A 61,638-nucleotide genomic window follows, 5' to 3' on the forward strand; every position below is an offset into this window, starting at 1 on the left:
GTGTAGTTCGTATGCTAAAGCTTTTCTAATGTCAAGTATCATTTCCTTAGACCATGAGATTGTGCAACTCCCGGATACCGTAGGAATGCTTTGGGTGTACCAAACGTCACAACGTAACTGGGTGACTATAAAGGTACACTACAGGTATCTTCGAAAGTGTCTGTTGGGTTGGCACGAATCGAGACTGGGATTTGTCACTCCGTGTAAACGGAGAGGTATCTCTAGGCCCACTCGGTAGGACATCATCATAATGTGCACAATGTGATCAAGGAGTTGATCATGGGATGATGTGTTACGGAACGAGTAAAGAGACTTGCCAGTAACGAGATTGAACAAGGTATAGGAATACCGACGATCGAATCTCGGGCAAGTACAATACCGCTAGACAAAGGGAATTGTATACGGGATTGATTAAGTCCTTGACATCGTGGTTCATCCGATGAGATCATCGTGGAGCATGTGGGAGCCAACATGGGTATCCAGATCCCGCTGTTGGTTATTGACCGGAGAATGTCTCGGTCATGTCTGCTTGTCTCCCGAACCCGTAGGGTCTACACACTTAAGGTTCGATGACGCTAGGGTTATAAAGGAAGTTTGTATGTGGTTACCGAATGTTGTTCGGAGTCCCGGATGAGATCCCGGACGTCACGAGGAGTTCCGGAATGGTCCGGAGGTAAAGATTTATATATAGGAAATCCTGTTTCGGCCATCGGGACAAGTTTCGGGGTCATCGGCATTGTACCGGGACCACCGGAAGGGTCCCGGGGGCCCACCGGGTGGGGCCACCTACCCGGGGGGGCACATGGGCTATAGGGGGTGCGCCTTGGCCTACATGGGCCAAGGGCACCAGCCCCAAGGGGCCCATGCGCCTAGGGTTTCACAAAAGGGAAGAGTCCCAATAGTGGAAGGCACCTCCTAGGTGCCTTGGGGGGGAGGGAAACCTCCCTGGCCGCCGCCCCCCCTAGGAGATAGTGGAAGGCACCTCCTAGGTGCCTTGGGGGGGAGGGAAACCTCCCCGGCCGCCGCCCCCCCTAGGAGATTGGATCTCCTAGGGCCGGCGCCACCCCCCCCCCTTGGCCCTCCTATATATAGTGGGGGAAGGAGGGCTTTTGATCCATGCCTTTGGTTGCCTCCTTCTCCCTCTCCAACACCTCTATTTCTCCTCATATCTTGCGGTGCTTGGCGAAGCCCTGCAGGATTGCCACGCTCCTCCATCACCACCACGCCGTTGTGTTGCTGCTGGATGGAGTCTTCCTCGACCTCTCCCTCTCTCCTTGCTGGATCAAGGCATGGGAGACGTCACCGGGCTGTACGTGTGTTGAACGCGGAGGTGCCGTCCGTTCAGCACTTGGTCATCGGTGATTTGGATCACGACGAGTACGACTCCATCAACCCCGTTCTCTTGAACGCTTCCGCTTAGCGATCTACAAGGGTATGTAGATGCACTCTCCTTCCCCTCGTTGCTAGATGACTCCATAGATTGATCTTGGTGACACGTAGGAAAATTTTGAATTTATGCTACGTTCCCCAACAGAAACAACAACTAAACATGAAGGAAGCATTCACCATCAATAAAGATAAGGCCACACATATATAGATAGCATTCTAATAGGTAGCAGGCAGTATACAACAGATCCAGTTCAAACACACAATACATTACATTACATTACATTAATATAGCAAGTTTTCTAGCAGTTCAGACCCAGATGCAGCTTTCCAAAATTAAAACATCATTAAATATACTGATGATGAGTACGGCTTCCAGCTTCCGATGATCAGCATGATGTACGACTAGAGGTCAGGGTTTCTCAGGACCTTCAGGAGGGCAGAATGCTGACCAATGATCCTGTAGTCATGACTGGAGATCGATGTAGCCCGGCAATGTTCCATCAGATGCTCCAATAACCCAGACCTCGGCTTGGGCTTGCTGCAGTAGGGGCACCGGTACTTTTCATTCCTCCAGTTGTAGTACTTAGCAGGTCCTTGGGCCCTGATCTTCAACACCTCCTTCTCTTCAAAGGACTCGACATTCCCCTCGACCACATCATCTCCAGATTTATACTGCACACATTAATGACTGACATTAATACATTATGCATTCAAAAACTATAAACACATAATACTAACTCAATGCAGAAATAACATTTCAACTAGGCCTTACCTCGTACGGCTCATCTTCATCAGACTCATATGGGCAGAACCCAGTCTTGTCCCACTTCCTCTTGTTGCCCAGAAGATCCTCCTCCTGCTATATTGTCAAACAAGCACATCAATTACAATGAATTGAATTGCAGTTCACAGAATGTCATTACAAACAAAATTGTGAATGTGAACCACATTGGTATGTTGCAAGTGACCAAATGCTTTCCTTATAAATACAGAATCTAAGCAATCAATCAACAGACAAATGATGTCCTTCATAAATGCTAATAAAAATGCAAGCTGGATTCTTGACATTCCCTGGATTAACCCAACACTTTTCTTTTGAGGGAATTCCCCCCCACACTACTTAATGGAAACATATAGTATATTTTGTTGCTAGGATCCTGCCTTGGAATGTTTACTTCACACTTTACATATAGTATATACTAATTACAGAAGCCAACTACAAATTTTAATATGCACAAATTACTGTTTTTGGGATAATGCAGCTAAGATCCTACACATATTAACATAATGCAGTAGTTAATTAGGTACAACTTCAACTATAGATGCATACATCTCCAACAAACATCTAAAATTTCATTACTTACCTAAACAACAACAAATTATACTATAGATGAATCTTGTATCATCTAAATCAATTCATTGGCACATCTTAATTAATGCATTCCAAATCAAATATGTTTCCATCCAGTATCATTGAACCACAGATCAAATCAAATAATCATAAATGTCAGCAACATTGAACTACATATCTAATAATCATATGACATCTATCTGACCTTAAATTCCCCCTTAAATAAGGTATTCATCCTCATACTAATTAAATTCTAACAAGCAAAAATTCAACTACTAATCTAATAAGCATCTGAAAAACCCCAAGATGCTTTTATCTCTGAAGCAACGGCATTGCAGAGGATGTTCAATGTTGTCAATATCTCTGAAGCAACGACAAAATTCCACTACTAACCCAAAGTAAATAAGCATAGACTGCCCCTTCCCCTCGACCACGCTTCCCCTCTCCTTCAGAAGCCCCAATCCAGCACAAAAAATCCAGCCGTTGAGAAGCTCTTTTTGATTAACATGACAACACCCAGTACATGAGCACATCCTTCACTATATTTACAACCAAACTAATGCACCATCTAATCACCTCACATAGACAATTTCCAAAAACACAAGGCCATGCACAACCCATCTCATAGCCTCTGCCTGACAGGCATCAATCAAGCATCAAATAACTGCAACTATGACAACATGCATCAATCAAGCATCTAAGAATTGCAACTATGACAGCCATAATCCCTAGAACTAAGAATCCATTTAATTAATCATCAGGCCAAAGAACTAAAGCAGGCACCAACCCAAACCAATACAGAAGTATATATTTGACTCCAAACACCTAAAGAATTGCAAAAATTCCACTACTAATCTAATAAGCATCTGAAAAAACCCCATCCCTCAATCTGGCTACTTCTAACCTAATCTAATAATCATATGTGGTCCACCATTCTTGCACGAATCAAATACAGAAAAACCCTAATGCAGAGAAAACCCTACCTCCAACAAATTTAACCAAACAAAGTTCTGGCCACAAGCCCTACAATCTAAAAACTACCAACTAAAAGTTATCCGCAGATACCTTCTGCTCCGCTTCCTCCTCGCCGGAGCCGGCCTCCACCTTCTCCACCTCGTGCGCCTTGCCAGAGCCCGCCCCCACCTTCTGCGCCTCGCCAGAGCCCGCCTCCACCTTCTGCGCCTCGCTGGAGTTCGCCAGAGCGGACGCATCTGGCTGGACCGTGCTGCTGCGGCCCGCCTTCTCCAGATCTCCAGCGGAGGGAGCACCGCGCTGGACGCCGGCACGCCCCCTCACAAAGGTGCCCGCAGCGACCTGCCGCGCCTGCTCCACCAGATATGTGCCCCAATCAGGGCGCTCGCCTCCTGCGTTCGCCATGGCGATGGAGAGGATGCGGTGAGGGAGACGAGGAGGTTGGAGAGGAGAGGGAGTGGGGAGTGGAGAGTGGAGAGAGGGAGACGATGCGGCGGGGGGAAATGGTGGGCGATGCGGCCGGAGGTGGTTGCCGTCCACATTTATATGATGGGACAGTTTGGGGCAACAACCCGTGACACGTGCTGCCCCACGCGCGGGCGGCTTCACGCGTGCACGAAAGGCCGCCGTATACAAACAAATACGTATACGGACGGGCACACGTATACGGCCGGGCATACGATCTAACCGGGCCCGTACGGGCCTCCCAGGGCTCCTTGACGGCTATACGCGGGGGCAACGAAGACGATCGTGCCCCTCGTTATGAACCATTTTTGGTTCATCCTGGCCGTCGATGTGTTTTTCCACCCCACGTTTGGCCCAGGGGGGAGCACCGGAGCAGAAATGGTAAAGCCATACCTACTTGCCTATCATGCATTCTTTCTCTATATATATACCCGACAAAGGATGTCATGCAATGAGTGACCCGTGTAGGAAAGCTAGCAAACTATGCAACATATTATTTTCTTGTATTGTGTAGGATTTTGCATCCACCCTCACCCAAGTATCATATCTTTGAGCGAAAAAGAAACTCCAGAATATGACAATATTTTGGGATGAGCGGCATTGGGAAAACAGTTCAACGTAGCTGAAGTCCTCATTGCACTATGAGAGTTTCCCTTCAGCTTAGATCTGATGAATTTGGAACCTTGGCTCCATCTTCCCAATTGTGTCCATCTTCTTGCTCCTGGTTTGGTGCCGATGAGGCCCACATCAACGCGCCCTTCATCTAGTAGTTATGTTGGTGAGGGCCCTGGTTACACACTGACAGTGGCCACGTCGAGCTCAATCTGGTCACTCCTTCATCGGCAAGTTCCTCGCATGGATGAATCAGTCAAACGAAGACGACATATACGACTTGCTGAGTCTGACAAAATGACTGCGTGCCTGAGCCCAACCTGCTAGACCAATTTTGTCGTATGTAGTGTTCGGACATTTGAATCGGATAGATTATCAACAGAAGCTAAGCTTGGCTAGTCATGAACCGATGACCTCCATCAGATCCAAGCTAGTCGGAACTCGGAAGTACTTCAACTGCAGCTCAAAATGGATGATGACAATTAGAGTGAGCCCTCTAGCTGTATCTTGTGTTGACCTGCTAGACCAAGTTTGTCGTAATTAGCATGCGTATCATACATATACTCCCTCCGTCCCAAAATAAGTGACTCAACTTTGTACTAAAGCTAGTATAAAATTGAGCCACTTATTTTGGGACAGAGGAAGTATTAAAGAAAGAACGCACACATAAGAGATGATTCTTAGCATTGTCATCCAAAGTACTATGGGAATGTTAGAACCTATAATTGGCTTGAGTGTTCTTTCATGACGGCGGCCAAGCTTCGTGACGCTGGGATCACTACTGGTATGTTTGTCAACATATCTAATTCCATATTGCATTTTTCTAATGAGGAGATTATAAATAATGCAAACCAATTATGAGTTTCGCTAGGGACTAATGATAGTGAAATCTCCAACTCTGTGAATGATCTCTTAGATTTGGAAGCGGAACATGCTTTAGAAACTATTTGAAATCTAGCAGCGGTGAAACCCATGAATGATGCTAAGATTGATGCGTTGGGGGTCAGAGTGCTTGATAATCTGTGTGCGGATCTTGCACCATCCAATCCTAAGTCTGAGGAAGAGGATGTAACCCTAGAGAATGCAGTAGTTAGACCCGCTGAGCCTGGTTATGAGGACCGGGTGGAAGATCGTAGTAAACCCAAACGCAAGTGGAAGCGGAAGATTTATCCCATTTCTGTGGTTCGTAGGAGTGCTAGGATTCGGACTAACAAAAAATTTCATGATGAATTATGAAAGGAATCTTTTGGAATAGCAGAGGTCTGAAAGACTTGGCTAAAAGAAGGTTTCTTGCTGAGGCGTCCTTGGAGCATAAATTAGATTTTATTGCTCTCTCGGAGACTGGTAGAGATAATTTTGCGCCCCAGTTTCTTAACACTCTTTCGGGCGGTGTTGATTTTGATTGGCATTGCCTTCCTTCGCGAGGAAGATCGGGTGGGATCTTGCTTGGAGTGAGATGCGATTCGCTGGAAGTCCGAAATGTAGTGATGGGTGACTTCGCGGTTAAGTTTTGAGTCAGGTCTAAAGCTGATGGTTTTAACTGGGCTCTTTTGGCGGTATATGGTGCCGCACAGCCCGAGCTTAAACTGGAGTTTTTGGCGGACCTTGTTCGAATTTGTGGATCCGAGCAGCTCCCAATTTTAGTTGGGGGCAATTTCAATATCATTAGGAGGAGAGAGGAAAAAATAATGATAATTTTGACGGTAGATGGTCGTTTATGTTCAACACCATTATTGAAAGCTTGGATCTGAGAGAGATAGAGCTTTTCGGTAGAAAGTTTACCTGGGCTAATGCTATGCCAAACCCGACATATGAGAAGCTTGATCGAGTTCTCGTGAGCGTTGAGTGGGAACAGAAGTTCCCTCTCGTAACGGTTCAGACTCTCTCGTCCGGAATCTCTGATCACACACCTTTATTCATGGACTCCGGTGAGCCAAACCATGTGGGAAACAAAAATACCTTTTCTTTCGAGATGGCCTGGTTTGAACGAGAAGGATTCTTGGATCTGATTGCGAGGGAATGGGCTAAGGATGCAGGAGGTAGGACTTCTGTTGAGCGTTGGCAGAAAAAGATTAGGCATTTGAGAAGTTTCTTACGGGGTTGGGCTAAGCATCTTAGTGGAATTTATAAGGTTGAAAAGGAAAGGCTCCTTTCTCTTATTCAGACCCTAGACTTAAAGGCTGAATCCACGATTTTGCAAGCCGCAGAGTTTCAGTTTAAACTAGATGCGGAGATGAGGTTGAAGGAACTTCTCCGCGAAGAAGAATTGAAGTGGGCATTGCGGGCTAAGGTCTACAAAGTTGTCCAGGGGGACGCGAACACTCAATTCTTTCACTTGATTGCTAATGGTAAGCACAGAAAGAAGACAATCTTTCAGCTTGAACAAGATGAAGGAACGATTTTAGGACAGGACAACCTGAAACTTTACATAACCGAGTACTATAAGCAGTTATTTGGACCCCCGGAGGATAGTTGTGTGTCCCTCGATGAGTCCAGGACTGAGGATGTGCCTCAACTAACTGCCACTGATAATGATATTGTGGTTGCCCCGTTCTCGGAGAAGGAGGTGTTTGATGCTATAGCACAGATGAAAAATAATAAGGCTCCCGGGCCTGATGGTTTCCCGGCTGAGTTTTACAAAAAATGTTGGCATGTTATTAAGGGGGATTTGTTACCAATGTTTCATGATCTTTTCTCTGGACAACTTCAATTATTTCACTTCAATTTTGGAACAATAACACTGTTCCTAAGAAAACGGATGATGTGAGAATAGAGCAGTTCAGGCCGATATGCCTTCTCAATGTTAGTTTCAAAATTTTCACCAAGGTTGGGACAAATAGGCTCACATAGATTGCACATTCTGTGGTGCAGCATTCCCAAACTGCTTTCATGTCGGATAGAAACATCCTAGAAGGGGTGGTCGTCCTTCATGAAATGCTCCATGAAATCCATTCAAAAAAATTAGATGGAGTTGTTTTTAAGGTGGATTTCGAGAAAGCGTACGATAAAGTCAAATGGCCATTCCTCCAACAAGCATTGTGTATGAAAGGTTTTGATGAAGCCTGGCGCCGCCAGGTTGAATTGTTTACGCAAAACGGGAGTTTTGGAATTAAAGTGAATGACGATATCGGTCATTACTTCCAGACACATAAAGGCCTGCGACAAGGGGATCCGATGTCCCCCATCCTGTTTAACATTGTGGTTGATATATTAGCAATTATGATAGGAAGGGCTAAGGAGGCTGGTCAAGTAGGTAGCTTGGTACCTCATCTTGTGGATGGAGGTGTGTCCATTCTTCAGTACGCTGATGATACAATCATCTTTATGGAGCATGACTTGGCCAAAGCGAGAAATATGAAGCTGGTGTTATGCCTTTTTGAACAATTGACCGGGTTAAAGATTAATTTCCACAAAAGCGAGTTGTTCTGCTTTGGTAGAGCCAATGACGAACAAGAGGCTTATAGGCAATTGTTTGGGTGCGACTTGGGGGCTTTACCTTTCACTTACTTAGGTATACCAATCCACCACCTAAGCTGACAAACAGAGAATGGAAGTGCATCGAGGACCGATTTGAGAAGAAACTGAGTTGCTGGAAGGGCAGGCTCATGTCATATGGAGGCCGATTAGTCCTGATAAACTCGGTTCTCACGAGCATGCCTATGTTTCTCTTGTCCTTCTTCGAAGTCCCAGTTGGAGTCAGGAAAAGACTGGACTTTTATCGATCGCGATTCTTTTGGTAGGGTGATGAATTAAAAAGAAAATACCGTCTGGCTAAATGGGATATCATCTGTAGACCAAAAGACCAAGGAGGTCTTGGTATTGAGAATCTTGAAGTCAAGAACAGATGCCTTCTCAGTAAATGGCTGTGGAAGTTATCGAGTGAGACTGATGGCACTTGGGCGCAAATCCTACGTAGCAAGTATCTTCAAACCAAAACTTTGTCTCAGGTGACAGTAAGGCCGACTGACTCGCCTTTCTGGAAAGGGCTTATGAAAGTCAAACAATCCCTGTTTAATAGGACAAAGTTTATTATTGGTAACAGTGCTCGTAAGCAATTCTGGAGGATACTTGGCTCGGAGAGACACCCTTAGCCATTCAATACCCCCCCCCTTAATATTCAATTCATAAGGGCGCTAGCGGGCAATCGTTGGGAAGAATGGCTCCGTCTAGTAAGTAGACTGATGGAGGTTCAGCTTTCTCAACAACCCGATGAATTACGCTGGAAGCTTACTAGGTCTGGAGTATTTACAGTTAAATCAATGTATATTGATGTTATCAATTCGAGCTTCATTCCTAGATCCAAACATGTTTGGGCTGTCAAAGTTCCTTTGAAAATAAAAGTGTTTATGTGGTTTCTCCATAAACAAGTAATTTTAACCAAGGACAACTTGACAAAGCGTAATTGGACATGTCCTACTAGGTATAGTTTCTGTGATCGGGATGAGACGATCAAACACCTTTTTCTTGATTGCCTGCTAGCCAAAGTTCTATGGCGGGCGATCCATATTGCTTTCAATATCACTCCATCGAATTCTATCAACACATTATTTGGGACGTGGCTTAACGGGATAGAGCCCGACTTAGCGAGACATATTCGCGTAGGAGTCTGCGCCTTGCTGTGGGCCATCTGGAATTGCAGAAATGATTTGGTTTTTAACAGGACAAGCATTCATTTTTTGCAGGTTATTTTCCGAGCCACGGCATTGATTCGTTCATGGACGCTACTCACTTCGACGGAGGCCAGGGCGCATTTGGTTACTAGATCTATCCGCTGGGAGATGATAGCTCGGAATATCTTCAACCGGTTTGGATGACGGTCATGTAATAGGATACGCAATTAGTTTACCTAACTTTCTTTTTTGCCAGCCGGTTGTGGCGTCCTTTGTTCTGGCTAGTTTGTATTCTAGCTCTTCTGGCTCTGCGTGAGCTCCCTTTTTGTCTTTTGGAGACTTTTAGGCTTTTAGACCTGTTTGGAACCTATTTATTTGCTTAATAAGAGGGCCGTATGCATCGTTCTGATGCAGAGGCCGGGGAATCCCTCCTTTTCGAAAAAAAATTTGGCTTGAGCGTAATAGCACAATCTGCCAATAGAGGAACCAAACTGCAATGTTTTGTCACCAAATTGTACTGTAACAAGAACAACAATTCCCCTTATTCAGCAAGTGTTGAGCAAACACCTATTCGGAGTTTCGGACACATCAGAGACTAGGAATGCGAAGCTGCAGAGGGAGACTGACCTCCCATTTGTGTCCTGATCAGAGTCTGGAAGCGAAGTGCCTGCACACATCGGCGAACATGGATATCCAAATGGAAGTGTACACGACGTTGTCCCACTTATTGGCGGCAAGCTCGCTGACGAGCTTGAGGGCCTCGGTGGTCGTCTCAAGCAAGCCGACGCAGACGATGTTTAGTTTTATTGTTGTTACAACCGTCAGTTCATATCTAGGCTCTCAGATGAGTACCTCCATTTGACCAAAATGGGGGTCCTCACCGGTGGTGGATGGATGATACTGTGACGACATCTGACCTCTCCGAAGTAGAGGTCATCTTCTTCTAATGGATGCATGTCTCCACATCTAATACACATTTTTTCCTCTACATTGGTCATTTCTTGCTTCGGTGGTTGAGTGAAACATCATTTTCAAGTTGTGTGCGTCTTTTTGTTTGTTCTTGTATGTGGTTTTTGCACGCTTATTTCTTGAGATATGTTCCCTGTTTATGCATGGTCAAGTCATTTGTGGTTTTATCAGTTTAAGAGCATCTCTACCAGATCCTGCAAAAGCTAATTTGTCATGGAATGGATTGTTCTTAGTAAAACAAAACAAGGATGTGCCACACCACTTCCCACTTGACCTCGTCGTTCTCACCCAACCCGATGCCGCCGCCACTCGCCTCGCCTCCGGCTGTTCCCGGTCTGATGCCCCCAGGAATGCACATCCCCCACTCGCCGCACCGCGGGGTACCATCATCGGCGCCAGTCCGGCAGCTAATTAGGCGCCCCAAGCACCTAAAAGACAACACCAATGCAAAAACATCACCGGGAGATCTCCGTCGCCAACAGCGGTAGCCGCTCGCTCTGTCGCCATCACTTGAACGTCCTTGGCCTAGCAGACCAGCAAACGGGAGCATCGGCCTCCGACCAAGGCAACGGACATCATGATGGTGCCGGTAAAGAAGAAGATGTCGCTCGCACTGACGCCTTCCCCTCGGCCTCGTGCAGTCGCGCCACCACCCACTCGACCTCCGAGGGCCGAAGAGGAGCTGGATTCGGACAAGACAAGGAGTGAGGCCGACACGCTCGACGAAATGCCCACAAGGTCTTTTTCGCAATTTCTGATGATGCATGATGCATGTGATCCTAATTGATAGGTTTTCCTTTGCTATTGCAGTGAGCGATTGAGTGATGATCCAGACGTTTTCATGGAATAATTGAATGCAAGACACACACTCGGCCTTGAGGACATTGCCATGTCCATGCCACATAGTCAAGAAATGATGAGAAAATCAAACACTCGATGACATTGCCATGTTCATTCAGTGCCTTTTAGCACAAATTATGATCACCTTTTAGTTGCTTGGTGGATTGGATGAAGTTTACTTGTCCTCTTAGTTGAATTATGATGTGGTGCATTTGAATTGTTTATGTTTGTATTGAAATGTGGTGCATTTGTTTGAACTGTTTGCACAAGCATTTCAATGAATTGGCAAAAAGAAAAGTTTGGGACATGGTAGGTGATGAAAAGTTTAATCCCTAAAAGATAGCTTTTTATTGGATGGGGCGGGTTAAATTATAGAGGATATGCTAGCGATGCTATGGTGTCGGTTGTAATGCCTTTTTAAATAATGATGAACATTAGGAGCCACCAAGATGGGGCGTTACTATAGGTGTGACGATTTTTAGAATTTCTCTTGAACCTGAAGTTGTATTATCTCTGAGACTATGTATGACTTCCTCTTCCACAATACTTTGTCTTTTATAGTGGAGAACATGACATTGTTTAGTGCACTTGTGTTCAGTCTACGATGCTATTGTTTAGTGAATAATATAGCACTCGCAACAAGGTGTGAGCCATCCTTCATTTTTATCATCATTGTATATTGTACTTTTTACCCTTTTGAAGTAACCATGGTGCATATAAATCTATCAATCCACCAAAGTCACTTCTCTTGATGTACCTTACCAGGACAATTAAGATCAACAAATATCTAATGCAGATAATTTTCATCCGGTGAATAAAGTCATACCTACCTGTCTGACAAATCATGCACTATTTCTCTCTACATATGCCAGATGAAGGATGTCATGCAATGCAAGGAATAGCCCATGTTGTGAAGCTACCCAAGATGCAGCATATTATTCTCTTGTATTGGATTTTGCATCCACCCTCATGAAAGTATCACATCTTTGAGCGGAAAGGCAACTCCGGAATATGATAATACCTTCGGGATGTGAGACATTGGGAAAACAATTCAATCTAGTTGACCTCTTTAGAGTACAATACTTGGGCTTAAATCTAGTGAGCGTGAGTCATTTGGTCCATCTTTCCAATTGTGTCTATCTTCTTTTCCCCGATTCGTGATCGAAGAGTACACCCCACTCCTCCATCTGGTGGCTTTGCTGATTGGTGGCGGGCCACAAGCTAACAACGGACACATCGAGCTCCATTTGGTGACCCTTTCCTTGTGTGCGCCTAGCATGGGCTAACTAGTTGAAGGAGAAAAGCGGGTGCAAGTTGCTTGGTCTACCAAGGCGGTTGCTTGCCTGAGCCCAAGACCACCCATGAGAATGGCCACCACCGAGCAAACATTTGATATTAATCTTTACCAGTGGATATTGAGGTCGTCTTGCTAAACTCTTCCTTTTCTCATTTCAGTTCTTGCCTTTTTCATCTTCCGTAAAAGCAACTTCAACGGGCCGACCCAAACGGACGACGCATTTATTCGTTTTTTGTCCGTTTGAGTCGGTACCCAACACGCCGACCCAAACGGACAAAAAACGGATAAATGCGCCGTCTGTTTGGATCGGCCCGGCGTCCATTCAGTTTTGCATTTGTGTCGGCATTGCGCCCAACGCGCCGAGCCATTTCATATCCGCATTCAACTTACAAAAAAGGCCTGCGGCCTATCATGCCAGCGGCCATGTCTCATGCCGGCACCATGCCAGTGCTAGCATACAATGCCGACTTCAGAAAATATCACCACAGTTCATGCTAGCGCACTCGCCAGCCGGCCGGCACACAAAGGGGTGGGACTTGAGTTCGACCACGCCGTGGTCATGCCAGCACACCTGCCGACATAAAAAAAGATGGCGCTCGCCGCCATAGATCACTCGTCGTCGAACTTGAGCATGTCGGTCTGCATCTTCTCGAACCACGACCTCTTTCTTGGCGACACGATGTTGAGATCCACCTTCATGATCTCCACCCCGGTCATCATGCTCGCGAGAGCCACTTCTTTCGTCTTGGTCTTCACGTTGGCGGCCTCGATCTCTAGCATCTTGGCTTGCTTCTCCGCCTCTAGCTGGAACATCTTGGCTTGCTTGTCGGCGTCCAGCTCAAGCCTCCTCCTTTGGATCTCCATGAAAGCATCCATTTGCTCCGCCTTGAAACGTCGGCGCTCCTCCTACCTTGAGTCCTTCTTATTCATCATGCCGACCACGCTTGCGGTCAAGGCGTTGGTGGCCGCATCTCGCTTGTCCTCCTTGGACTTGGTCTTCCCCCGCGGTCGTGCCAGTTCGCCCTCCCCAACATCCTCCACGGCTTTCTTCCCCCCATGCAACTTGAGTGTGGCATATTGCGTCTTGAACTTCTCCTCGTCCTTGATGACCCGATAGCAACGGGAGGGGTTGAAGCACTTGCCATTGTGTTGAACCTTGAATGCCTCCAAAGCTTGAAATGCCTATAAAATGTTTCCATGCAAGCATATGGGCAAGTGATATGCAAATGAACATGCAAAGGATGGACTTGATGACACAAAAGAGGGCGGCTTGCTAGCATACCATGTCTTGCATGCCGATGCCGCTCACGGGGCGGGCCTTGACGCTCTCAAGAGTAGCGCAAAACTTGTTGCACTCTTGTTGGATCGCCCTCCACCGCTTGGAAATGGAGACCCACCCGTGCGTGCTCACAAATTGGTAAGGCGGAAACTTTTTTGCACTCATGAATCTCTCGGTGAACACAAATCCAAAAGGTTGAATGCTTTTGCTCGGTGCCCGTCTTGGGGTCTTGTCCAATGTCTCGCCAACACTCGCAAAGAAGATTGTCCTCGGCCGCCGTGTACATCTTCGTGTGCTTGCTCTTGCGCTTCGGCTTAGGACCGGTGGCTTGATTTGCGAGCTCGTCCTCGAACAAAGGCTCCACTTCGATGCCGCACTCGTCCTCTTCCTCTAGCCCGTAGTTGTCCGGGAACACCTGGTCGAGGGGGAAGCCGTCCAGGTCGATGCCGAACTGAACACGCATGAAGGCCGCGCGCCTGATCGGGATCATAGCCAGCGGCCGGCGTGAATGCCCCGCGGCTGTCCTGGCTTTGTGTCTCGTCGGGATCGTAGCCAGCGGCCGGCGCACCGCCCTCGAAGATGAGGTTCTGCATGTAGTCCTCGTCGATGGCGAACAACATTTCCTCGAACAGGTTGCGGGCGCCCGGGAGCACGGCGGCCGGCGTCTGTCGCGCATGTTTCCTCGCGCCGCCGGATGACGAGCCACCGGCCACCGGGGTGGCGTTGAGGTCGATGGGCGCGAGCGCGGGCGTGGAGGCGCGACCACGCTCACGTCGAGCGAGCACTCCCCGGAGAGGCGGGAGGCCTGCGGGTAGACGCGGAAGCCGAGGATCGGGTTGCAAGCCGACGCGCGGGGTGAGTCGGGCAGCACCATCCAAGGAAACACCGACGAGCCGGTGCTGGCCGCGGCGACGGTGGCTTGGACGAGGTCATGCTGGCTAGGGTTTAACCCTAGCATGTAGAGCGTCTCCCTCGTTGCCGCTGCGACGCGGGGGTTGGTGACCTCCTGCTGCGCGGCAGCGACGACGGCGGCCTGCGTGGCAGCCTCATCCCTCGTGTCCGTGGCGTGCCTCCGGCCCTTCCTCTTGGCCGACTCCCTTGCCCGCTGTTCGGGCGTCAGCGCGTTTTTTGGCTTGGTCGCGGCGGCGGTCTTGCGCAAGGTACGAGGCTTGCCTTTCCCGGAGGGGGCGGCGGCGCCAGACGAGGCGAGGGAGGCGAGGCCGGCGGCGGTGTCGAGGTCGATGGCATCGTCCATGGCTGGTTGGGGCGGGAGCGCGCGCGGGTGGGAGTGTTTTGGGGAAAAGAGGGGAAATGGTGGTGGCTGCCACCGACCGGCGGGCCCGGGGAGAGGAGTAGGCGCGCGCGTCCGTCTGTGTCCGCGCCAACGTAAATCCGGCTCAAAATTGGGCCGGGAATGAGTCGCCATGCGGACGCCAAGCGGACACGCGTCCGTTTGGGTCGGCGCGTTGGGCCGCCTTTTCTGTCCGTGCCAACCCAAACGAACAGCGGCGGACGAAATGGGTCGCCCCATTAGAGTTGCTCTAAGGGCCTTTAATCCTTTGATTAAATGCTATACGCGAAGTTGAATAAATGTTCATTTGCTCCGTGCGTGCTGATCTGCCTGTTTTGAGATTATAACATTTCGGTTTGGATAGAATCTTAGGAGTATTTGGATGTGGTAGGTCGCTTAAGCTAACCCTGATTTGAATCCAAATCCTCCTACCCCAAACATGGTTCCAATAGGCAAATATCAAAAGAACAAAATGAATTCAGTCATATGTCGATTTTGCAAATGAGATTCTCACTCCAGCAACAACAAAATAATCAGTCCGACAACCACGCACAAGCATTCTATTTATTTCATACTTCCAATGCAAGAAAAACACAACGTCTGCAGAAGTTTTTTTTCGAAAAAGGGTTCACCCCGACCTCTGCATCAGAACGATGCATACGGCTCTCTTATTAAAACAAATAAAGAGGTTCCAACAAGGTTTTAAAAGTCTCGAACTGTAAAGAAAGGCTCACACAGAGCCATAAAGGCTAGAACGACAAACTAGCCAAAAAAGGAACGTCACAACCGGCTGGCTAAAGACAGATAGGTAAACTAATTGTCTGTTCTATTACATGACCGCCATCCAAACCGATTGAAGATATCCCGAGCTACCATCTCCCAATGGATAGATCCAATAACCAAATGCTTCCTGGCCTCCATCGGAGTGAGTAGCAACCACGAACGGATCAATGTCGTGGCCCGGAAGATAACCTGCAAAAAATGAATGCATGATGTTCTGTTAAAAACCAAATCATTTCTGCAATTCCATATAGTCCACAGCAACGCGCATACTCCCACACGAATATCTCGCTAAGTCAGGCTCAATCCCATTAAGCCACACCCCAAATAACGTGTTAACAGTATGCGGTGGTGTAATATTGAAAGCAATGTGTACTGTCCGCCAAAGAACTTTGGCTAGCGGGCAATCAAGAAAAAGGTGCTTAATCGTCTCATCCCGATCACAGAAGCTACACCTAGTAGATCCTGTCCAATTATGCTTAGTCAGATTGTCCTTGGTTAATATAACTTGTTTATGGACAAACCACATAAACACTTTTATCTTCAAAGGTACTTTGACAGCCCAAACGTGCTTAGAGGTAGGAATGAAGCTCGAGTTGATGACATCAATATACATTGATTTAACTGTGAATACTCCAGACCTAGTAAGCTTCCAGCGTAATTCATCGGGTTGTTGGGAAAGCTGAACCTCCACCAATCTCCTAACTAGATGGAGCCATTCTTCCCAACGATTGCCCGCTAGTGACCGTCGAAATTGAATATTAAGGGGGATAGATTGAAATATCGTTGCAACGAACACCTCACGACGTTGAACAATCCGATATAAAGACGGGTATTGAATGGCCAAGGGTGTCTCTCCGAGCCAAGTATCCTCCCAGAAATGTATACTAGCACCGTTGCCAATAATAAACTTTGTCCTATTAAACAAAGATTGTTTGACTTTCATCAGTCCTCTCCAGAAAGGTGAATCGCTCGGCCTAACTGTCACCTGGGACAAAGTTTTGGTCTGAAGGTACTTGCTACGAAGTATTTGCGCCCACGTGGCCTCAGTCTCATGGGCTAACTTCCACAACCACTTACTAAGAAGGCATTTGTTCTTAACTTTGAGATTCTCGATCCCAAGACCCCCTTGGTCTTTCGGTCTACAGATGACATCCCATTTAGCTAGCCGGTATTTTCTTTTTAGTTCATCACCCTGCCAAAAGAAACGCGAGCGATAAAAGTCCAGTCTTTTCCTAACTCCAACTGGGACTTCAAAGAACGATAAGAGAAACATAGGCATACTCGTGAGCACCGAATTAATCAATATCAATCGGCCTCCGTATGACATGATCTTGTCCTTCCAGCAACTCAGTTTCTTTTCAAATCGGTCTTTGATGCATTTCCATTCTCTGTTCGTGAGCTTACGGTGGCGAATTGGTATACCTAGGTAAGAAAAAGGTAACGCTCCCAAATCACACCAAAAACAATTGCCTATAAGCCTCTTGGTCATAATTGGCTCTACCAAAGCAAAACAACTCACTCTTGTGAAAGTTAATCTTGAGGCCAGTCAATTGTTCGAGAAGACATAGCACCAGCTTCATATTTCTCGCCTTGGCCAAATCATGCTCCATAAAGATGATAGTATCATCAGCGTACTGAAGGATGGACACACCTCCATCGACAAGATGAGGTACCAAGCCACCTACTTGACCATTCTCCTTAGCACTTTCTATCAAAATTGCTAACATGTCAACCACAATGTTAAACAGGATAGGGGACATCGGATCTCCTTGTCTTAGGCCTTTATGTGTCTGGAAATAGTGTCCAATATCATCATTCACCTTAATTCCAACACTTCCTTTTTGCGTAAACGATTCAACCTGGTGGCGCCAGGCTTCATCGAAACCTTTCATACGCAATGCCTGCTGGAGAAATGGCCATTTAACTTTATCATACGCTTTCTCGAAATCCACCTTAAAGATAACTCCATCTAATTTTTTTGAATGGATTTCATGGAGCGTTTCATGAAGGACAACCACCCCTTCAAGGATGTTTCTGTCCGACATGAAAGCAGTTTTGGACTGTTGCACCACAGAATGCGCAATCCGTGTGAGCCTATTAGTCCCGACCTTGGTGAAAATTTTGAAACTCACATTGAGAAGGCAGATCGGCCTGAACTGCTCAATTCTCACAGCATCCGTTTTCTTAGGAAGCAATGTGATTGTTCCAAAATTCAAGTGAAATAAATGAAGTTGTCCAGAGAACAGATCATGAAACATAGGTAACAAATCCCCCTTAATAATGTGCCAGCACTTTTTGTAGAACTCTACCGGGAAACCATCCGGTCCGGGAGCCTTGTTGTTCTTCATCTGTGCAATAGCCTCAAACACCTCCTTCTTAGAGAACGGGGCAACCAAAATATCATTATCAGTAGCCGAAAGTTGAGGCACATCCTCAATCCTAGTCTCGTCGAGGGACACGCAACTGTCCTCCGGAGGTCCAAATAACTGCTTATAATACTCGGTTATATAAGTTTTTAGGTTGTCATGTCCTAAAATAGTTCCTTCATCTTGCTCAAGCTGAAAGATTCTCTTCTTTCTATGCTTACCATTAGCAATCAGGTGAAAGAATTGAGTATTCGCGTCCCCCTGGACAACTTGGCGGACCTTAGCCCGCAATGCCCACTTCAATTCTTCTTCGCGGAGCAGTTCTTTCAACCTCTTCTCCACCTCAATTTTAACTTGATGCTCTGCTGGCTGCAACACCGTTGATTTAGCCTTTAAGTCAAGTGTCTGAATCAGAGAAATGAGCATGTCCTTTTCAATCTTATACACTCCACTAAGATGCTTAGCTCACCCCCGTAAGAAACTTCTCAAGTACCTAATTTTATTCTGCCAATGCTCGACCGAAGTCCTCCCTCCTGAACCCTTAGCCCATTCCCTGGCAATCAGGTCCAAGAAACCTTTGCGTTCAGACCAGGCCATCTCGAAAGAAAAGGTATTTTTGTTTCCAACGTGGCTCGGCTCCCCTGAGTCGACGAACAATGGAGTGTGATCGGAAATTCCGCGCGAGAGGGCTTGTACCGTTACAAGAGGGTACTTCTGTTCCCACTCAACGCTCGCGAGAACTCGATCAAGCTTTTCATATGTTGGATTTGGCAAAGCATTAGACCAGGTGAACTTTCTACCAGAAAGCTCGATCTCCCTCAGATCCAAGCTTTCAATAATAGTATTGAACATAAACGACCACCTACCATCAAAATTATCATTATTCTTCTCTTCTCTCCTCCTAATGATATTGAAGTCACCTCCAACTAAAATTGGAAGCTGCTCAGATCCACAGATTCGAACAAGGTCCGCTAAAAACTCCGGTTTAAGCTCGGGCTGTGCGGCACCATATACCGCCACCAAAGCCCAGTTAAAACCATCGGCTTTAGACCTGACTCGAAACTTAACCGCGAAGTCTCCCATCACTACACTTTGGACTTCTAACGAATCACATCTCACACCAAGCAAGATCCCACCGGATCTTCCTCTCGGAGGAAGGCAATGCCAATCAAACTCAACACCTCCCACCAGAGAGGCAAGAAACTGAGGCGCAAAGTTGTCACGACCAGTTTCCGAAAGAGCAACAAAATCTAACCGATGCTCCAAGGATGCCTCAGCAAGGAACCTTCTTTTAGCCAAGTCTTTCAGACCTCTGCTATTCCAGAATATTCCTTTCATACTTCATCATGAAATTTTTTGGCAGTCCGAATCCTAGCACTCCTACGAACCGCAGAATCGGGATAAATCTTCCGTTTCCACTTGCGCTTAGGTTTACTAGGTTCTTCCACCCGGTCCTCATAACCGGGCTCCGAGGCACTATCTACTGCATAGTTAAGAGGAGCATCATCCTCCTCACACTCATGGCCGGATGGTGCTAGATCCGCACACATATTATCAAGCACTCGGACCCCCAACGCCTCAATCTCATCATCATTCATGGGTTTTACCGCAGCCAGATTACGAATAGTCTCTAAAGCCCGTTCCGCCTCCAAATCTAAAAGATCATTTACCGACTTGGAAATTTCACTATCATTAGTCCCTAGCGAAACTCCTATTTGGTTTGCATTATTAATAATTTCCTCCTCGAAAAAATGCAATAAATAATTGGAAATATTGACAGACATACCAGTAGTAATCTCAGCATCACGAAGCTTGGCCGCCCTCATAGCGCACCTCAGCTGCATGTCATCAACCTCCGGGTTGTCCTGGAGCCGAGAACTCATCCGAATCCCCGCCGAGACCGGATCATGGATGCCACCAAACGAAATCACCTCCTCCCGCGTAAAGCCTCGCGCTGAAGAGTCAGCCAAACATGCCTGATGAGGCGACGGAGGGCTCATATGCCCCACAGACAGGCCGCCGGGGGAGGGAAGCACGGGCGCCGCCGACCCAGACTCACCTCCCGCCCGGACTGTGTGACCTGAGGTCGACGATGGCCTGACTGGCGAAGGAGGAGGAGTGGAGGCCACCTGCCCCAGACCCGTCCCTAGCCTCACCGGAGAGGCGGCCACAGAAGCCGCCACCGTAGGAGAAAGGGTCGGGTCCTCCTGACCCATGCGGTCTCCCCCACGGCCGACCATCGTCGGCATCATCGGCGTCGCCGGCGCCAGGCTGAGAGAAGGAGCGGCCGGGGCCACCTGCCCCGGACTCCCCTCCCTAGGCCGAACCTCCGAGACCAACGTCGTTTCCCGGCTCGAGACCACTGGGTGGTGGGGGAAAGCGGAACCACCTGAGGCTCCACCTCCCTAACCCCTCCCAAGGTCGTCACCGAGAGTGTCCCCAACAAGCCATCCGCCACAGGACCAGTCACAACATCAAGCTCCAGCGGCGGAAGCATACCCTCAAAGCTATCATCAGAATCCACCCTGTCACTTCAAAGCCTGGGGGGCCGACGCTGGCTCGAAGGACCCAAACCGCAACGTACTCATCGGTACCGACGGAACCGGGGCTGGCTCTACTCCGGATCCATCCCCGGGCAACTAAGCAACCGGACCCGAACCATTGGTCCTCTCACGTCCCGCCTCATCAGTCGGGTCCCCACTAGCACCGGCGTCACCATCCCCATCGTGTATATCCATATCAGTCCCAGTATCCGCGTCGGCAAACAGCTCAGAATCCTCAAACTCAATCTCAAGCGGAAACACCTCTCCCCTATAAAACCAGTTGACCACATCCGGGACGAACTCGATGTCCAGAACACCTACTAAGAGCCGGGCCACCCCATGGGTGCGGGTGAATGCCATATCCACTTTCTCAGTCTTTTCAACCATCATACCCAGACTAGCCACCACTCGAGCATCTGTCAAAGACCCAGATGGGGCCCCTGAAAACCGCAGCCACACCTGAGTGAGCGGTTTTCCCTTAGGCTCCACCTTCTTCCACTCGTGAAATTCCAGAATGCATTTAGTACCAGGGACTTTGCACAACCCAAAACTCAGCAATTTCTGCAAATCATCCACCGTTGGGAAATCAACCCTAAACACATTGTCCTCAATCTGGACCAGCTCCCACTGAAAATCACCTGGAGCCAGTTCCTGAAGTCTCTGCACAATTTGAGCCTCAGACACCACTTCGCAGGTAGCTTTCACAATTCCAGTAGTCAAGCTCTGAGTCTCAACTGGAATCTCTCTCGCCACCGGAGACTCAAAGAACGTGAACTCAGCACAATATACTCCATACATCGTGAGAGCAGGAGCCTGGTCACGCAGAACCGGGCAGTCTCCCATAGTATGAGTTGTCTTACCACACGAGCCACATAGTTCCGCCATGCACTCAGCAATAAAGTGTCCCTTCTCGCCACAACGATAACAAAGCATATTTTCCTTCTTACGCGCCCATTTGGATGCCCTCTCAGCCTCAGCTCTGTCCCTTGCCTCAGCATCAACTCCAATCGCAGGAGCCTCCATGTTGGCCAAAGCCGTCACTACCTCCATCGCCTGGCTAGGCAAATCGGTCGACCGCACGGGATCAACTGCCATATCCGAAGCCTGATGGTCACCCATGAACGGTGGCGGAGGAGGTCTACGGTACCGACCACGTCCACCGCCATGGCCACCACGATGCCCACGGTAGCCACCTCTCTGCCGGTAGTTCGGGCCAGAAGCACCCTCGACAAAACCACCCGCCGAACCAAGGAATGGTCTCTTATCAGAACCATCACTCTGCCATGCATAGCCGCGTCCACCTCCCGTAGACGACGAACCACGGTGCTGGCCATCTCCGTATGCATCAAAACCATCGTCCCCCCACTGTCCTCGGGGCGTCCCATCATTCACTCCATCACTCGTGTTCAGCTGCGCCTGCGTTGGGCCCGAATGTTGTTGCGCCGGCCTCGCGACGTAGTGAGGCAGCGGCGCGGCACGGGGCAACGGTGGCGCAACACCCCGCCCCACAGCCGCAGGCACCGGAGGTCTCGGGGGAAGGGTACCGCTTCCCGCAGCCGCATGAACCGGCGCGGGCGGCCGTAGTCCACCACGACCGACAGCCGGCATCACCCCGGTCGGCAACGCCGGACGCGATCCGTGCGGGACTCCTCGAGCATCATTCCCCGGGCCCTGAAGCGGCGGCCGGGCACCAAGGCTACCACCCCGACCCGAGGCAGGAGCAAGGACCGGAGCCGGCGGGCGGAGACCGAGTGCTCCAGCACCACGGCCGACGGCCGACGAGTTTGCACCGGCTGGTGCCACACCCCGACCCGCCGCCTGCATTCCACGGCTGGCCCCAGGGGCAACGGCACCACGGCCGTTTCCCGCGACCAGCGGCGGCACCACCGCTCCACGGCCACCACCAGAGATAGGCGGCGGCATACCTCCTGCGCGGCCCGACCCAGCCGGCTCAGCCGAGCTCTTCCCCGCCACCCCACGACCCGCCGTGGGTTGTAGCGGAGGGATACGACGGGCGCGACCACCACGATCCACGCGACGAAGAGGAAGTCGGCGATAGAAAACCCTACGGCGCGTGATGGAACGAGAGGGATCAGATTGATCGATGCATGCACCTCGCACGTAGTCGATCGAACCATCCAAAGAACCCTCAGCTTCCATCCCAACCGCGACCGGCCCAACTGCCGCCTCTTTGCACTGGGCCTCATACCCAGCCGAAGATGGCCCAGTATCCACCGGTGACCCAGCAGCGCCAATCAAGGCTTTCAAACGCGCCGCCCTAGCGACCATGATCCCGAGCGAAGCCGCCGACGCCGCCTGCTGCCGGCCGGCCGCCACACGGCCTCCCTTCTTTCTCCTGACCACAACCGTCCACGCCTCCGGTCTAACCAAATCAAACACAGTAAGCTTAGGGAGACTCACCGTGGGGAGAGGGCCCTTCCACGGCTGATGGGCAGTCGCCGCGGTCCTCCGATGCACGACACGCCGGAGCAGCTCCATCTTCTCTCCGGGACGCAAACTGTTCCTCGCCGGATCCTCGAGAGGGACGACCGCCTCCACAATCTCGGCCACCTCATCCTCTTCGTAGCCGGAACAAAAAGCTTCATAGACCACATCAGATGGAGTCGGTGAGCAGGCCGTCGAGTCGCTGGAGCGCCCGCCATCTTCATCCTCGTCCCCACTGTCGTCGTCCGCAGGCACCCAAAAGCGCCCGCCCACCCTCCGGCGATCATCGGGGGCACGCACACTGGCCGGCTTTGAAGAGCCCGACGCCATCTCTCGATCCATACTTGTTGTGTTCGTCAAATCAACCATGTCCACCGCCGTGATCTGATCAACCTGCACACAATGCCCAACTACAACAACATAGTTATCCAAGGAAAAACGAAGCCCTACCTAGATCTGATCGTCGTCCGGTAGGTAATTGCCAGCCAACACATCGTTCTCCATATCCAGCAGCGCCATCCATCACGATGATGGAGTGAAACGAAGACGCCCCACGATCCAAGTGTCGGGATCCATCTCGTTAGTGAAATGAACCTGCCACTGCCGCCACCGCAACAGCTCTCATGCGATCTCACCATCCGCCGTGTCGCCAAGATCCGTCCCCGCCGCTGCCGCACGAGCAGCCCCCTCTGCCGCCGCTCGAACAGCCCCTTCACCCGGCGGCGCCGCCGCACTAGAGGAAGGAGAGGAAACGACGACGTCAGGAGAGAGGGACAACATCTGCAGAAGTATATTACTAGTATATATTGCGTGCTTCATACAGAGCAACGATGGCTGACCAATGTACAGATGCAGAATACCAAGAGAGATTTCAGGCTCCATAGAAACTCTGCACGTAAAAAGGCGGGTTGGTTCTGAACCTTGAATAAACTGTATGCAAGAATTTTAAATCACCAGAGAAGGAAGTTGTAACTGTTCGCTTTAGTGCCACACATAGCAGGGCCAGCAGCCCAGCACACAATTAATGAACACATAGTAACAACTTGGAGCAGCAACAACACCTTGTGTTCTAACATGGCTTGTGAGTGTAGACATACATGACAGTGCAGTTCCCATCTTATTAGAATTATACTGCTTCATCTATTTAGTAATGTAAGCCACAAGTCAATAGTGAAAAAACAAATAGAATAATGGGCCGTTTTTGTGAAGGTCCGGTGACACTAGTGCAGAACCGGGCAATAGCACCGGTTCGTAAGGCCCTTTAGTGCCGGTTCCATAACCGGCACTAAAGTGTGGGCACTAAAGCCCCCCCCCCCCTTTAGTATCGGTTCAGCACGAACTGGTGCTAAAGGGAAACCACATGGCATGAGCCAGCTCCGGGGGGCGGGAGCCCTTTAGTACCGGTTGGTAACACCAACCGGTACTAAATGTTTGTGGGTTTTTGTTTTATTTTGTATTTTTCAATTAAATTTGTGTTATCAATTTAATTTAGGATTGTTTTACGTTATAATGAGTTGTAGTTGTCATCATCATCATCATCATCGCATATTAATAAATAAATAAACTCTAGCTAGCTAAAAATCATCGTAGTCGTCTAATTACCACTATTTAATCATCATAGTCATTACCGCTAGCTATCTAATCATCACCAACACTGGCTAGCTTAAAGAGGAAACATTCACTTTGTAATAGAAGCAAAGATATCATCGAGTTCAACATAATCATCACCAACATCGAAGTTCAGGGCACGGACATGAGACACTAATTATTAAGAGCATGAACTAGTGCTGCTCCCTCTCAGGTAGAATAGCATAGAACATGTATAGCTCTCCTGATTCATCATACTGGAGCAGGCAGATGAATCTGTCTCCTAATCTTGGGTTGCGCTTTTCCTTGCTGCCTCCTAGTACTTCTCTGCGATCGTTAACAATTTTGCTCCATTCTTTCACTATTAAGCATTATTCGCTTTCAGAAATCCTGAATGCACTCATGTGCAATGTAGGATATCTTGGCCATAAGCTAACCATTGACATGTCACCTTTAGTCTCGATCCACTGAGGCACAACTGTCATCGGAAGTCCCTGTTGAAGAACATCGTATAGTAATTAATATACTAAGCAATGAAAGTTTAGCTTCAAAAATAATGTATGCAAAAGATGCACTAATTAAGGACAATAGTTAAAATCTTACCATCTTTCGATTATAGATGTGACCGTAGTTCAATACGATCATCATTGATCGCACGTTTTGAGTACTAATATTTCTAAGTTCAGAAAAAAAAATGTCTTGACAGTATTAAGATCCTCAAGCCATGAAACATAATGACTTATCTCCTTGCAGTTTAGTTGAGCCCCGGGGCAGTAGTAGGTCCTGTCTACCAAGCGCCGGACATGTTTGCTTGAACCGAAATAAGCTGACAATACAAATTAGTTGTCAATAATTTTTAAATAAACTGTATCAAAGACATAAACATATGCATGCATGGCTGAGAAAAACTCACATAATGGTAGAACTGGAGGCGTTTGCACATCGACCCAGATGTCTATATTACCTTCAATATCATCTTCCGGGCGAATATAAAAGGTGACAACCATACCAGGCTCAAATGCATAAGCCTTGCATAGTGCTTGCCAAGTTTTGCATTCAAAATGGGTGTATATGTCTCCATTATATAATTTGACGTTGAAAGTATGCCCATGCTCCGTCTTCAAGTAAACTCTCTTTACCTCCATATCATCTATAGCACTAAAACCTATCTTATCCAAGACAAAAATTCTTGCATGGCAGGGGATGCGCTAGTAGAATAGTAAAAATTTAAAATTATAAGTTGAAGCAAATGAAGCATAAGTTTTGCATTCAAATAATAATTAACAAAGTGACTTACTGTATCAACTTCGAATGTCTCATCCAGCTTGATGCTGAAGCGCCTACCATCAATAAGGAAATGCCTGTCGCACAGGCCGCGCTGGTCTTCACAATGTTCGCACATAATGAAATATTTTTCGTCGTCAGATGACATTTCCTATGTTCATATAGGTGAAACATTAAACACCTATTACTATCTAACATTAATTAATATCTAGCCAAATATATATTCATCTAACATTTGCCATTAATATATCTAACTATATTCATCTCTAACAATTGACATTACTATATATTTAACTTTTCTATCTAATTCATCTAACATTCGACATTAATCTAACATTTATATAAACTCAAAATATATAAAAAATTAAATAAACATAAAAACTCATTAACCAATAATATTTTAATTAGATCATGAAATCTCAGATACCTAAATTTTCTTACTAAAAATAAACTAGTTATATTAATTATTGAACTAGTTCAAATCTCATATACCTAAATAAACTAGTTCGACAATTTTCTTACTAAAAATAAACTAGTTATATTAATTATTGAACTAGTTCAAATCTCATATACCTAAATAAATTAGTTCGATAATTTTCTTACTAAAAATAAACTAGTTATATTAATTATTCAACTAGTTCAAATCTCTAGTTCGACAATTTTCTATCTAGATAATTCATCTAACATTCAACATTAATCAAACATTCGATCATCTAATTAACTTTTCTAAAAAACAGAAAATAAGTAAAAAAAATGTGTGTGTGTGTAGTGTGTACGTATATATGTGTGTGTATGTGTGTATGTGTGCGGCCCCGTACGCCGCTGCCCCGTACGTACGAGCGGGGGCGCCGGCGTACGGGGTGGGGGCGGCGGCGTACGTACGGGCGGGGGCGCCGCCGTACGGGCCGGGTGCGACGACGACGGACGGCGGCGCGGCGGGTATACGCGAGAGCGAGAGACGTACGGGACCGCGGCGGGACGACCACGGACGGCGGCACGCGGCGTTCGGGGTGGGGCGCGAGACGGCGACGACGACGGGCGGCGGCGGGGACAGCGACGACGACGACGGACGACGGGCGACGGGCGGCGAGGACGGGTTCGAGCGGCGCGCGAGAGGTTGGAGACGAAAGAAGTGGGGAGATCTAACTGAATTTTCGTAAGTGTTGTATATATAGGAGAGGCCTTTAGTACCGGTTGGAGCCACCAACCGGTACTAAAGGCCAACTTTGGCCAAGCCAAGAGGCGGGAAGAGCAGGCCTTTAGTACCGGTTGGTGGTTCCAACCGGTACTAAAGACCACCCTTTAGTACCGGTTGGAGCCACCAACCGGTACTAAAGGCCTCGCGCTGCCACCCCAAAGTTTAGTCCCACCTCGCCGGGCGAAGGGCAGCCGCACTGGTTTATAAACCCAGCCGCGGCTACCTCTTCGAACTCCTCTATATAGCAGGCTTGTGGGCCTAAACTGTGCGCGCTGCCCTGTGAGTCTGCTGGGCCTTTAAGGCCTGTAATTGCACGCCTGTGGCCAAGCAGGCCCACAGGGCAGCGCCCCAATTTTTTTAATAGTTTTTTTCTTTTCTGCTTTATTTTCTTCTATTTATTTCTGCGTAGTTTTTTGTATAGTTTTTCCTTTTCTGTTATATTTATTTTCTTTTATTTATTTGTGAGTAGTTTTATTCATCTAGTTTGCCAAAATTCAACATTTTCAGAGTTCATTTTATAGTGATTTTCAATTTCACGGTCATTTTGTAAACGATTGAAAAATAGCAAATATATTTTTTTTCTTTTCTGCTTTATTTTTTCTTCTATTTATTTCTGAGTAGTTTTTTATTTTCTGCTATATTTATTTTCTTCTATTTATTTCTGAGTAGTTTTTTATATAGTTTTTTTCTTTTCAGCTATAGTTTTTTTCTTTTCTGCTATTTTTTCTTTTCTACAAAACTTGATGGTCAAAGTCTGGAGTTATAACCAAAGTTTAAAAAAAGAAATGCCGACGTGCAATTAGTTTTTGCCATAACAGAAGAACTCCGGAGTTGTAATAAGTTATTAAAAATAAAAAAGAGGTGCAATGCTCGTTAATTTGCTTCAAGCCTTTCGGAATAGTGTAAACTGCACTGCGCGTAGCTCCGTGCAATATGCCATATTCCTGAAGGCTTGAAGCTAAGCAACGTGAGCATTGAGCCTCTTCTTCATCGTCTCTGCACTCAGGGCTTATAAACCGCTCCTAGTTCCTCTCTCTTGGCGAGGTGGGACTAAAAACAGTTTGCCATAACCTTATTAGTACCGGTTCGTGATACGAACCCGCACTAAATGGTGATGGTGGGGCCATAGCCTGACCGCAGGCTGACACAGCCTCTTTAGTACCGGTTCGTGGCATGAACTGGTACTAAAGGTTCGCCACGAACCGGTGCTATTGGTCGCCGCCACGAACCGGTGCTATTGTACACATTAGTGTCGGCTGAAATTCAAACCGACACTATTGTGCTTCACGTTTGACCCTTTTTTTACTAGTGTGACCAAAGACTCCAGTGTCATGAGATCAGATGTGTAGTTATTAATGATAATCTTGCGGTCATATGCTCATAGCCACACCTTTTTTTAGCTATTTAGGTTATCATAAACAGACACGTTCACTTCATACACAACAGGGTAGACCAACGAATCTCAATAGCGTAATCATGATGAACTATCTAAAATTCTGTTATTGTAGCTCCCATCATTATCCAGTAATGTTGTCTTGATAAGCCCAAAGTAGAAGCAACGATCAACTAGATAGGGAAATCTCCTAATGCCCCCGCTTATAACAGGGAACTCTGGAACAACAGCAAAAGAAATGAATCCGTCTCTTCCCAGAATTAATAGCTCTAACCTTGACAAACAAATCTTTATGCATTGGATTGCGAAACTCACAAGGCTGTAAGGAGTTATATAGTACTCCAAATTAATAGCCTGGGTACCAACCCCGTCCTCACAGATGGAGAAGGACATATGCTTTCATCTCTAACTGAAATTATCAAGAGAAAAGTATATTTTTCGTCCCTCAACTTTTCACGGAGTCTAGATTTGGTCCCTCAACTTTAAAACCAGACAACACGCACCCTCAACTATTGAAACCAGACAAGGTTCGTCCCTGGACTCTATTTTGACCGGTTTTGCAGCCGACTCACTCGGTTTTGACTGAGCTGACTCAAATTCCTGTATTTTTTTTTCCAAACCCACATACTTTTTTCAAGTTTGCACATTTTCTTAAATTTGTGTATATTTCAAATCAGTTTACTTTATCCAAATCCACGTACTTTCTTCAAGTTTGCGTAATTTTTTCAAATTCACATACTTTTTCCAAATCCGCATAATATTTTTTAGAAAAACATGTGAATTTAAATAAGTGTGCGAACTATAATAAAAGTAAGCAAATTTGAAAAAAAAATACGCGAACTTGAAAAATGTACGCGTTTTGTAGAGAAAGACGTGAATTTAAATAAGTGCGTGAACTAGAATAAAAATACACGAATTTTTAAAAATATGTGAACTTGAAAAATGTAAGTGGTTTTGTAGAAAAACATGTGAATTTAAATAAGTATGCGAACTATAATAAAGGTATGTGAATTTGAAAGAATATGCGGACTTGAAAAATGTACGTGGATTTGTAGAAAAATATCTGAAGTTGAAAAAAGTACACGAACTAGAATAAAAGTACGCGAATTTGAAAAAAATGCGAAGTTGAAAAATATTCATGAATTTCAAAAAGGTTTACACAAATATTGTTGAAAGATTCGTGAATTTCAAAAAAAGTACGTGAACATGAAAACATTACACGAATATTGAAAAATAGGCTAACTTGGAAAAGGTGCATGGATTTTTGGAAGCACATGAATTGTAGAAAAGTTCATGGATTAGAAACAATAAAGGGTTTGAAAAAAGTACGTGAATTTGAAACAATTACATGAACTGAGAAAGGTACATGAATTTCAGAAAGGTTTACAGATTTAAAAATAATAATTTTTGAATAAAGTACACGAATTTCAATGAGTGGGACATATGAAAATGTACGTGGATTTAAAAAAAAATCACGGATTTGAAAAAACTACGCGAATTTGAGTCAGCACCGGTCAAAACCGGGGTGAGTCAGCTCCAAAACCGGTCAAAACCAAGACCAGGGACGAATCTTGTCCGGTTTCAATAGTTGAGGGTGCAAGTTGTCTGGTTTCGAAGTTGATGGACTAAATTTAGACTCGGCCAAGAGTTAAGGGACGAAAAGTATACTTTTCTCAATTATCAAAATATAAATAGCCAAAGGACAATATGGTTGAGCCCTTTAGCTGTTGTAATCTTGTGTTGACCTGCTAGACCAAGTTTGTCGTATGAACTGTTGGTAAATTTGAATTAGATAGATTATCAACACCAGCTAAGCTTGGCTAGTGATGAAGTGATAACCTCCATCAGATCCAAGCTAGCCTGAAGTACTTCAGCTGCAGCTCAAACTAAGTGGACTCGAAGTATAGGAATGTTGGTACTTATAATTCGCTTGAGCGCAATTAGTAGCACAGTCTAACAAACCAGCAGGAAAAAAGTGTAATTGTTTGATACCAAATCGTAATGTAACGAGAAGAACAATTTCCATTAGTCAGTAAGTTCAGCAAACATCTAGGGAGACAAACACACCAGAGACTGGGGCTGCAGAGAATGACCTGACAAATCAGATTGAAGCTACTCCCAGTACTACAGGTGGAGCTCAAACGAAGCATATTCTTAGCAATATCATCCAAAGTACTATGGGAATGTTAGCACAATCTGACAATCCAGCAGGAACCATACTGCAACGTTTTGTCACCAAATTGTACTGTAAGGAGAACAACAATTCCCCTTATTCAGCAAGTGTTAATTAAACACCTGTTCGGAGGGACACATCAGAGACTAGGAATGCAAAGCTCTAGAGGGAGACTGACCTCCAATCTGTGTCCTGATCAGAGCCTTGAAGCGAAGTGCCTGCTCTTCTCCTCATCGCTCTCCGCGGCAATCCCAACGGCCCTGCACGCATCGGGGGAACATATGGGCATCCTTATCGACCCATACACACCACCAGTTGTAGTATGTAGTGTTGGTACATTGAAATCGGAATAGACTATCAACATCATCTACACTTGGCCAGTGACGACCTCAATCAGATTCAAGCTAGTATCAAGTACTACAACTGCAGCTGAAACTAAGTGGGCTCTTTTTATTCGGAAACATGTTTTAGAGCAGGTGCCCCCGGGCCATCTTATCTAGCCATCCATTCTCCGCAAGACCGCAAATATGGAAAATTGGTACAGAATTTGCTCTTAGTAGTTGGATGAGGTAGGTCGCATAAGCGAAACCTGGATTTGAATCTATATCTCCTCCAACCCAAACATGCTCTTATGCTTCCAATAGGACAATATGGAAAGAACAAAATGCATCCAAGCACGTCATACACGTCAACTTTCTAAATGAGAATCCACTGCAACAACAACAAAACAATCAGTCCAACAATCACACACAAGCATTCTAAAAAAATTTCACACTTCCAAAGCAAGAAAAATACAATGTTTGCATAAGTATATAGTGTGTGCTTCATGAAGAGCATCATTGACTGATCGAGCAACAAATGCAGAATACCAGGAGAGCTCCATAGAAACTCTGCAGGAAAAAGGCAGGTCGTTCAAAAGATTAAAGAGAGACTGCAAGATTATAAATAACCAGAGGTGGGGGTTTTCATTCTTCACTTCATGTCGTCGAGTCACAACAGATGAACATAAAATAGCAACTGGGATCAACAACGACACCTTGTGTTCTAACATGGTTTGTGAGTGCAGATAAATGATAATAAGAAAACATCATACACAATGGAGTCCTCATCCTTATTACACTTAAACCTCTTAATCTATTTAGTAATGTAAGCCACATGTCAATAGTGAAAAGAAACAAATAGAATAATAGCCCATTTTTTTCTGAAGGACTAATGGCCAAACACCGCAATAACATGAGAGAAAATGTGTCATCGTTAATGATAGGTATGAAGTCATATGCCTATACCCACACCATTATCTATTTAAGTTATCATAAACAAACAAGTTCATACACAACTTGGAGTGACCAACGAATCTCGGTAGCGCAATCTTGTCGTAGTTCTCATCATCACTATTAAGGAACGCCATTTCGTTAAACCCAAAATGGAAGAAATGATGAACTAGACATGGAAATATTCTAACAAGGAGCCCTGGAACATCCCAAAACATGGATTTGTCTGTGCAGAACAGTCAACTGCAAGAGGACAACAAAGTGGACCATAGCCATAAGATAAAACTGACAGATAAATCTTCATGCACTCGTATATTCAGATCTCACAAGGTTGTACAGAGTGTTAGTTTAGCACAGCTAATATCTTGGGTATCCATGCCTTGCTCGCACATGGAGAGGACATGTTGTGCAGCCTTTATCTCAAACTAGAATTATTCAAACACAAAAAATCCTAAGGACATTAGAGTGAACCCACTAGATGTATTGTGTTGACCTCTTATACCAAGGCTGTCCTATGTAGTACTGGCCCACGATCTAATTCAAGCTAGTATAAAGTCTGATAATTGTAGCTGAAACTAGATGGAATCTTACAATCCAAATCATGGGAATTAATTGGTACTTATACTCCAGTCGTTCATTTATATAAGTGTATTTGTTTTCTAATAAAATTCCACAATGTGAGGTGCATTTTTTCTAATTCCTTATAATCTCGCAAATTCCACAATGTGACATCATAATTCAGCGAATAGCACAAAAGTCCGCTGAATGAACTCCACAATTTAAAATTACGTAAACAGACACAATAAGCAGAAAATAGCACGACCAAGCAAGATGAACCTTACTGAGAATAAACAAGCACATAAGAAAACCACATATGGACGGACCCTCATGGAAAGCTACGGCTACCAACCACGAAGCGATCTGACTTAGTCGTCATCCCATTCGCGTTCTCATCATCCAATTTTGACCTGCTTTTCAAAATAAAAACGAAACAAAAAAAATAAAGATCCATGGAGCAATCTTTTCTGATCTAGCTAGTTTAAGGAATAAAAAATTAAAGTGGTCAAATGCACTTACCGATTAGCAGAGTCCGATATCTGATCTTCCATGGGAAGATTGAAGAGGTGTCGTGGTGTAAAATCTAATTCTCTCACTATGTGGGCATCAATATTGGTAAGTTGAAGTCTTCTAACGCGAGTATCCCCAAACCCGCAGTGGGCCATGATTAGCCATGCGAATGTGATGAGCTCTCCTCCTCTGCTCAGCAGCGCAACATGCGGCGCCGCCTTGGACTTGCCAGCAGCGTAAACAAGTAGCCGCGTCCACATGCGTGCTACCTCCTCCACTGTTTCCTTGCTTACCTCCAACTCAACACTATCCTTGGTGAAATCATCATATACTTCGTGAGCCTGAGCCAGGGTAGGTGCTGGGCTGATAGAGAGCGGCAGCATGGAAGGGTGGTGAATGAAAAGGTACATTACGTACTTGGATAGCTTCCGACATACCAAAATCATCAAACCAAATTCACTTGTACCATGAAACTCTATATCTGAATGGGAAGATTCACATTTTTTCAAAAGCAACTCAGTAACTGCCTGCATCCAGATAATTGCCATACCAAAATCATTAGCAAAAAGTTCTGATGCCTCTTTCAACAAGGAACCAATTTTTGGCCATTCATTGGGTTTATCAATATCGGAATCAAATGTCAAGAGACTAATCTCTTCTGCAACACACTCCACAATCTTGCTACCCACATCCACGTAACCGGTGTCTAATAGCTTGCTCATCCAAAATATTTTCTTCTTTTTGACACCCAACAAATCCACAAACAACTTTCTGAACACAACCATTATTATGCTTTGCTTCGGGCCGCTGTCAGTCAACCAGCTATGTAAGTTGTACTGTCCAATCAAATTTGGCCACCGCTGCTGCTTCATCGTCCTTGGATATCCGATGTCAGAGCAAAAGAAAACCCACAAACTGGCGAGTGCATCACACCTTCTAACCTTCAACCATGCCCATGTCCAAGGTGACAACATGGAAACAAACGTTGAACTGACTTCAAAGAAAAAACAACCCACAAATAGCGAATAGGTGATGGCAATGTCAGCTTTGCTATAATTGTCTCTGCTACTTGCATGGAAGAGGACAAAGGAAACTATTACCGAGGCCTGAGAGATGCATCTAAGTATAACTCCACTCCGTGTTCTGAGCACAAGAGACTTAGTGTAGAGATCGTCGTATATCATGCCAAGCTGAAGCCTCACCATCCGTATCATTTGCTCAGGGTCATCTATTTTGTTCATATATTCTCGGCCGAGATCAAGCAAGTTGCGTTCGGCCATGACATCAAGGACAAATGGCATGGAATCCAGAGCAGCACGAACAACGCCAACATCACCAGCGATTCCTTCAGGCAGTTCCATTTTGTAACGCAGTGCATCTGAGCTCTCGAGACTTTGAAGGCTGCCACACTTGAGAGACCATGTTCTTTCTCCATACTTGATAATTCCAGTAACAAACACAAAGCTACCCGCAAGCAGAAGGTCTGCACTGTGTTTACCAATGGACTTCCAAAAAACATATAAAGCTAGGGCAACTTGCATCACCAGATTCAACAGATGCCTCAACCACAAGTTGTTGTCCTCCATGGCGAAAGCAGTGATGGTATCCTGCCCACCAAGATGGATGAGGAGGAATGGTGCCCAAAAGAAAGCTAGTGGTTGGGTTCTTGTAAGTATGTTCGTTTCAATGGTGACATCCTGGCGCTTAGAGAGATAGCCCAGTGCATACACTGCTACCAGGTCTGCCCCCAAATAAACTGCCCAGAGGCAGAGCCTGAGAAAGCTGTTGCTGCTTCGGCGCCGCAGTCTGCCAGCAAAGAAGAGGAACGACTGCAATGTGAAGCTGAGCAGTACAAGAAGTTGGATTTCCCACCCGCTGTATAATTCGACCAAATGCTCCATCGCATGCTAGATTCCTTGTGCCTCGGACCACCTGATGAGTATAAGTTGGATGATTCAGTGTGAAATTTTGAAAATAGCAAAACACCTGATTAAATAATATACTTCCTTTTTAGCTTTAACTAGGCATGTTTAACAAGGAAGTATCCAATGTTTTGTTTATGACACCACTTCCTGCTGGCTAAATATACAGCAAAGACCAAACATATATGCGGTGTATGGAATGGAAAGAGAAACAATGCCGAAGAAATAAATATGACAAACTGGCTAACCATTACATCTTCTCTCCAGGCCTCTGGGCGTTGTTCGTTTTTTTTTTTTTGTGAATTCGGTTCGGAAAAGTGGAAACCGAATTTGACACTAAAATTCAGCTAACTGAAATTCCGGTTAACCGATTTTTCGGTTCAGTTTTTGGTTTTAACCGAATCATGTACCATGCACAGAAAATGCACTTTCAGAACACATTGACAGCATGCATATTTTAAAGAAATTTTTTGACAGCATAACAACGCAAAATTCTTCTATACTTGCAGTTGCATCGAATAAAATCAGTAGCAAATATACTAAAGAACAGTGCACCCAAGATCCAACTTACCATGTACATATAGTCATACAGAATAGTAGCAAACGAAGAATGAAACAAAAAAAAAAATCAGACAAAGAATGGGAGATGGGGGCTTACTACGTTGACTTGAGTGCTCAGTGGAAGACGTTGTGGCAAAGTGGAGAAGACGCGCGCCGCCGAGCGCCGAGATGCCGGGATGGACCGACGGTCGCTGCTGAGTTGCTTGGCGATGTGGCGAGACTAGCGACGGCGCGACGGTCGGCGGCCGGTGAAGGCGAGGACGGAGGGGCTGCCTGGTGGGGGAGAAATGCGGTGGCGCCGGGCGCCGGCGGCGGCTCAATCGCTCAGATGAGAAGAGGAGGCGGCGGCTGACTCGTGGTGGAGTTGGTGGAATGGGGAGCAGCTTCAGTGATGTTGTGAAGCCAAGTGTGCTCACAGAGGGAGAAGGGCATAGTTTTTAAAATGTGTTTTAAACCTATTTTGAAATGTCAAAAAAATTCAAACAAAAATTTGGCGCATTATACATCTCGGTATTGTACATGCTCACAAAGTCGTTTCGCGAAAAACAGACAAGTTATGGGTCGCTTATGAAAAAGACAAAATCCAGTGTTAAAAAGTGCTTTTCAAAAGACATTTTTTTGTCTTTTTACACAAGCCACAAAAAATATCGGTTTTCTCCGAAATTTGACGTGCACACATATAATGTCAAGATGTATGCACCAAATTTTTTTACACTTTGAAATACTTTTTCCAATGGCAGGAGCACGCGTTCCCATGTGCCAAAGCAAATTTCTGATGTAAGGTTGCCTTCATCTCTAATAAGAATTATCAAAACAAACAAAAAAAACAATCCTAGAGTTCACTGGCTGTATCTTGTGTTGTCGTATGTAGTGCTGATACATTTGAATCGGATGGATTATCAACATCAGCTAAGCTTGGCTAGTGATAACCATAATCAGATTCAAGCTAGTCTCAACTCTCAAGTACTTCAACTGCAGCTCAAACTAAGTAGAATCTTAGGGTATGCTTGAAACCATGGGAAGTTATTGATATTTATAATTGGCTTCAACGGAGTAGCACAATCTGCCAAACCAGCAGAAACTAAACTGCAATGTCTTCCCATCAAATTGTACTACAACGAGAACAACAATTTCCCCTTGTTCAGTACTAAGTTCAACAAACACCTAGGCAGACAGACACATTGGAGACTGGGGATGCCAAGCTGTAGAGAGGACCTGACCTGACCTCCCATCTCTCCACCCACTTTATGGTGCCTACAAATCTTTCTACCCACCGAAGCTGTACCAGGACAATTAAGATGAATAAATATCCACTGCAGAAAAAAATTGCTGGGTGAGTAAAGCCATACCTACTTGTCTGACATATGATGCATTTTCTCTCTCTACATATGCTCGAAATTTGAAGGATATCATGCATTGAGTCGCCCGTGTAGTGAAGCTAGCAAACGATGCAACATTGCATCTTCTCGTCTTGTGTTGGATTTTGCGTCCACCCTCAGTGAAGGATCACATCCTGAGTGAATGCGCCTTAGGGATGAGCGACATTGGGAAATCAATTCAACCTAGCTGCCTTCCTTGAGAGAGTTCCTCCTCGTCTCAAAACCGATGAGTTTAAAGCATTCCTTCGATATCTATACTACTATATAGTTTACGAGTTTTGAATAGGAGCTGACCATCAATCCTAACCATTTATGTCCTAAATCCAACGGCTAAAAGTAGCGGGATTCGTAGTGAACAGTGCATGGTTGTTGCATCCACCAATGTTCTAGAATGAACCGCCAGATACTTCTCAAGAGATGTGGGCCAAACTAATTCCTCTTGGGCCAGACATGTTGTAGCTTGAGATTGGCAACGAGTTGAGCCTAAAAAAGTGGTTTCGAGGGAGAAACATAAAGTGAAATTAAATTACATTTTTTAATTCTTTTCTTTATTAACATTTTTTGCGGGATTCTTTGTTAACAAATTGTGGGGATTGCATATATTAATTCCGACTTTCTTTATAATATAATTTATATCGGCATCTATAAATCAAGAATATTTTTTCTTTGAATTAATCAGCAAATCTATGTTTTTTCCTACCAAAAATCACCCCATAATGTTAAAACGTGCATACATACTAGTGCCCGATAGTGACTATCTTTCATTTTCCGATTCGGCGTCGACGAGTACAGCTCACTCCTCCATCGTTCATCCTAGTGCTAGGCCGCCCGCTGACAATGACCACGACGAGCTTCATCCGGTGACTCCTTCCTTGGTGTGTGCATGAAGGTGGCTGATTACTTTGAGACCAAGATCGCCATTGAGAATAGCCACCAGTGGACCATCTCATCTTTGCTAGACGAACCGTGTGCTTATTAACATCTTTTGAGATTGTAACATTTCAGTTTGGATAGGGCCTTAGGAATATTTGGATGTGGTCGGTCACTTAAGCTAAACCTAGTTTTGAATCCATATCCTTCTACCCAAACATGCTCTTATGGTTTCAACAGGCAAATGTCGAACGACCGGAATGCATTCAGGTGTCATATGTCAATTCTGTAAACGAGAATCTCACTGCAGCAACAACAAAACAATATGTCCAACAGTCGTACACAAGCGTTCTGTTTATTTCATGCTCCCAAAGCAAGGAGATACAACGTCTGCAGAAGTATGTACTGCTTGCTTCATACAGAGCACCGATGGCTGATCAATGTACAGGCGCAGAATACCAAGAGAGATTTCAGGTTACATAGACACTCTGCAGGAAAAAAAAAGGCAGGTTGGTTCAGGAGCTTGAAGACTGTCTGAAAGAATTATAAATCACCAGAGAAGAAGGAAGTTCTAATTGTTCGCTTTAATGTCACGTAGCAGGGCCGACACACAGTGGATGGGCATACAATAGCAACTTGGAGCAGCAACAACACCTTGTGTTCCGACATGGTTCGTGATTGTACATAAATGATTGTACAGAAAATATCATACACAATGGAGTCCCAATCTTATTAGATTTAAACCGCTTTATCTATTTAGCAATGTAAGCCACATTTCAATAGAGAAAAGAAAAAAAAGAATAATAGCCCATTTTTGTGAAGGTTTGGTCCCAGATCAGATGTGTCATCATTAATAATAAGCATGAAGCCACAGCATAAACAGACTGGTTCATACAGAAATTGGAAAGACCAACGGCGCATGCAATCTAGATAAATATTCTGCTATCTTAGTTTTCATCATTATTATTCACGAACGTCGTTTCAATAAAAACCCAGAGTAGAAGCAATGGTCAACTAGACATGGAAAAGTTCTAATAAGAAGCCCTGGAACAGCCCAAAACATGGATTTGCCTGAGCAGAACAAACTAGTGCAAGAGGACAGCATAGTGGACTATAGCCCTAAAATTGACAGATAAATCTTCATACACTCGTATTCAGATTTCACAAGGCTGTACAGTGTTAGTTTAGCACAGCTAATAGCTCGGGTACTCACGCCTTGCTGACAGATGGTGCCGCTTCATCTCTAACTGGAATTATACAAACAAAACAAAATGGTGAGGACAATTCGAGTGAGCCCTCTGGCTGCATCCTGTGATGACCTCAATCAGATCGAATCTACTCTGGACTACTATAAGTACTGCTCAAACTAAGCAGATTCTTACGGCATCTATCATCCAAAGCATGGGAATATTGGTACGACTTATAATTTGGCTTCAGCCCAATAGGGCAATCTGCCAAACCAGCAGTTTTGTCACCAAATTCCTTTGGTGGCTGAGCATCTCATCACTTTGAAGTTGTGTGTGTCTTTTTATTTGTTGTTTGCTTGTACTTGTTCATGGTTTTTTGCAATATTATTCTCTATGTTTCCTAGTATATGGTCAAATCATTTGGAGTTTTATCATTTTAAAGTTGGGTGTGATGTTTTTCTGTCTAAAAATAAGGGATGAACATTCTTAGCTGGTCACCGATGTGGGGCATTACTATAGGTGTCACAATTTTGATAATTTCTCTTTTGATCAAACAATATTTTTAATCTGAACTTGAAGCTGTATTTTCTTTCAGACTATGTATGGCCTCCTCTACCGGAGTAGTCTATCTTTTGTAGTGGAGTGCATGGCATTGTTGAGAGGACTTGTTCAGATAAATGAAGTCAAGTGCACGATGTGATTGTTTAGTGAGAAACTATAGCACAAGCTGTGAGGTGTTAGACATCCTTCATTTTGGGAAGGAGGGAGTACTTTTTACATCTTTAAAGTAACCACGGTGCATCTTAACTTCTTGTAGCATTTTGTATTGTCCAACTCACTTTATGGTACCTATCAACCTATCTATCCATCAAACCTACTTCTCATGATAGACTGTACTAGGACAACGAAGATTAACAAATAGCTACTATTGATAATTTTTGTCCAACAAGTAAAGACATTCCCAGTTCAAAAGAAGTAAAGACATACCTACTTGTCTGATGTATAACACATTTTTTTTCTCTCTACATATGCCTAGGATGACATGCAACGAGTGGCACATGTAGTGAAGCTTGCGAACAATGCATCATATTATTTTTCTTGTCTTGTGTTCGGTTTCGCATCCCCCTCACCGAAGTATCAGAGCTTTGAGCAAAAAAAAAACAACTTGGGAATATCACAATACAATACCTTCGGAATGAGTGACATTGGGAAAAAAAAATCTACCAACAAGCCTCCCTTCAGCTTAAAACGGATAAGTGCCTCTCTTCAACAAGCCCCTCTTCAGCTTAAAATGGATAAGTGCCTCGCTTCAGCTTAGGGGTTGTTTGGTTGGGATTCCTGCCAGCTTCCGGCTTCCGGCTTCGAAGCCGGGAGCTGCTATTTAGGGGCTTCCGGCTGCAGCTGTGGAACAGCCTCTAAAACTGATGAGTTTGAAGCATTACCTCAATCTTCCCAATTGTGTTGACCTTCCTTTTCTGGATTCAACATTGACGAGGCCCACATGTACGCTCCCGACACCATTGGTGATTTTGTTGGTGTGGGCTCGACTACGCGCCGACAACAGACAAGGTCAAGCTTGATCTGCTGACTTCTTCCTTGGTATGCGTCTCACCTAGACCAATTGGTCGAAGGAGGGTTATGGGTAGGAGTTGGTCGAAGGAGGGCAGAGGGTGTGAGTTGGTCGAAGAAAGGCTGCAGGTGTGAGTTGGTCAGTCCTCTAAGGCAGCATCCTGCTTGAGCCCAAGACCACTGATGAGAATAACCACCACAGCGGTAGCATCTCATGTTACTAGATGAACCGTGTGCTTATTGACTTTTATTTATCTCTATATATACTACTTAAAAGTTAAAACACATGTAAGGTTCTTTTATCATCAGTTTCCACCTCCCACCATGTCCCTCCACCAGGTTTTTCATCCATCCAGTTTTTCTCCACCACGACCTTTATTCACGAACATCGTTTCGATAAACCCAAAGTAGAAGCAATGGTCAACTAGACATGGAAAAGTTCTAATAAGGAGCCCTGGAACAGCCCAAAACATGGATTTGCCTGCGCAGAACAAACTAGTGCAAGAGGACAGCATAGTGGACTATAGCCCTAAAATTGACAGATAAATCTTCATGCACTCGTATTCAGATTTCACAAGGCTGTACAGAGTGTTAGTTTAGCACATCTAATAGCTTGGGTACCCACATCTGAAGAGGCTTCATCTCTAACTAGAATTATACAAACAAAACAAAATGGTGAGGACAATTCGAGTGAGCCCTCTAGCTGCATCTTGTGATGACCTCAATCAGATCGAAGCTACTCTGGAGTACTACAAGTACTGCTCAAACTAGGCAGATTCTTACGGCATCTATCATCCAAAGCATAGGAATATAATTTGGCTTCAGCCCAATAGCGCAATCTGCCAAACCAGCAGTTTTGTCACCAAATTGTACCGTAACGACAACAGCAATTTCCATTATTCAGTAAGTTCAGCAAACACCTAGACAGAGACAGGGGATACATAGTTGCAGAGGGGGACTGACCTCCAATCTGTGTCCTGATCAGAGCCTGGAGGCGAAGTGCCTGCTCTTCTCCTCGTCGCTCTCCACGGCGATCCCGACGGCCCTGCACGCATCGGGGAACATGGACATCCTAATCGACGCGTACACGGCGCCGTCCCACTTCCTGGCGGCGAGCTGCTCGGCGAGCTTGAGGGCCTCGGCGGCGGTCTCGGGGGCGCCGGGGCAGACGACGTCGACGACGCCCATCTCCCTGGCCTCGGGCGCCCGGAGCTTCTTCCCGCGCAGCACCACGTCCCGCAGGGCCTGCGCCTGGGAGATCTTGGCGCGGAGCACGTGCACGAAGTAGGGCGGGAGGGGGAGGCCGATGTCGACCTCGCTCATGTAGAGCACGCCGCGGTCGGCGCGCATGACGCGGTAGTCGTGGCAGAGCGCGAGGAGGAAGCCGGCGGCGGAGGCGTGGCCCGTGACGGCGGCGACGGTGGGCATGGGGAGGGCCAGCAGGTCGGCGGCGACGGGGCGGAGGGCGTCGACGAGCTCCCCGAGCCGCGCGCGGGAGGTGCCCGCCCACCCGATGTCGAGCCCGTTGGAGAAGAAGCGGCCCTCGGCGACCGTCACCAGGGCCGCCCCCGGGCCCTGCGGCTGGGCCTGGGCCGCGGCCAGGACCTCGGCCAGCGCGGAGCGGATGGCGGCGATGAGCGGGTGGCCCAGCCGGTGCTGGTCCTCGCCCGTCAGGGTGAGGACGAAGACCCGGCCGCGCCGCTCCAGGGTGCACATCGTCGCCGGCCGGCTGCGGGGCGGGGGCGTGGTGGACTTCGTGCCTCGGAGGAGGTGGTGGTTGGTGTGTCTGACGGGGCGCGGGGGTTGCGTGCGGATTTAACACTCGCGCCTCGTCGGGCAGCGGAGGACCCGACGGGCGCTGCCGTGTTGTTTTGCCCTCGGCGGAGGAAATTCACCGCGGTTTTATTTTACTGAAATCTCTCAGAAGTGTCGCTGAATTTTAGCAGGTTGGATGGTGCGATGGGGAGAAGAGCAGTAGGCACTGATGATGTGGAAGAAAGGATTATTCAATTTGCACTGCTTGGCAACCGTCGCGTCGGTTTTTCTCCTTCCCTGAACAGGCACCTCTCGTGATCGGTCACGTCAGTTGCCATCTATATAGATACATTGATCATCTAATGAAAGGGCAACCAGATTGATTACTATTCATTCATCTTTGTTTTCACATGCTGAGGGCCTCTTTGATTCGTAGGCTTTTGAAAACATAGGAACAAGAAAAGTGTAGGGTTGGAGTGGCATGCCCATTTGAATCCTATAGAATTAGCAATGATTGTTTGATGCCACGGAAAAAACAAAGAAATTGTAAAAAGAGATTTGAGTGGATGTTAAATTTTCTATAAAATATAGTACAGAAGATTCCATAGGAAAAATTTCTATGGGATCCAATCCTATGAATCAAAGGACCAACAAAGGAAAAAATCCTAAGGATTTCAATCCTCCAGAAATCCTATAAAATTCCTTTGAATCAAAGAAGCCCTGAGTTTCAACAATATGCAAGACTTGCGCCAAACGTGTCTTCCGCAAACGACCAATGAGTGTCTGCCCTTGTCATTACCTGGACTATCCAACACAGCTCTGACTTCAAAACAACCAAGCAACCACGAAAGAGCACCTCGGGCACGCCGAGAAAAACCGACTACCGAAGCCCATGCCGCGACCCAAGCTTCTCTTGATGCCATAATGTTTCCAAACACAAACCAGCGCCCCGCCTTAGCAAACCATGCAGCAAAGATGCCACCCATCCACGGCAAAGATGCCGCCATCCACCGGTCACCCAGTCGTAGGCCGGCTCCGAGACGATGCCCCCTAGGAGGAGAAATACGCGAGGACGCCTCCATCGCCCGATCCAACGGATCTGAGGTTTCCTTCTGGAGCCAAAGCCATGGGGAAGAGGAGCACACCTCCACGACAACGCTTCAAGAAAGATCCCCGCACCCGCGCGCTCCGTCGTCACCGGCTCCGAAGAAGACCGGAGCAAGGATTTCTCCCGGAGATGACCACCTGCAGCCACCGACCGCCGCCGAGTAACCACCACCTGCCGAGGACTACCTCACTCTTGCCATGGAATCCCACAATCCACCGCGTGACCAGACATGCACCACCCCTTGGCCGTAGCCGACGTCCACCACCACAGCACCACCGCGAGTCCGCGACCACCTCCACCGCAGCCACCAAAAGCCGCATCACAAAGTGCAGCAACCAGATCGATGGACGGGCGTCCTCACATGTGTCGGTTGCTTGCGCGTGTGGTCATTTGTTAGCATGTACCGCCATGATTTTTGTAGCTATTTGCGAGTTGGCTTCGATGATGGAGCTCTATGGTTAAGTCGGATCATTCGTTCAAGGCAACCGGTGATGACAATGGTGCTTGCAACTCCTCAGCGGGTGTTTGTCATCTTTACAGCTCTGTGTGCCATGTCAGTAGCCAGGTTGGCCGATGGTGCCCATGTCATATGGGTCAGGATGTATCGGTTTTAGCCCGGTTATTCATCAATTAACCAAGCAATACTCTTCGCCTTAATCAATGAAAATGGCTAAGTCTTTTGCCTCGTTTTCAAAAAAATAAAATCACATCACCAACCAATGCAGATCAAATGGCTTCGACAACATAATGCATTAGCCTGCACAAATCGTCAACACAACAGAAAAGGAAAAACGAAACATTCCTGACCATTGTAAACTTGGTACTCGGCGAAGCACAAAGCTTTCTGACACAACGCAGCCACGACAAAAACACATATAGTTCAAGTCACAACGGTTCACATAGCGCGGGCAAGACCACTGGAGATCACATCGTTTGTTTGTTTACAGCAGGTGAAATAGAGCGAGCGGGCAAACAACAGGCCAAATGAATTGGGATTCGCTGATTCTCCATTCCAGGTACAAAATGGAACTAGTCTACTATTGTACTGTTAGCCTCTCATACGTAATATAGCTTTTTGCCAAGATAATCCACTACAGAACCACCGAGTCTCTTCAAGCCAATATCATCAACTCAATTTCGATAACACTTCTGGCCCATGCAATGCAATGTGTGCTTTTTCTCGCACGGACAAAGCATGCTCAGGCAGGCAGCTCAAGCTTCACGTTGTTCTTCCAACTGCAATGGCCAGCACAAAACTGGTCAGAAGCCGAGGAGCGTGTGCATGAGAAATGTGTCGTGAAAGAACACTATGCAGTTTACCTTAAGAAATAGTAGTAGAAGAAATCTGCGTATAGACCAGTTTGGACCAAACCAGCAATCCAAGCTGAAGGAAAAAGAGAATTAGGGTATGGTAATTATGATAAAATGTGAAGCATGAAACATGAGTGCAAAAAAAGATTTGGACTCACGGATCCATCTGCTTTGGTGACCCTCTGTGAAATAACGGTAGATCCAGTTTAGAATGTAGAATGCACGGTAGGCCCTGCAAAACAAGTATTGTTTTAGTAGAAACAGACGAAAACGACGAAAACAACTGGAGATGCAGGGACACAAGTTTCAATAAGATTGATTATTTCAAGATCAAAACTCATTTCTGCACAAATTTACAGGTCTAATTCAAGTCTAACTACAATATACTATGTACTCACTCCATTCCAAAATATAAGGTGTACTTCCTCCTTTTCAGTTTATAAGTCCTGCGCGTATATCTAGGTTGTCAATTTTATCATCCTAATATGAACTATATAACACAAAAATTATAGCGTTTGAAAATAGAACATCTAAAGTTTATATTGGTATATTTTTTGTAATATATGACTTGTATTAGGTTGGTCAAATTGACGACCTAGGGGTACGCGCACGCCCTGTAAACTGGGAGAGAGGGAGTACTAGTTTTTTCCAAAAATCAAACTTTTCTATCTTCGACCAACTTTATATTAAAATAAATATATACATATCTACAATAACAAATAAATAAAATGTGAAAATATATTTCATGATGAATCTTAATGATAATGATTGGTAATTGGTATTGTAGATATTGATACTTTTCTCTATACACTTGGTCAAACATATAGAAGTTTGACTTTTCAGAAAATTAATAAACCTTGTATTTTGGAGTAGAGGGAGTATATGCTAAGCGTAACGTAACCAACATGGCTACAACTAATTAAACCTGGAAGTTTCAGTTCAAGATTGACCTAGGTCTAACCAAATGCACCCCAAAAAACTAAGCATGGATGCACCAATTCAGGTGTGCTCTATTTACCTCCAATGCGATCAATAGTTTAAAATAATTGGCGTTCAACTTGAACAATTTAAATTAAATATCCCGTAAACATTCAGGGTTATATTTCTAGAACAATCCAATACTTGATTGCACATAATCTGTCTATCAATTCAAACAGCCAAACAGGGTTATATTTCTCAAACAATTCAATACTTGATTGCACATAATCTGAATATCGATTCAAACAGCTAAACAACAATTGATGCTTTTAGACCATACATAATATCTTATGAACATATAAAGTACAACAGAACTTATATGAATCATGAGATGAAAACTTGCTTCATTAGTAAAAGATAAGCCTATTTGGGTAAACTCATACCCGAGAAAGAGAACATATTGTCCAGTCAAGTTATCCACATTTCTGCTTCTCTGGAGTAGAACTAACTGAGGTAGAATCGCCACTGCCTCCAGGTAAATCGAAAATGCCCAGCATATCTGTACAGTGACAATATTTTATGAGAAGTTCAGTCACCATAATAATGATTGCTATAATTGGTCACATTTCACTAATGTACTATGGGTCACTAAGTACCGAAAATCACAGCAAAAACAGGAACAACATGGACATGTTCCCCAGAAAAGGTAATAAGATAAGCTGTAGCACACAAGCGAACATACAGAGAGATGAGTCAAACTGAATTTACCGAAATAAGAAGAATTGCTGACTATATGCACACTGTGGAGGACACTGTAAAGAATCGCTAAAGCTTAGAAGTTCCAACCGCAGCATATACACATGTATATTCTTCACCTTTTATTCAACATGTAAGTTCTCTAGAATTGTGGCACCTTCAGGCTTCAGCTTAATACTGGAGCTTTCTAGTGTACCACCGACTTGTTGTGTAAATAGATTGAATGCTCATATGATTATTCTGGAATTAGTCATATATCAAAGTCAAGCATGGTCATCACTGCATAAAAACAATCTCCCCCGTATTTTGCGAAAGATCAAACTGCAAAATGGGTTTGGCAATGTGGCTCCACCGGCCATACTCAGCTGAATCTGTTAAATGACACTGTCTCACAGGACTAGCAGCCGATCTCCCACACACCAATTGTGACCCTAAACAATCTACTAGCTACTACACCAAAACAAATATATATTTCTGCATAGCACACAGATTCAGCAAAAGTAACGAACTCATCTCAGATCTCGCAACGTCATCAATTCGGAAAGACAAGGAAGAGAATGCAAGGCCGGGCTCAATGAGGCCACATCACCTCGCGGAGGGTGAAGCGCTCGTTGAAGATGAGCGCGAGCGCGAAGGCCGCGGCGACGAGGAAGACGTGGCGGAAGGTGTCCTGGTCCCGGTCGTAGGTGCGGCGCACCTGCGGGTGGCGGCGCATGTACCAGACGATGGCGGCGGAGGTGGTGATGAAGACGATCTTCATGACGGAGTTGTAGAGCGAGATGTAGTCGGTGAAGAGGTCGAGGTAGCGCGCCACGAACACCGCCAGGTACAGCTCCTGCGTCTTCCTCGACACCCCTGCGGCGCGGCGCAGCCAGATCCATGAGCGTGAGCGACGGGCGAGGGGGAGAAAAGGGGGGCGGGGGCGGCCGGAACCCTAGAGGGCGACGGGATATTTGGTACCTGAGCATGACTTGTTGGCGTAGATCTTGAGGAGGAGGACGATGACCGAGAAGAGGTGGGTCATGTCCCCGAGGAACCTGAAGGCGTTCATGGCTGCTGCGGCTGCGGCGGCGCCGGCGACGGCGGCTAGGTTTTGGGGGTTTATTCGGTGGGAGGTCGCTCCAGATGCGGCGGGGGAGTGGCGAGGCGTGGCGATGGAAGGGACGGGAAGGGGGGAGGTGCGGCGTGCTCTGTGGCTGCGCCCGGGAGGTGGGGCCCGGGTGGCAGTGGCCGTCAGTGCGGTGGGTCAGGCTCGAGGGGGTGTCGGGTGCTGGCGCTGCACACCTGGCGGCGGGCGAGTGGACGCGGGCCGAACGGCCACGTGGGCTGTTGGGGGAGGCCACGTGGCAGGACACCTCTCTCTTTTTTTCTTGGTTTTTCTCCCTGACTTGTCGCCTTGACTCTCGTCACTCTGCCGCTGATCCTCGGCGTCTCGCTTCCGCTGCAATCCACCGTGCTCTATCTCCTTTCCCGGTCCCAGGGGCGGAGCCTCCGCTTGCTCCCGCCTTGAAGATTCGATCGTCGCCTGAATCCTGATCGGCGGCGGCCATGGGCTGCGCTGGATCCACACTCAAAGTTGATGGTACCATCTTCTCTTCCTCGCTCGGCGTTATCTTATCTCGCTTCGTCTTCGGTCGTGCTTCTCTTCTTGTCGCCTTGCCTGGTTAGCTACACATTGATCAAGGCTGAATTGTGCTACGATCGTACCATATCATGGGGCTGCATCTAGAGCACTGAGGTTAAATCCTTCTGTTTGATCTGCTTCCTCGGCTTTTACTTACTTGCATGATGAGAGCCTCAATTGTGGTACTGCTGCCCAATTAAATTAGCTAGTTGATAGAGTATTCGAACGAAAAATGGACAGTTTAAGCTATCGATTCAGAGCCCCGACCAAGAAGCCGAGAATTCATTGCCGGAATTTTGTTAGCATTTATTTTTGCACAAGAGTGGCATGATTGTTCATGGGGACGAGGTTTAGTCAGTGTTACCTGACGACTACTAAGAATCGGGTAGTCATTAGAGGTAGTCAAAAGATTTGCCAGTGTGTGCTGAGAAATTTTGGTCCGTGGTATATATTTTTTTCCCCTTTGAGGTCAGGCTTACAGCGAAGTCAGTAGTGCAAATTCATGGAGGTAGCTAGCATTTGGATTTCGTTAGTGGGAAAATAAACCTATCATTGGTCTGGAATGTAAATCAGATGAAATTTGTCATCTCGGACCACAGAAAAATGGTGCTGATTTGGTGATAACTTGCAAAAGCAAATGTGACAGTTCATTCTCTGATAGAATAGAGTTTGTTCTGATTAAGCGCACATTTTTTATATCAGTTGCTAACACCGTATCTAGTTCCTGGTACTTTATACCTAGCTCCTGGTACTTTATGAGGTGGAGCATTTCAGAAAGACGCACTCATTTGTGCCAATGCTTGGTCTACATACTATTTTAAGTGAACATCTTTTCCCCTTTAAATATTTGTCTGTTCAGTGACAACTGATATAGTGCGCCCTTCTACTTTTAGCACTGATTCCACTTCGTTAGAGAGTAATGTGCGCTGGTAGTTCTGCTCAAATTACTGCCCAGGTAACTTAGGATGTACTTTCGCTTGTGCCATTCAGAAAATTACAAGATATTGTTTGTTCAAAAAAAATGTAGGATATTGTTAATAAAAATGTTTGTTGATTTATGGATACGGTTGAGCTAGGTATTATTGTGGCGAGTGATAAAACATGGGCGTATGGCTCTTTGTCAGCAATTACTGGACTAGAGTCCTGCTTCTGTGTTGGAAAAATTATATCATCGCCTCTTAACTGATGATATCCTTTGTGTGATTTATTTTTTTCATTTTGAAATGGACTTTGCGGGATATTTTCAAATTCCCTTAACGTGATAACTTCTTGATGCCTTTGGATTTATTCAGTGATTAACTTTTAACATGTTATCTTCAATACAGAGAGCAGTAAGAATCTAAGGAAGCCTAAGCCTTGGAAGCACACTCAGCCAATAACACCAGCGCAACTCAAACAGATGAGGGACGAATTCTGGGACACAGCTCCACACTATGGTGGACAGAAAGGTATTTAACCGTTTATACATAGTTGGTTGGAAGTTAATACCCTGTTTTAACTTCAGGAGGGTGGTTGGATTTGCAACGTTGCTCATGGTCTCTATATGTTATGGTAACATTTCTATGCGGTTTTATTTTGATACTTCTGTCGCTATTCAGGTTGGCTACAGATATATCTTTGTTCTCAGTATATATACTTAAATTTCACTGTTCAAATTATCGCGCCTTACATATTAAATTTTATTTGTCCAACTAAAATTCTTCGGGGCAGAAAAGTTCAGGACCTGTTAACCAGATATAGTAAGAATTGCATTCTTAAAAGTTGATAATGACCCCTTGGCTCATCGGTACTAGTTAGCAGTACATGATTTTCAAGCCATATCAAATTTTATCTGCCGAAGTAAAATTCTTCAGAGAGAAAAGTTCAGGACCTTGAACAAGATATAACAAGAATTTCATTATTAAGAGTTGATAATGACCCCTGGGCTTATCGGTACAGGTTAGCAGTACTTTATATTCAAGCCATATGAAATGAAAGAAAATTACTAAATAAAATGGAAGTAAAATCCTAGTGTTACAGGGAGTCAGATTTCATTTGTGTTCAGTCATCTATTCGCCAATCTGGATAACTTCTGCTCAGTTCGTTTTTACAATAAGCAGCTAGTGATATAAAAGTGTTGTTTGAGCCGATGATAGTACGGGTTACTGTCGGATGCTTTGAATTTTGAACACCATTCTTTAACAATGGCAAGACGGTTTTGCAAGTATGGCCTTGGTGACGAGTTGCCCGCTGTTTGTGCAGAGATTTGGGACGCACTCAGGGCCGCTACAGACGCCGATTTAACTCTTGCGCAGACCATAGTGGACAGTGCTGGAATCATCGTTTCGAATCCTGACCTCACGCTTTGTTACGACGAGAGAGGTGAGCCTGAGTTGCTGTTTTCTCTTTCGCAAGCTGCGCTATTATTGTTCAGCTGTCTTTTCGCCCGAAACTAATTTCTGTGGGAACTGTATGGGTGCAGGTGCAAAGTACGAGCTGCCCAATTACGTTCTGAGTGAGCCGACAAACCTGATCCGTGATGGTTGAACAAATAAAAACTCGGCGTCGACATAAAACGGACGTGCACACGTTTGAGGAGAGTAGTATATAAAGCAGATCGATCCGTGTAAGTTACGTAAAATCGTTCATTTGTCACTGGTTCGGGGTAGTATTCATATCATATCGATGGAATGGGTCGTAGAAGGTCATTGGCTATCAACAGTTAGGCTGCTGGCTATTGCTATTTGCTAGGCCCTGTTGCAGGGCTGTTGTAGTCCTTGAGCTGTCTATATGTACCCCTTTCCTCTGTCCTGCTGAAGAGAGCTGCACCAGTGGTGTCACTGTGATTTTGACCTATGCGTTGCGCTTGCGGGTTGCTCTATAGCAATGATAATGGGGACAGAGTGCTTGATTGCTTCTTGATTTGTCCCTTTAAACTGGTCCAATGAAACTGTTCCAACGCATATGTTTTTTTTAAAGATCCAGCAAATTGCTGGCTTCAATTAGATTTATCAGAAAGTAGTAGAAGAAACAACATGAGGAGGATCCGAAGATCAAAGGAAAAAGGAAAAGGCAGCCCTATTAGCTGCAGAACAACACTACACTTACAAGACGGAACGTCATCCGCCCCCCACAAGACAACGCAGCTCTGACAAGACACCAATGTTGTTGTAGTACTCAATATACCGTGCTTGTAAATCTCATCAGTTGATTGCTGAAAGGTGGGTTTTCGCCCTTGCGTTTAGAAGGACGAGATTCAGCGCGTATGGAGCGACCGACCGACCGACGGGATCGACGACATACGCAACGGCGGCAGGAAAGCTGCCGAAGAAACTAGGCTGGGAGGATGAGAATGAGATGATGAAGCAGACGCGGCATTTATCGTCTGCATTGAGAAGAAATCGTGGTCGAGCCCAGCTACATGATTCTTACTAGAATAGCTGCAGCAAGCGAAGCATGGGTCGCTAATTGCGGATCTGAGATGTGATCGGCGATGGAAGCACTGCCGGTTCGAACTGGCCCGCGCGCGGTTAACCGGCGGTCGGTCGGTACAAGGAGCAGAGGTTATTTTGTCACGAGCTGCAGGATCCGATCAGGAGGAGTGCTAGGCAAGCAGAAGCACGTAAATAAACAAGATCAAATACGCCATGAGCTCTCCACCGGCTCGCCTCGGGCTATGCGTTTCCATGCACAGTGCTGTCCGCTCGCTCTGTTGCCGCCGGTGTCGCCGCTCCTTGGCGCGCCCTGTGCATGTCCATGTGGGTCGGGGACGCGCGAAAAGGCACGGCACGGGACACGCACGCCAAATGCCGTGCCGCACACCGTTTCATGGTACTACTGCTACTGTGCTGTAACTTTCCCGTGCACAGATTCCCGGCTACGTTACGTACGTGGTCAATGGTGGCCGTTGTTTCTGTTCAGCCCAATATCAGGCCGCAGGATGCTCGTACCACCGTATATGCAGCTCGGGGTTAGAACATAGACTGTCATTTTGTCCGCAGATCGAATCTAGCATATGAAGAACCCTATGTGTCGGAGTACTACCTAACTAGCTAGCCTTGGCCCATCGCTGCCAGCGATTAGCGTAAGGAAGGAATAAGTGAAGTGCAGAGCCGGTAACCCTTCTTCATACTTAAAAGAGTTATTTATCCAAAACCACCACACTTGAGCCTAGAGTAACCGATCGGTGCCACATTTGAGCCATGTCACAAAAAACCACCAACTCTGGGACTAATCGGTACCGTGGAGCACTGACTGGCCGATTTAGCCGCGGAAACAGCGAAACCGACAGGTCAGACCCACCTGTCGGGCTGACGTGGCGTGCCTATGTGGATAATTCGCTGAGGTGGCACAAGGCCCCACCTGTCGGGCTCTCTCTTCTTCCCCTCTCTCCCTCCACTACACCAACCCCCACCACTGTCTAATCCCGCACCGCCGCCGGAGCCCAACCCCGGTGAGATACACCACCACCGGCGAGCTGCCCAGCCGCCCCAGCCACCTAAAATCCATGTTGAGCCGCCGCGCTGGACCTCATACCTCCATGACTAGATGTCTCCTTGGACGAACGCATGCGTGCGCTGCATCGGGCATTGAGGGCGGCGCGAGATGGCGGCGAACTGGCATCGCGAGCTGGCGGCACGAGCTGGCGGCGAGCTGCCGGCAAACCAGAAGCATCGGGCCGCTCCCTAGGCTTCTCCTACACTGGAGATCCTGCTTGGGCTCAGGCTAATGGAGGCGGTTGCAGCGTCGGGCCTCGTGGTTGCAATGATGAAGCACGCGTCGACGATGCTGGAGCTATTTGTGCCGGGCTGCCGGCGGCGGTGCGCAGGGAGGCCCTGGCCGCGCACTGTGGAGGGCATGTCCATCCGCGGCCGCGAGTCCGCCATCGGCGTCCCCAGAGAAGACCACCATGGGCGTCGATCGAGTTTCTCCTTACCGCAGCTGCCTCGCGCGCCCGTTCCCAGTGCGCCGCCGCACGGCCTCGCCTGGTGGTGGCGCCGGTGAAGACACGCACATAGCGTGTTTGTTGAAATGCCCATGAGAAAACTGAAGAGAGGAATAAAAAGAAAATGTAAAAAAAGATAAACACTCTAGTCATTGACAGATGGGGCCCTCGTCCAACCCAGCAAATTGTCCACACAAGCACGCCACGTCGACCCGACAGGTGGGCCCGACCTGTTGGATTCGCTGTTTCCGCGGCTAAAACGGCCCGTCAGTGCTCCGCGTTACCAATTAGTCCCAGAGTTGATGGTTTTTTGTGACATGGCTCAAATGTGGTACTGACCTGTTACCCTAGCCCCAAGTGTGGTGGTTTTGGGTAAATAACTTTCATACTTACTCTACGTCAGAGTTAGTACGTACTCCCTCCGGTCCTTTCTAGTTCGCATATTAGATTTATCTGAAGTCAAGCCTCGTAAAGTTTGACCAACTTTATAGAAAAAATACCAACATTCATAATGTGAAATCAATACTAGTAGATGCGTCATGACTTAAAGTTTCATGTTGTATAACTTTATCATGATAGATGTTGATATTTTTCATATAAATATGGTCAAATTTTTTGACTTCAGACAATTCTTATATGCAAAGTAAAAAGGACCGGAGGAAGTACTGAAGTACTACGCACTGGTTGAGGTTGAGTGGTGCTCATGCCTTCGGCGGCCTTCGTATATGCAGACATGCAGTAGCACGGTTTTTTTTTAAAAAAAATGAAGGTTCGGTCCTTGGCCTCTGCATCAATCGATGCATGCAGCCATATGCAGTAGCACGGCTGCTTTTGCTTTTGAGTCACGCGCACGCTTCGGAAGGGGTCCGTTGACTCCCGGGGAACCGAAGATACTGTTCTCACTTCTCTGACTCTGCACTTGTGCCCAGCACACTAGTGCCAGTGTGTCTCCTCTCCCACGTGGATCTCTCCTCTGCTCTCGTTTCAAACTGCCTTGGCGGGAGAACGTGCACTGCCTTCCTAGGAGCCAGAAATGCCCGAGCAACTCGGTGAAGTGTGAGTTTTTTTTTTCTTTCTATTTTTACCCCAACGCTGATGCGGGCGTGATTTTGCTTATCTTGCAGCCCCGATTTGCTCCGTGCTGACTGACCACATGCGCCTATGCATTATTACAGACAGCTTACACAAGACGCGCGTGTTTACGTGTTGCGACTGATGAAGCTATGTACGTAGGGTAGGGGCATAGACCTGTCCAAACTGACCTACCCAAGGACATCTCCAGAAGAAATCACATTTCAATCGACTTGGCGGTGTTTTACTCGATGGACTCGAAGACACTCGACCAAGAAGCAACCACTCGATCAAGATCCAACCACCCGACGGCCAGGAGACCTAAAGTCACCCCGCACGCTAACGGTCGGTCATTAAGTAGCTTTTATGGTCATCATAGCACTTTATTAGGGGCGTTACCAGTAACGCCCGACCTTAATGTACTTAAAACCATGCATAACTGAGGGCCGGAGGGGTCTGGCGGACTCTATATAAGCCACCCCCTCCTCAGTGTAAAGGGTTCGCACCCCTGTAATTCATACACGCATAATCCAGTCGACCGCCTCCGGGCTCCGAGACGTAGGGCTATTACTTCCTCCGAGAAGGGCCTGAACTCGTAAACCTTGCGTGTTTACAACTTCTCAATAGCTAAGATCTTGCCTCTCCATACTTACCCCACTACACTACTGTCAGACTTGGAACCACGACAGTTGGCGCCCACCTTGGGGCCGGTGTTTTAGCGTTTCTTGGAGGAGTTGCGACCTTTTCCGACCCGAATCATCATGGTTTTCGGCGGAGTTTTGGTGGAGGGCCGCGAGATCCGTCTCGGTGCGCTCACGTTCATCGTCGACGACTCTGCTTGGCTCCAGGAGGCTCCGCTCGACGTGGACGCACTCCCTGTTCGCGGGGCAACGCACTTTAGCGCGTGCGTCCGCGGCGTTCTCCTGCGGCAACCGTCGACCCCCTATCGGTCGGCTCCTGTGTTGTCCTCCCTCTCCGTTTCCCGCCGGCGCAAGCGCTCCGGTCGGTCGAGACTTCAGCGGTGGGTGAGACACGCGGTGGCACGTCAGTCGGCCACCCCGCAAGTCGCGGCGATCGAGCCCGACGAATCCCTCTACGGCCTGTTCGACTGGCTCCGCAGGGACCGCATTCGAGTGCGACAGCAGCGATCCGACGGTGGAGGTTCTGATGGTCGATGGACCGCCCAGTCCTCCCGGTTTTCCCCGCACCGACGGAGGCGCGGGTGGAGGCGACCCGTCGCGTCCCCATGAGGAGTATCTTCCCGAGCCTCTCACGTCGCTGCAGAGAGAAGAACTTCGCCGCCGGAACGTGGATGCACTGCACACTCCTATCGTTGGAGAAACCCCCGAGACTCGCGCCTTGGAAGACGTGCGCCTGGCAAACTTGGCCGAGTGCACTCGACTGGAGAACCTCCAGCGAGCACTCGACGAGCATGCGCGACAACGGGTTCCCGAATCCAGTCGACGTCAGCTCTTCTCGCCCCCGCAGGTATATCGAACTCTGATTCAGAATTTAGCTGCTGCGGCTCGTATAGCGGAGTCGATTCAGCCTTCCCAGTCGGAGGCTGGCAGAGGCTTGCTGCAGATCAGAGCGTTACTCCGGGCAGCAGGAGACCAGAATTCCGCTGTTTCTCAGTCGCAGAACAGGATTCACAGCAGATCCGTTGCCGCGGACACAGTCCAGTCGGCTCACAGCCCGAGATCGCCCCCGAGGCGTGAGGGACGTGGAGACCGGCGTGACCAGTATGGGAACCATGAGCAGTATGATCACCGAGTCGATCGTGACGGTCGACGTCGAGTGCCCACGCCTCCCCCGAGGAGCGGGTCGTATGTGCCTCGCCAGCAGGATGATAGGCGCCCTCATGGTGGTGGGCGAAGGATTCCAGTCGACCCCAGAGGGCCAGGCTTTGATGCGAGATCCATTCTCGTCCAAGGTTTGGTCGACAGGAACAGGGCTCACTGAGAAGGTCACGACAGAGATGCACCTACCAGCAGCAGAGTACATGTTTCGGGGCCAGAGTGCTTTAGTAGAGCCATCAGGGCCGTTGTGATTCCTCCCAACTTCAGGTTGGCGACTGGAGTCAGTAAGTTCACTGGCGAGTCCAAGCCCGATACTTGGCTTGAGGACCACCGAGTGGCCGTCCAGATTGGCGGCGGCAATGATGAAGTGGCCATGAAGCACCTGCCTCTCATGTTGGAGGGCTCGGCCAGAGCGTAGCCGAACCAATTAGCACCTAGCAGCACTTACACTTGGGAAGATCTCTCCCGAGTGTTCGTCACCACATTTGAAGGCACATGCAAGCGACCGGCAGGGCTGACGGAACTGCGGTCTTGCGTGCAGAAGCCGAATGAAACTTTGAGGGATTACATCCAGAGGTGGATCACGTTACATCACTCGGTGGAGAATGTGCCTGGCCACCAAGCAGTTTGTGCCTTCAAGAAAGGCGTCAAGTACAGAGAACTAAATTTGAAATTCGGTCGAACCGGAGATATGTCCCTGAATCGGATGATGGAGATTGCCACTAAGTACACTAATGGTGAAGATGAGGATCGACTCAGGAGTGGCAAGCTCAAGTCAGTCGCCCAAGAAACCGGAGGAATTTCCAATCGGAAACAGAAGTGGAAAGCCGAGCCAGCGGCTCCCGGGGAAGCCTTGGCTTTAACCCAAGGAAAGTTTAAAGGGAAACCTAAAGGACCTTGGAACCCCAAAAAGGTTAAAGACCAGGACGGAAATGATGTGTTGGACTTACCATGTCTCGTCCGCACAAAGAAAGATGAAGAGGGTAATTTCATTTACCCGAAACATACCACTCGACAGTGTCGACTCTTGATCCAGCAGTTCCAGGGAAAGCAGCCCAAAGGTAAGGAAAAGGAGTCGGACAAGGTCGAGGACAAAGAAGACAGTGACGACGGATACCCTCAGGTCAATTCCACTTTGATGATTTTTGCCGATATTGAAAGCAAAAGTCGACTGAAAGTTATTAACCGAGAGGTGAATATGGTCGCTCCGGCGACACCTAGTTACCTGAAATGGTCTCAGACTGCCATAACATTCGACCAGTCCGACCACCCAACGCACATCGCCACCCCTGGGAGGCAAGCTTTGGTGGTCGACCCAGTTGTTGAAGGCACTCGACTGACCAAAGTCCCGATGGATGGTGGCAGTGGTTTGAACATATTGTATGCTGAGACGTTGAAAGGGATGGGCATTCCGATGTCCAGACTCAGTGCCAACAACATGAGTTTCCATGGAGTCATTCCTGGGAAGAAGGCTGAATCACTCGGCCAAATTGCTCTTAATGTGGTTTTCGGTGATTCCAAAAATTACCGCAAAGAAAAGTTGACATTCGAAGTTGTAGACTTCCAGAGTGCCTACCACGCTATTTTGGGGAGGCCGGCTTATGCACGCTTCATGGCTCGACCATGTTATGTGTACCTCAAATTGAAGATGCCTGGCCCCAAAGGTGTGATCGCTATTACGGGCAATCAAAAGAAAGCGGAAGAATGTTTTTAAAAAAGGTTCGAAGATTGCTAATGCTCAGATGGCAGTGGTGGAGTTGCAGGAATACCAGAAGACTGCAGACCCGAGTGATTTGTTGCGAGCCAAGAAGCCCGCTACAGAGTCAGCTTTTCAGTCGACTGGCGATACGAAGACAGCTCACATCCACCCGACCGACCCCAGCGCTGCCCCAACTCATATCTCGACAACACTTGACTCCAAATAGGAAGAAGCGCTCATCCAGTTCCTCCGTGAGAACTGGGACATTTTTACATGGAAGCCCTCTGACATGCCGGGTGTTCCCAGGGAGCTGGCTGAGCACCGCCTAAGAGTCGACTCAAAAGTAAAACCTATCAAGGAACATCTCCGACGGTCCGCCGTCCAGAAGAGAAAGGCCATTGGCAAAGAGGTGGCTCGGCTCTTAGCGGCGGAGTTCATCCGAGAAATCTACCACTCCGAGTGGCTCGCCAATGTTGTCATGGTCCCCAAGAAGGACAAGTCACTTCGCATGTGCATTGACTTTAAACATATCATCTGGGACTGCTCGAAAGATCATCTTCCTCTCCCCCGCATCGACCAGATAGTCGACTCAACTGCGAGATGTGAGCGACTGTCTTTTTTAGACGCCTATTCCGGGTACCATCAGATCCGTCTGTATGGACCTGACGAGATCAAAACAGCTTTCATCACTCCATTCGGGTGCTTCTGTTATGTTACCATGCCATTCGGCCTCAAGAATGCCGGAGCCACATTCATGAGGATGATTCAGAAGTGTTTGCTCACCCAAATCAGTCGGAATGTGGAGGCGTACATGGATGATATTGTGGTCAAGTCACGGAAGGGTTCCGACCTGCTGACTGACCTTGCTGAAACCTTTGCCAACCTCAGAAGGTTTGATATCAAGCTTAATCCATCAAAATGCACATTCGGGGTTCCTGGTGGAAAGTTACTCAGTTTTCTCGTTTCTGAACGGGGAATCGACGCCAATCCAGAAAAAGTCGGTACTATACTCCGAATGAAAAGTCCTGTGCGAGTGCACGATGTTCAGAAGCTTACTGGTTGCTTGGCCGCCCTAAGTCGATTCATATCTCGTCTCGGTGAAAAGGCATTGCCTCTTTACCGATTGATGAAGAAGTCTGACAAGTTCGAGTGGACTCCTGAAGTTGATGCAGCATTCGCAGAGCTCAAAGCTCTGCTCTCCACCCAGCCGGTGCTTGCTGCCCCAATCAGCAAGGAGCCTTTGCTTCTTTACATTGCAGCCACAGGACAAGTCGTCAGTATGGTACTTACGGTCGAGCGGGAAGAAGAAGAGAAAACCTTCAAAGTTCAGCGCCCAGTGTATTATATTTCTGAAGTCTTGACCCCATCGAAGCAAAGATATCCTCATTATCAGAAGCTCGTATATGGGATTTATATGACCACAAAGAAAGTTGCCCACTACTTCTCTAATCATTCCATTACAGTCGTCAGCGACGCTCTGTTGTCAGAGATCTTGCATAACAGGGACGCAATTGGTCGAGTGGCAAAATGGGCGATTGAACTCCTTCCTCTAGATATCAAGTTTGAGGCAAAGAAAGCTATCAAGTCCCAGGCAATCGCAGATTTCATCGCCGAGTGGATTGAACAGCAACTGCCGACTCAGGTTCACTCGGAGCATTAGACCATGTTCTTCGATGGTTCCAAGATGCTAAATGGTTCCGGCGCCGGAGTGGTGTTGGTCTCCCCCAGAGGAGATAAACTCAGATATGTTCTTCAAATCCACTTCGATTCCTCTAACAACGAGGCAGAATACGAAGCACTTTTATATGGGTTGCGCATGGCCATTTCACTCAGCGTCCGTCGCCTCATGGTCTATGGCGACTCAGATTTGGTGGTTAATCAAGTGATGAAGGAATGGGACGTCAGAAGTCTAGCCATGACTGGTTATTGCAATGCAGTGAGAAAGCTGGAGAAGAAATTCGAGGGGTTAGAGCTTCATCACATACCCCGACTGAAAAATCAAGCAGCTGATGATCTGGCAAAAATAGGTTCCAAAAGAGAAGCCATTCCCAGCAATGTGTTTTTGGAACACATCCACACACCATCAGTCCAGGAGGATCCCTTCACTGAAGAGGCCCCGCAGCCAAAAAGCGCCACGGATCCGACTGAAGTTGAAGTTCCAGCTGTGGTCGACCTGATCATGGAAGTCTTGGTTATCACTCCCGTCTGGACAGAAGCATACATCGCGTACATCCTAAGGAAAGAACTCCCAGAAGACGAAGAAGAGGCTCGACAGATCGCCCGTCGATCCAAGGCCTTTACAGTCATAAAGGGACAGTTATATAGAGAAAGCGCGACTGGGGTCGGCCAGAAGTGTATCACACCAGAAGAAGGTCAGATGATCCTTAACGATATCCACTCGGGGACCTGTGGTCATCATGCGTCCTCTCGGACCATTGTGGCTAAAGCATACCGAGCGGGGTTCTACTGGCCAAGAGCCAATGAGATGGCAAAAGAGATAGTCGACAAATGTGAAGGATGTCAGTATTACTCCAATATGCCTCACAAGCCCGCGTCAGCCCTGAAAACCATTCCACTCGTCTGGCCCTTCGCTGTTTGGGGGCTGGACATGGTTGGACCACTGAGAACAGGCAGGAGCGGCTTCACTCATGTGCTGGTAGCAGTCGACATGTTCACCAAATGGATTGAAGCCAAGCCTATCAAGAATCTTGATGCTTGCACCGCTATCAGTTTCATCAGAGAGTTGATATTCAGATATGAAGTTCCACACAACATCATCACCGACAACGGGTCAAACTTCGATTCCGACAAATTCAGGGCCTTTTGCGCCTCTCAGGGCACTCGAGTCGACTATGCTTTGGTCGCTCACCCCCAGTCGAATGGGCAAGCAGAGAGGGCGAATGGCCTGATTCTCAAAGGACTGAAACCCCGATTGATGCACGATCTCAAGCACGCAGCAGGTGCATGGGTCGACGAGCTTCCATTAGTCCTTTCGGGATTAAGAACAACCCCGAATCGATCGACCGGAAGAACCCCATTCTTTCTGGTCTACGGAGCCGAGGAAGTCTTACCAAGTGACCTGCTTCACAACGCTCCCCGAGTCGAGCTCTACTCTGAAGATGAAGCAGAAAAAGCCCGGCAGGACGCAATCGACCTCCTAGAAGAAGAAAGAGAAATGGCCTTGATTCGATCGACCATCTATCAGTAAGCCTTGCGTCGATTCCATGCCAGAAATGTGAAGAGCCGAGCCTTCCAAGAAGGAGACTTAGTCCTCCGAGTGGATCAGCAGAAACCACACAAGCTCGCTCCTACTTGGGAAGGCCCCTTCATAGTCACCAGAGTCCTCCACAATGGAGCATACCACCTCTACAATGTCGATCGCCAGATTGATGAGCCACAAGCCTGGAATGCGGAGCTACTCCGCCCCTTTTATACTTGAGTTGTCATTCAGATAAGATGTAATAAGAAAAAAAACTCCTGTAGTTTATTTATCAAAGACAAGAGCATTATAATTTTCCCAGTGATTATTATTGTTTTTATTTATGTAAGAAATCCCCCAGTGGGTGGCTTAGCTGCGAATCCGCTTCGCCTAAGTTTATAAAAACGATTTCCTACCGAGTGGCGAGCCAGCCTCCCACTCGGAGTCTTAGCTGCGAATCCGCTTCGCCTAAGTTTGAAAAAATCCTACCGAGTGGGGAGCATCCCTCCCACTCGGAGACTTAGCTGCAGTCCAGTACTCGCCTAAGTTCTCTCGCTTGAGGACTTAGCTGCAGTCAGGCACTCGCCTAAGTTTGAAAAAATCCTACCGAGTGGAGAGCAGCCCTCCCACTCGGGGGCTTAGCTGCAGTCCAATACTCGCCTAAGTTCTCTCTCTTGAGGACTTAGCTGCAGTCAGGCACTCGCCTAAGTTTGAAAAAATCCTACCGAGTGGAGAGCATCCCTCCCACTCGGGGGCTTAGTTGCAGTCCAGTACTCGCCTAAGTTCTCTCTCTTGAGGAC

At 46.9% G+C, this 61,638-nt stretch overlaps 4 protein-coding genes across 7 annotated transcripts; 1 reads left to right on the plus strand and 3 right to left on the minus strand.

Moving 5' to 3' along the window:
- Positions 1-30,812: 30,812 nt before the first annotated feature.
- On the minus strand, positions 30,813-36,062 carry LOC119287848. Of its 3 annotated transcripts, none has more exons than XR_005140981.1 (4): positions 35,767-36,062; positions 33,196-35,118; positions 31,643-33,086; positions 30,813-31,558 (listed from the first exon to the last, which is right to left on the minus strand). XR_005140981.1 is itself a non-coding variant. In XM_037567492.1 (4 exons), exons 2-3 carry the CDS (start codon positions 35,085-35,087, stop codon positions 33,005-33,007), a joined length of 1,974 nt encoding a protein of 657 aa, XP_037423389.1. In that variant the 5' UTR covers positions 35,088-35,118; positions 35,767-36,062; the 3' UTR covers positions 30,813-31,737; positions 33,003-33,004. The 3 variants fall into 3 exon arrangements, 2 of the variants coding, with proteins under 2 accessions (XP_037423389.1, XP_037423377.1); XM_037567492.1 differs by having other exon boundaries at positions 30,813-31,737; positions 33,003-33,086; XM_037567480.1 differs by having other exon boundaries at positions 30,813-31,737; positions 32,961-33,086.
- Positions 36,063-38,194: 2,132 nt separating this feature from the next.
- LOC119287864 (enoyl-CoA delta isomerase 2, peroxisomal-like) lies at positions 38,195-42,517 on the minus strand. 2 transcript variants are annotated; one of them, XM_037567497.1, is made up of 2 exons: positions 41,638-42,500; positions 38,195-38,406 (listed from the first exon to the last, which is right to left on the minus strand). In XM_037567497.1, the coding sequence occupies exon 1, from the start codon at positions 42,388-42,390 to the stop codon at positions 41,656-41,658; it is 735 nt and encodes a 244-aa protein (XP_037423394.1). In that variant the 5' UTR covers positions 42,391-42,500; the 3' UTR covers positions 38,195-38,406; positions 41,638-41,655. The 2 variants fall into 2 exon arrangements, with proteins under 2 accessions (XP_037423394.1, XP_037423399.1); XM_037567502.1 differs by lacking the exon at positions 38,195-38,406 and adding an exon at positions 41,224-41,513 and having other exon boundaries at positions 41,638-42,517.
- A 1,875-nt stretch (positions 42,518-44,392) lies between these two features.
- Positions 44,393-47,686, minus strand: LOC119287878 (ER lumen protein-retaining receptor A-like). The gene is made up of 6 exons (XM_037567503.1): positions 47,483-47,686; positions 47,112-47,377; positions 46,210-46,325; positions 45,007-45,080; positions 44,858-44,921; positions 44,393-44,773 (listed from the first exon to the last, which is right to left on the minus strand). The coding sequence occupies exons 1-6, from the start codon at positions 47,571-47,573 to the stop codon at positions 44,737-44,739; spliced, it is 648 nt and encodes a 215-aa protein (XP_037423400.1). The 5' UTR covers positions 47,574-47,686; the 3' UTR covers positions 44,393-44,736.
- Positions 47,687-47,943: 257 nt separating this feature from the next.
- Positions 47,944-51,053, plus strand: LOC119287888 (ubiquitin domain-containing protein 1-like). Its single transcript, XM_037567513.1, has 4 exons — positions 47,944-48,104; positions 49,472-49,594; positions 50,388-50,507; positions 50,608-51,053. Exons 1-4 carry the CDS (start codon positions 48,071-48,073, stop codon positions 50,670-50,672), a joined length of 342 nt encoding a protein of 113 aa, XP_037423410.1. The 5' UTR covers positions 47,944-48,070; the 3' UTR covers positions 50,673-51,053.
- The last annotated feature ends 10,585 nt before the right edge of the window (positions 51,054-61,638 follow it).

Source organism: Triticum dicoccoides, chromosome 1A (assembly GCF_002162155.2).
Source record: "Triticum dicoccoides isolate Atlit2015 ecotype Zavitan chromosome 1A, WEW_v2.0, whole genome shotgun sequence".
In the NCBI taxonomy this organism is placed as follows: Eukaryota; Viridiplantae; Streptophyta; class Magnoliopsida; order Poales; family Poaceae; genus Triticum; species Triticum dicoccoides.

Excerpts from the sequence above, each read along its gene's own strand:
- LOC119287864 (XM_037567497.1), bottom strand. The coding sequence starts at position 42,390 with ATGTGCACCCTGGAGCGGCGCGGCCGGGTCTTCGTCCTCACCCTGACG.
- LOC119287878 (XM_037567503.1), bottom strand. The coding sequence starts at position 47,573 with ATGAACGCCTTCAGGTTCCTCGGGGACATGACCCACCTCTTCTCGGTC. Across the intron at positions 47,378-47,482 it reads CGCCAACAAGTCATGCTCAG|GGGTGTCGAGGAAGACGCAG; the intron begins GTACCAAATATC and ends GCCGCGCCGCAG. Across the intron at positions 45,081-46,209 it reads CAATATGTTCTCTTTCTCGG|GGCCTACCGTGCATTCTACA; the intron begins GTATGAGTTTAC and ends CTTGTTTTGCAG.
- LOC119287848 (XM_037567492.1), bottom strand. The coding sequence starts at position 35,087 with ATGGAGCATTTGGTCGAATTATACAGCGGGTGGGAAATCCAACTTCTT. Across the intron at positions 33,087-33,195 it reads ATATCGGACTCTGCTAATCG|GTCAAAATTGGATGATGAGA; the intron begins GTAAGTGCATTT and ends TTTGAAAAGCAG.
- LOC119287888 (XM_037567513.1), top strand. The coding sequence starts at position 48,071 with ATGGGCTGCGCTGGATCCACACTCAAAGTTGATG. Across the intron at positions 49,595-50,387 it reads ACACTATGGTGGACAGAAAG|AGATTTGGGACGCACTCAGG; the intron begins GTATTTAACCGT and ends CTGTTTGTGCAG. Across the intron at positions 50,508-50,607 it reads GCTTTGTTACGACGAGAGAG|GTGCAAAGTACGAGCTGCCC; the intron begins GTGAGCCTGAGT and ends GTATGGGTGCAG.